This window comes from Phoxinus phoxinus (assembly GCF_949152265.1).
Source record: "Phoxinus phoxinus genome assembly, chromosome: 19".
Classification (NCBI taxonomy): Eukaryota; Metazoa; Chordata; class Actinopteri; order Cypriniformes; family Leuciscidae; genus Phoxinus; species Phoxinus phoxinus.
Window position 1 is genome coordinate 11,442,064 of NC_136894.1, and position 72,089 is coordinate 11,514,152.

The window sequence follows — 72,089 nt, forward strand, 5'->3', positions numbered from 1 at the left end:
ACTCTTTATCATCTCCTCAACGTTATAACTGATGTGTGGTGAGCGCAATTTGACTTCTGTTGCATCATCCAAGTGGATTCTGCAAACTGGTGGTGGGTGAGACCCCTGATATGATTGTAAAGCGCTTTGGATATACAATAGTACATAATAAAATGCTTCATTCATTCATGCTAATTATACTTTAAGAACTAACACTAATTCGTTGGTTAGGCCTACTGGTTTGCAAATAATTACTAATGTATATTCCAGTTTCATTGAAGTATACTGAATAGTGTTGCTTATAGATATCCCATAAATTGCTACAGATATGACAAAAGATGATAGCCATAGATGAAAGCAGCTTAGATAATTTATGTGGTTCAAAAAACATAATATTTTGGTTTTCTGTTGATTAAACCAATCGCTATTGTACCTCTTTTTTTTCTTCAATGAACTTAAAATTTGAAGACAACCAGGTTATTTTAAGTTAAACCAACAATGTTTTTTTTACAGTGTGGCAATTGAAAATAATACTAATTATATTATTAATAAGTATAATAAATGTTAAAACAGCTTGCCATATCAGTCACTTAATGAAAACCAATGCTTCACTGACTATGAATTTTAGAAATACCATTGAGTTCACAGTGTAGCCCCTTGAGTATTTATATTTATCATGACTGAGTGGTTCTAACTTAAGTCCCGGACTAAAGGTTATTGTGTGGAAGGGTTCAAATTATTAATGCATGTAAAATCATCTTGTGTTTCCACAGGGAAAAAAACGTCAGTCAAACAATAAATGCAACCGAATGAAACAAATTTAGTGACCAACGTGAGCTTCGGAACATTTCAGCACCATGGACAGCGAGTATATATTTCTTTTTTAATTCTTTTTCTTCACTAAATTACTCTTTATTACTGAGGGATGTCAGATGACCAACTGAGACTTCAGATTGGGGGGAATTGTGTACTGTGCTATTATACAGCAGTGATCACTTTCTTTTACAGAGACAGAATCAGATTTTTTATTTTTTTTTTTAAGTGAAAAGGTGCCAATCATCCTAAATCTACATTGCTGTGTTGGCAAGTTCTAAAGTATAAAGTTCAGACTTTTAAGAGATTTCATATAACAGCTCACAGAATGAAACGAATGAATAAGACATTCGCACAATTAGAATCTAAGCCTAGTGATGGTGCAAAAGAATGCATGAAAAAAAAAAAAAACGTGTCACAGTTGCTGAGAGGAAGTAATAGGTTCTGAGTGTTCATGGTAGGTATTCTGTGAGGAAATGGCTTCAGTCCATAACTCTGTGGAGTTGCTGAAAGTTTGGTTGAAGTTGGAGTGCCTGAATAAAGGATCATGAAACACACCATCAACCCAGTTTCTCAGTGTGGCCACTGGAGACTCTTGTTTCCTCTTTATTATGTCGGAGTCTGAGTCACAGTTTGAAGAGGAGCACGACGTTCCTTTATGCATGCATGATGAGTAATCGGCTTGGTTTAATGACGTAGCAGTCTGTGCAAGAGACCAGATTTTTGGCTTGGTCTCAATAGTCTTTTGGCCTTGTTGAAGGTAGAACTTTGCCGTTTGGTTGTCTTCAGCAGTCGGTCTTAGGCGGTCTTCGCTAAATTCATGGACATCTCTGGGAAGCTCGGTAACGGATTCTTTAAAGTGGTTATCTGGACATTCGCTGGTCTCAGAATGAACCCGCATGACAAAGGATGGTTTCGATTCGCACTCGGAACCATCTGATTCCACTAGATCGAAATCGTCCAGATCGCTGTGAAGTTGATCTGCATCATCCTTTCCTTGGTTGTCTGGAGGTATAAAACAAATAATTTAAGCGGGTTATAAAAATCACGGAATATAACGTTAAATGTCGAACTGTAACTGCAGCATGCAAATTCTGGGTGGTAGGTGTAGGTCTATTCTTTTGACTTATTAGTAGCAAAAGTTGTTGGTGAAAATACACTCACTGAAGGTGGTAACCAATTCACTGATCTAGATCACTTCATATCACTGATAGAATTACAAATACGTTGTTTTTATTTAAACTACCAAACATTACCTGTATCGCTACACTGAATAGGCTATGAACAATATTTGCTTTTCAAACTAAGAATGACGTCAAAAAAGCGTTCAACAAACCATTGAAATCTCTTTCGGTTTTTATTGGCTCGCCCTGTGATTCGTCCAGATCTTCTTGGTCGTCACACTCCTTCTCATCTGAGGTTTTGGTGCGCGGCGACCACGTCATTTTATTTTCCTTCTTGAGTCTCCGGCGCGCGTTGGCGAACCAGGTGGAAACCTGCGTAAGGGTCATCTTGGTGATGATGGCCAGCATGATCTTCTCACCCTTGGTGGGGTACGGGTTCTTTTTATGTTCCTGAAGCCATGCTTTCAGTGTGCTGGTGGTCTCTCTGGTAGCATTTTTTCGTCTTGTGCTCACATCTACAGATCCATATCTAAATAACATGACAAGGAGTCATGTTTAAAGTTGGATGCACAATAGCTGCATTTGAAAATTCTGGAAAAAAAGGTAATTGATGCAACCAAATTTCTCTTGAATAACAAAAGGGAGGTGATGATTCTTACCCATATCTGTCATACTGGTACTGACCAATTGGGTAGTCGTAATGGTAATATCCAGAGCTTTGGGTAACTCTTGAATGTCCCGTTGCCACTCCATCTTTCTCACTGAGTTTACCCTAATATAAAGCAAACGTGCAAATAATCACATAAGAGGTCAGTGATGATTCCAAAACCTGTCTGGACAGTCCAGGTAACATGCACATCTATTGTTATTGAAATGAATAAATGAAATGCGTACCAGAGGATAGCACGAGGTTGAATCTGGACCGTAAGTGCTGTAGGTATCGTAACTGTGACTCTTTGAACAGGAGTTTCCAAAGACAGCCGTAGGGATCAGGTCATGCCGGCTGGAGGCCACAAGCCTACTTTCATATACCGGGCAGTAAAGTGAGTTTTGAGGAGAAGTCGCCACTCCAGTGTCCAGCAGAGAACCATTAGACTCATAGCAGGCGCTCAGAGCGTTAGAAGACATTAAAAGCTGTCAACGAAAGGACGAACAGGCTAAAGCATGTCCTTGAAAACTATGAAACACCATTATTAATGACTTTAAATGAGTTGAAAGAACTTTAGTATCCAGTGATATATTTATACATACATCTGTGTTAGAAAACAAGACTATTATTGTTAAATTGCAATCAAGAGATTCTTCACTTCTGACTACATGAAATCTTGGAAAAGGACATTTCTGCAATACATGTTTATTTATCTTCAAACATTTAAACATAAATGCTGGTATACATATATGATCATGGCCTTAGGGATTTTGAATAAATGTTAGATTGTGTAATTTTTTCCAATCATTTTAATATTGAGGGGAATGATGTTGGATAATAATGAATTTGTTCTCTTTTTGGACAAAAAGCTATCCGGCACTTGCTAATACAACATGTTAGCCAGCAGTAAATTACATAATAAATGTATATAAAAAAAAATGTATAAAGATTTTAAAAAATAAAGGTAATTTATTGGCATGGAAGAACCTTAAACATCCATGGAACTTTTCCATTGCACATAATGGAATTTTTTTTTGAAAACCTTATGTTGAATGTTAAAATAAATGTTCTTTATACTAAACAAATGGTTCTTTTAAAAGCAGTTTACTGTAAGGTACTTTGGAGAACCAAAAACGGTTATTTTATGGCATCACTTCGAAACACCCTTTTGGAACCTTTAGATTTAAGAGTGATTAGCAATGATATCTACTAAAACTACTAATGAATTACACATGATCTTCAAATCTATCATTGTGCTGTTTTTGGCAACAATATGCCTCCCTGCCACTTCTCATATTCATGTGATCATTTGAAAAACCATGAAATATAAATTCAACAAAAACATTAAATTAAATATATAATTCAAAGGGAAAGGTTCTCTGAATTTCCCTGATTTTAGCAGTTTTTATAAATGCATTATTAAGGTAAAATATCTGCGTGCATGAGCCGACAAGCCCAAAATAGAGACATTATGGTGTAGCCTACAGTAACCTTTCAACACTCTTAAAAATAAGTAGAAAGTATTTTTAAAAAGGAATTAATGTAGGCTACACAATGAAAGTTTAAAAGGTTTTATAATCTACATAGTATTCCTAACAAGTAGGCTATTTTCATCAATTTCCCCAAACTGAAGTACAAATAGCTACATTTAATTGGGAGCATTCACAATTAATCAATGTTAACATCCAGCAAGTGTGACAAATAGCACACTAAAGTGAGGTGCGGAAGTGTTCAAAAAAAGTTACCTGTGGTGCTGCCGGATATGAATAGCCAAACTGTGTAAATGACATGGTGAGTGTCCAGCACAGAGAAAGCTGCAGTCCCGCTGCGGGTCATCAGTTCATCACGAAAATCGTCCATTAACTGCAGGTAAACGTCCCTTTCTGGTTTCTGTTTGTCTTTCACACAAACAACAATAAAACTGGCAGAAAGTGCAGTATGACACGGATTCAATGTGGTGCAGCGGTGAAACTAAATTGAAAAAAATTCATAACAAACGTTGCCTCAGTTGCACGTTGTTTTAAACACCGGTGACGCTGACGTCACAGGATCAGATTTAAAGGTCCACATAACAAACGCGAATCACGGGAAAAGTTGTTGTTCACACACAGCGGAACACTTTATAGCCGCTGTATAACTTCAGAGTCAAACGATGCGCTTGTGTCCTCGTGAGCAGCCCGCGGGGTCTCGCTCACATTAATGAGGACGTGTTCAGTTTCCCTGCCCGCCAGCAGCCAATCACACATCTGACTCAGTGCACAGACAGCTCGATCGCACATGATTGATGACCGCCCAGGAACGATTACCATAATTGCCTTTCTATGTAGTTATCAAACACTTTTGGTACCATTAAATAACATTGGATTGGTTGGGGGGAAAAAAACTCAGAATTATAATACCTAGGCTACATAAAAAAAAATAACAGTCTAAGATCGATATCTATCAAAATACTAGGGCCTTTGGAGCTACAGTGCTGTGAAACATATGTCTTACATCAACAATAACACACCCGGTAATTATTTTAAATTATATTAACTTCATGGAGATAAAACTTGATTTTAAAAACTTCACTTTCACTGTGGCAAAGAGAGTTAGATTTGTGTCATCTTAAAATAAAGTTATCTTCAAAGTACCTGAAAGAAAAAACACACTAGAAATGTATTTGGTAAGTAATCATCTACAAAAGATTATTTTCATAAGTAATCTACAAAAGTGGCATTAAATTTGAAATGTCTTTGTCGTTGCCTTTATCTACATTGTTACCTAAAACAATAGTTTATTTCTTCTTCAGAAGTGACTTCTATTGAACTTTGAGGATGAAAACGATGCAAAACATGTTTTGTCTTGTAACCTTAAAAACTATTATTTCGTACGACCAAATCAACCTAACAACATTATAAAAAAACACCAATAAAAGTAATTTTAAGGGTCAGATCACATATATAAATGGTTCCTGGCGAAAGTCTGTCCTCAGGGATGCATTTATTCTCATTCTGTAGAGATCTTTTTCATTTAATAACTCTTTTAAAACCTAAATCAAAAAGTGCCACTGTACAGTTGCAGCACAGCCACATTGCGGTCCATATATTTGGACATCAATCAATCCTTTATCACATACAGTACCTTAAATGTGTCTCTCAGCCACCTCTGTACTCTTTCTTCATTGTGGCTAAGAGGTTTGGCTTGCCAGAGTTCATTTAATATGTATAATGCATGAGGGCACTTCAGTGCATTTACTTAACACTTTGTTCCTGAGGTCCAGAAGTCTTTTCATTAGAGATTGAAACAGTGATAGACATAGACATTTTTTTTTTTTTGCGTTTAGGTCACAGCAAATGTAACACAATTGATCACAATGTTGAGGTGCCACACCTGTGTAAAGATGCCTGAAGATCTTATTTGTTTATACATGCAGTGAAACGGTTTATTTATGTTATGCATGATTATGGCACAACATTTATTTTTTATCTTTTGTCTTTTCTAATTAGAAATTGATCAAATGTTGTAGCCATTAATGTATAGCCAATTCTTTATGCTAATTTTGTTGTTTCTTAAAACCAGTTGGTTCCACGATGCTTTTTAAATTGCATCATTAACAAGGCTCAACACAACCTCTTTTGCTACTGAGACCAAAAGTGTCTAAAAAAATTCAATTGCAGAAAAGGAGAAAAACCCTTTTGTTTGTGCGGTGCAATGAATAGTTGATGTGCAGAAGACCTGGTGAAGGAAAAACCTGGGAGATAATCACAATATAATGAACAAAGAGAGAATAAATCTATCAGTATGCACAGGGCTTGATTTAAATGAATAAATATATAAAGCATTTCACCAGCCCGAGAAAAATAAAATAAAACAACAAATAAAGCATTAGCCAATAGCAGCATTTGGTGAATTTATTTAAATTTGCACTGATAACATCAATTACTTTCATCATTATAGTAAATATCGGTAACAACGCTTTTATGTATAATGCATTAGGAAAGTTTTTTAATGCATTAATTATGGCTTGTAATGCACATTATAATGCATTGTACGGTCATGAATAATTGCAACCACAGTTATAATACAACTCATTTCAGAATCTGCAAATATTATAATGCATTTGAACTTTGGTTATAATAATTTCTGAAAAGATATAATGCATTATAACGTACATTATGAATGCCTTTACAATGGATTATACATAAGGGCTATAAGGAAAGTGTTACCTATATCTATGAGCCCAGCATTCATAGCCAAGTATATCTTTTAGTTGTAAAATTGGTAATGAATTATTATAAACCATATACAGAATCAATTACAGAAATATTACTAAGAAATAATTGTATTCATAACACTCTTAAGAATAACGGTTCTAAAAGGGGGGTTAGAATAAACATTTCAGTGAGCAGCTTTTTTAAATAACCATTTTCTGGTTGTTCATGGATTCAAATGCCAATAATAAAAATAAAAAAGTGTACTAAATACAAAAATGATCTTGAATTGTAGCTGAGATATTTACTTCAGTTCTTATTTACTTTCAACTTCAAGAAAATCACCATGTTCCACAACCAAAAGTGTTAATTCACGAGAAGCTGAGTGAATTGACAAAACGAAACAATGAATTATAAAAGTGCTGCAAAGCTTTTATTCAATCATGGCTTAGGCATATTGAATTGACAAAACATGTTTGTATCTCTCCGATGCCCCCATCTGACGTAGATCAGAATGAAACTGGCAGACTGTGGGACGTCCAAGCTCTTCAGCCGTTTAAATGGAGCTCCTGGATGGACAGCTGCTTGATAGAGTTACATCATAATCTACTGAAATGTTTGTCTCGATGATTGAGGCAGTGGAAGATGAATGTGTGGAAACGGGTGTGTTTACATAGATGAAGAGACCATCATTCACTGTTACAGGCAAATACAAATTGCCAGTCCTTTGACTGACAGGTTTTTTGTTAGACTGGAGAAGCGGCACATGAGCAAAAGCTTTATTTCCATTCCAAACTCCAAACACAGACAACAGTGCTTGTTCAATATATGAGCATTCTTTTCATGAAACAAATTAAATGTCATTCATGTGAGTGAACACTCTTTCTTCAGTCTCCAGGGACGGTGACAGTGGGGCTCTGCTGTCTGAAACTGACTTACCTTCAAAACAAGAACGGTATGAATCTCCACACGATTGACCTTCAACCTCCGGCCACTTCCTTCCACTCTCCATCTTTCAATTTTTATAACACTTAGCAGTTTCCAAAACCTTTCCCTCTCAATCTGTATCCTGTATCTCTTGTGTTTTTTTATTTTTGGTCCGGATGGTCCAGGTGGGACCTGCTGCATGCTCTCAGGCAGACTATTGGTTCATCCAGGCAGAAAATGGAGGGTAGGGGGGGGACAGGAAATGGAATGGGAGTTGACTCTCTTCTCACACACTTTAGCCCTGAAGAGCTGCACCTTGGGGACCACTGTCAAGTGATCTCTGACACTTCATTCCCTCTCTACACAAGAACCCTCTCTGACAGACACAAGCAGGGAAGAACTCAACTGCAGCTTATTGCTGGAGTCTAAGCACAGTTCAGCACAGAAACAGCGCTTGAAGAGAAGACCTGATAGAGCTGCAAGTGCTGTAACATGGTCTTTGGTGAGATCAACATGCATTCCTAAAATTCTTAGTTAAGTTCAATATATTACATTTTAGGATCTGACTCTTAAGCTATGGACATCAGTGTCGTAGAGTAAAGTTTGCAGCTTATCCAGTAACAAACCAATCATTCTGCCATAAACAACTCTTTCACATATGCAACACAGGAAAGTCAGAGTCATTCTAGTGAATCAGTTCGTCATAAATGACTCTCTCTCTCGTATGTAATGCTGGAAGGTTTAATTCTTTTTGTTGAATCGGTAAAGTTTGATTAGTGAACCTGTTATCTCTGTCTCTCTATTATATGTTGATTTTTGTTGATATGTTTCATCATATGTATTCATCAATTGTTTCATCATAAAAGTCTCTGCTGGAAAATCTGATTCATCTTAATGAATGGGCTCGTCCTGAACTACTCTCTCTCTCTCTAGTATGTTAAGTTGGAAAGTTTGATTCATTCTACTGAACTGGTTCGTCCTAAACGTCTCTCTCACTCTCTTATATTGCTGGAAAGTTTGATTCATCCTAATGAATCAGCTCATCCAGAACTACTCTCTCTCTCTCATGTTACATTGGAAAGTTTGATTCATTCTGAATCGGTTCATGATTCTAAATGGCTCATTCTCTAATATCGTCACTGTCAGGCAGAAACCTTGTATCTCCAAAAACACCGCTTTTCAGGAAATGGGAAAAAAAAATGTTTTTTTTTTTTTTAATAATTTAACACTGCGTCGTCAAAGTTGATATTGTGGCTTTATAAATGGTCAGTTCTTTATTTATCCGTGCATTCCAAATATGGAAACACGGAATTAATATTAATTAATGTTAATTAATATAAAAATATGGAACTTTCCTTTACACTTTCTAAGTGATCTTACGAATCAATGACAACTCCTAAATAACTGGTTTGTAAATAATGCTATACTTAATTTAGAAATGATAAATTGATCATTAATAATGTATGAAAATAGAATTAACACATTATAGATATGCTTATAAATCAAGAATAAAGCATTTATAGCTGTATTTATAAACTGCTTATTAATGTCTATTAATGCTTTATAAATTATGAATTAACTGTTTACTAATGCTTAACTAAAGATTAATAGCGTGCAGTTATTATAGTGTTACCAAAATATGGAATTTGTCAGTTATTTGTGTAATGTGTTGTTTACACTTGTTGTTCTAACGATCTCCTGCGTTTATAATAAAACACTGTAGTATTCCTAGTTTGTGCATGTTGCTTACTCATTACAGAATAACCAACCTAAAAAGAGAAATAGAAATGGAATTACCAGTCTTAACCATCTGCGAGGCAGAGAGGGAGTGCCTAGCCTGCGCCTACCTCAGGCCTAGCGATAGATCCTCCCACCTGAGTCATCCCAGAGTTGAGGTGCCAGTCGTCCAGTCCATCCCAGAGCCAGGAGCAGACCACTGCCTTATAGACCTGTGATCCGAGTATCTAGTTCCCTCCTGAGTCCCCACTCCCCCACCCTTGAATCAACGCCTTCTCCACCGGTCCTGTCCGTCTATCTGGATGCTCCATTCCCATGCGGAGATCTTCCTCCTCCTTTGTTCCTACCCAACTTTCTGGTCCCATCTCCTCCGCTAGTGAAGTCCAGTCCCCTGGATCCTTCGGCTCCACTGGTGTCGTGCAACTCTGCTTTGCCCTCGCCGCTAACTCTTTGAGGCTCTTAGGCTCCATCTCGGGCTTCCCGACCATCAGATTGGCATGAGGTTGAGTCACCGGCTTCACCTCGGGCCTCCAGGCCCATGTCTCCACCTTGACCTGTTAGCTCCGCCTTAGATCTGTGTTCCCTTGTCTCCGCCGTGGACCATCAGCCCTGGGACTCCTCTGGGCTTCCTGATCCCTCTGGCTCAACCTCTGTCAGTCATCGCTCTGCCTCCACCACGGATTTCAGGGTCTCCTCGACCCTCCAGCCCTTTGGATCCACCTGGCCTCTTCTTTGTCGTCCTAACTCCCTCCATTGTTGGCCTGGTCTGCCGAACCCCCATCTTCCCCTCGGCTCCACAAGCCAGCAGCTCCACCTTGGGCTTCCAGGCTGTGGATGTTGGCCGTGTCACTGGGCCTTGGATGTTGGCCGTGTCACCGGGCCGTGGATGTTGGCCCTGTCACTGGACCGTGGATGTTGCTTGCCGGTTTCTCCATGCACCCTGGTTCCGCCTCAGTCAGTCTGTCCCCAGGTCCTGCCCGGGCATTCAGCCAAAACTCCACCCTGGCTCCTCGTGCCGTCGGCTCCACCGTGGTGTCTCTCTCCACCGACTCCTCCTGATCCCTGTACATCACCTTCTCCGCGCCCTCCTCCAATGCCACATTACAGCATGAGGACGTGACTTCCGGGAGGGGGAACTACTGTCACGGTGTAGGACTCTTATTTTGATATTCTGTTGTGTTCCTGTTTCCCTACTCTGTTCAGTTTTGGTTTCCTTTTACATTTCTGATTATGTCCCTTACTGTTTCTATGGTTAATTATCAGCTGTTTCTTATTTACTTGTTATTCTCTGTATATATATACTCCCTGTTCAGTTTAGTCCTTTGTTGATTATGGCGGTCAATGTGTAATGTGTTGTTTACTCTTGTGTTGTAACAATCTACTGCAATTATAATAAAAGACTGTATTCCCCGTCCATGCGTGTTGCTTACTGATTACAACATGATTATATGTATACATCAGAATAAGTCATTCTTAAAAGATCAAAAGAATATTACAATTTAAATGGTTAAACTACTTTTAAACTGTTCTTTGACATTTTAACATTTTAAAAGTATACTTATGCGTGTTAAGGACCAGTTATGCAGTATACTCTCTAGCAACTCTTAAGTGGCCTTTATTTAGTTAATAATATATTATCTGCATGTACAGGTTTTAAAAAAATACTTTTAATTTAAGATTTGAAGTACACCATAATTGCTCATTAAATCCAATTAAGCATACTCCTTTATTGCAAGAAGTGCTTATACTATTAATAGCAAATTATAAATGATCATGGAATCATGTCGTTTCCACTACAGGAAGTTTAATGTGGAGCATGCGAAAGCTCAAAATGGCAAAAGTATGGAAAAAGCTTTTAGTCTTCTCTAGAGGGGGGTCTGGAGACGGTTGTCCTCGCACACATGTAGTCTAGGGACTGTAGAGCATTTTATAGTGGATTTTATTTAGAAGTGGAGTGGTGAGGATGTGGTATAAGTGCTTTACTGAAGCCTATGGAATATATTCTGTGTATTTAACACTATTTATGCCCGGTTTATAGTTTATAGTTCAGATGTCTCCAAAAGGAGTACACACTTCCAAATAAGGAACTTTTTTTTCTTCTTGTGAAGAACATTTTAAAAAAAATCCATAATAAATAACTTTTTGTGGAATGGAAGGTTCAAGTTCAAGTTCAAATTTCTTTATTGTCCCCCATGAGGGCAATTGTTGTGCAGCAATAGTACAATACAAAACACACACAATACAAACATTAAACAACAATAAACAATCCATAAGTTGATATGTTATCTACGGTTCTTTACAGAATTAAAAACCAGAATTGCTGCAGGTAAAAAAGAATGTTTGTATCTATTTGTTCTTGATTTTGGGAGTTGTAAACGTGATCTAGATGGCAACATCTGAAATTCAGGCTGCAAGGAATGCGAACTAGCAAGATAGATTCAACCGTTTTTAGCATCTGATTCTGATAGAGTTCTTCCAGCCCTTTCTGCTTAGAACCTATGATGCAGCTACTTACCTTAATTAACCTTGAAAGGGAGTTTTTTTTACACTGATGGACCCATACCAACAGATTAAAGAGAAGCTAACAACTGACTCAACAAACGACCTATAGAACAGTGTGGAATGGAAGGTTCCAAGGACATTAAAGTTTCTTAATGGAATGTCAATATATATATGCCAATAAACAACCTTTATTTTTAGAGCGTAAATACTATGAATATGTTAATCATTCAGTACTAGTAATACTCATAGTTTACACATATTGCATTGGTATTACCATAAAGTTAAAGGTCTCTAAAAAGTCAGCCAATCTTCATTACTCATTTACTGTTTAAAAAAAGCATTAAATTCACCGATAGTGTGATCTGAAGCGGAATTGACCAGGTGAATTGGCAATGCACTCAAGTGCACTCAACAGAGATCTGCTACATGCCTAGCTCTATATATTTGTCAATGCCTGAATATACATCACTGTTGCTTAGTTTCATTATGAGTTCCGTGTCAAGGCGATGCTCACTAAATGCTGAAGACCAGCACAGCAGTGTCAAGCCCGATGGTGAAACCATACGAGCAGTGAACGTCTGAGCGAAGTTACAAACACAATCTCGACAGCTGTGTGGAGTTCCAGAGGAATGGCTGTGGGAAGTGTATGTGCGTCTGCTTGGCTTGTTTTCCAGGCCAGTGCCACAGAGAGAGCGAGAGCTCTTTAAAGTATGCATTTCCCCATCCCACTGAGAGCGGCGTATTCCTCCCCATCACTTCCACTTCATTACTCCCTCACCAGCCATGTATTATTCACCCACAGTCAATCCATCCTCCACTGGGACCAATGTTAGCTGAAAAACGTTTTAGCCTCTTTTACTATCTAAAGTCTGCCCTCTCTCTCTCTCTCTCTCTCTCTCTCTCTCTCTCCTCTCTCTCTCTCTCTCTCTCTCTCTCTCTCTCTCTCTCTCTCTCTCTCTCTCTCTCTCTCTCTCTCACCTGTATTTCTTTATCTTTTGGCCAGTCATAAAACCCTATAATAACATTTTCTTGTTAGATTAAAAATAGAAGTGATAAAAACTAAAGTAAACCACAAAAAAAATTGTGGTTTATGGTTTGGGATATAGGTGTTGGTTGGTAAAGGGTTAACTTCTGATTCTTGGTCTCATTGATTCATTATTTTAATATGTTGATATGGTTACACTTTATTTCAAGGTGTGATTATAAATTTAAGGATGAGTAATATGAATTAACTTACTATAATGTTTGGTTTAGGGTTAGTTGCATGTAATTCTGCATAATTTACTGTTAGTTAGTACATGTAGCATGCGTAACAAAAGTGTTACCATATATATTAACAGTTTTTCCTGTCAGAACAAACATTAAACCTCTTATTTACATACAACTATACACAAATTTACTTTGAAACAATTTTCACTCAAAAATTGGCCGTACATGTTTCTAATAATTAGAAAGAAACGACAGTTATTTAAACATTAAATTAGAAAAACTTACTCCAGTAGTCTTCATAATTTTTTTTACAGTGTACAGTATAATATTTAAGTAGTTTAAAAGTGTTAAATCTATTGTAACATTTTTTAAAGATGATTCATTTGTGTGAGTGGAGTTGGTTTGGTTTAAAATAGAATTTTCTGTTTGTGCCAGAACCATGTTGGTAGTGCCAACCATCCATGTGTTGGAGTTGGCTGGCACAACAGTAAAACAAACCTCATGAATAAACATCATTTGTAAAATAATTTGGGATGTTAAATATATCTGTTTTTTGTTTGTTTTTACCCATGATCTTTAGGCCCCAATCTGAATTTCAGTCCACTAGAGATATTAAACAACCAAATGAAAACTGTGCCAATCAGCCTCAGTCTAAACGTCTAAAAGATGATTGTACATAAAAAAAAAATATCGAAATGCACTCAAAACACCCATACATGGAGTTTCGTTAAGTAGTAGAGGATGTGCAGAGGTGGAAAGGCTAAAATATGACATGCTGAATTCAAGCGCCACCGTCTGGACAGTTTGAGTATTTTTGGAGATGATAGTCATCGCTGCATGTGATTATGTGTATGTAAAATAGGTTATTCAATTAAACATATTCTTATCAAATGTGCATCCTTATATAAGTAGAAAAAATGTGATACAGAACAGAACAATCTTAATGCGAAGAACACAAAATAATATATATATATATATATATATATATATATATGTGGACTTTTAATTACAGTAGGCTATACCGCATTGTTTTCTGTAGTTATAGTGTGTGATAGTCTAGTGCACATGCAATCTGATTAGACAAAATCAAAAATAAGTGCTTTGTGTGTGTTACCATGCGTAATCGAGAACATGCAATGTAATGACATCTTCAGTCAATGAGAGTAACACACAACCTCTGTCAAAGAGCAGAAGCCACACTGAAGAATCATGGCGTATGATCAATAGACATTTAATAGACTACATCTCTTCTACTGTAATCAGCATTTTAACCGCATATTCTTTCTCCCTCTCTCAAACACACACACACACACACACACACACACACACACACACACACACATCTTCTTTTTTATTTTATTTTTTATTAGGCCTATATACTGTAATCACACAATATGTTATCCATTCATGTTACCAGTTCAACAGAATCGGTAATTCATTCATCATCAAATCAAAATGTTCTTTAAATTATGGCAGTTACCTAATCAACATCTGATACAAAAGTAGTTGAAAAGATATCATAAGACAATAAACAATTTGCCAGATTAATGTTTTTTTTTTTTCAACAAAACCCACTTAATATAGCTTTACATTTAAACAGCAAATATGGATATTTGTAGTCGCTGTAAAAAAATAAATAAAAAATGCTGCCTAAATTAAGTACAACCAACATGGAAGTTTAAGTCATTTCAACTTAAATTACATTAAACTGACACTTTTTTTTTTAATGAGTTGAATCTTGTACAACTTTTTTGTTAAGTTGAAAATTGTTTTTTGTTACTTATTTCTTACTTACAAAAAAACGTATTTTAATTTGTTAAAGCAATGTAAAAAAAAAAAAATAGCAATGTAATTCTTTACAGTGTATAACATCGATGGGTCTAGAACAGACTGTTATGAAATATATTAAATGTTACATAGAAATGCATTACGGGGTTTTGACCTGAACCCTGCTTAATTTCTGACCGTGTTTTTAATTTGAACATAATCACACATAATCTTCAGCATAAATATTGAATCAACTTCCGGAGCACATTCGAGCACTGTGATTCTACAGATGCTGTGAACAATGACACATATAAGACCCCCCAGACACAGACCACCAAAGTCTAGACATCCGTCCCACACTCGACGTTTCAACCTCCATTTGGTCATCTTTCTCCTCACTGATGGGGTATCCCATGACACTAATGATTCTCAAATTATTTGCTCAACTAGCAGACAGCTTGTCAGCACACCATTTGATCCCAGCATCGCTTTTAGACCGCCCGGTTATACATCTGTTAGCTTGTGATAAGAAAATGGCCCGTAACCTTGCAGCAGCAGCGCAGGTTGTTGAGAACTGAAGCGCTCTGCTGTGCCTTTTCTCTTTTAACGCAGTACTGAGTCATTGATGGGTGGATAAATTACCTGGTGTTTGCCTATTGACCTCCCTCAGAGACAGACAGCAGTCAATACCGCTCCACTTCTCTCTTTTCCCAGGAGGGTCACTATGATTCCAGGCGAGCGTTCCTCTGAGAGTGAGCTGATATCTAGTATTCTTTATCAATTGCAGCCCTAGAGCAGAGAGTCAGGCGAAAGAGAAACAGGACACCAGCCAACTGTTTATATGACCAGTGGCTTGGCCAGTCACAAGCTGGCCGGGGTTAATATGGCCCATTTGACTCAATTACATAAAGCACTGACTAGGGAAAGGGATGAAAGGATGATCAAATGACACTCTTTCACTCCAAAACCTAGAGAGCTTCCTACAGCATTTTAAGGCATCATATGTACGCTCTCGACGCAAAGCCTGTTCCAGAATAAGATTCCTGCTTTTGGTCAAATTCTAATGCAGCGTCACTTTATCCATAGGAAAGGTGATACTACAATGCAAGCTCAGTAAAAAAAAAAAAAAAACATTCAAAGCGGAGGACAAAGAGTAACAGTGAAATCAATAATTTACTTGAAATGTAAAAGTATGAAAAAATATCAAATCAACCATTTATCCAATATTTATGTATGATGTGTCATTTTTAGCTTAGCATTTCAGTATTTAGCTCAGCAACATGCTGAAACCAAACTATTTTGAAATCCATTGTCAAGTCTCTCATATAGATATGCTGTCTATGTAAATATGTTGCTTAAAACCAGGAAAAAATGGTAACATTTAATAGTTACCTGATCTAAACCCTAAAATTACTGTCGTTGGTATAAACTAATGTAGTAAAAAAGAACACATATAAAGCACAAAATTGACATAACATTCGTCACATAACATAACCTGACATTTTAAAGTGTACGAAGTCCCTTGTAAAAACTTGTACACTTTAGCATCTGTGATCTGTGACAAGCATACTTTTACAGCATGGAAATAACTTAATATAGGCTAATTCATACAAATTTATAGTATATGCAATTTGCTGAACTTTGGAGTGTTTTTGACCAAATTAACATATATTTTTATAATTTCATAATTAAGTGTACTACCATATTTACAAGCATTACAAGCATACTTTGTCATTTCTATTCAAACGTGTGTCATTTATAAAAAAAATAATATATATTTGTAATTACACATTTCGAATGATGTTGCAATTTAAAATATATTAACTTTAAATGTAATATCAAATAACAATAAATTATAATCTGCACCATTTAAAAGTGTTCTTAAGTGTGTTAAGAAACATTTCATTCTGTTTAACTACACTTAAGCAGTCTTTATTTCATTAATACTATTATTTGCAAGTATGGTTTTTTAAAACATATATCATTTTAAGATTTGAAGTATATACAAGTACACATTTCAATACAATTGAAATTAATTGAACTTTCAATTAAGCGTGATGCACAACCTGGTCTCATGAGAAGTCATTTATTCAAGAGAAAATAAAGTATCTTTTGTACAGGCGAAGTCTTTGGAAATCATATAATGTCAGTCGCATACAAATTACTAGGAGTTGTCATAAAACTCTGCTGGTGAAAATGCTTTTTTGTTTAGGCAGTAGAAAACATGGAAGCTCAACAGGTTTTTGGAACAGACTTTTATCACATCACAATAAAAATGCCTATGATCCCAAAGGAGATCATTTGATTTATAAGGATAACGAATACAACTCATGCTGACACCCATATAAGAATAATCATAGCCTTTGTGGTCAGAGATGTTTGTGACGGCTTTACGCAGATGGTCATATTGACAGCCGTCAGATAATTCCCCACCCTCTCTTTGTAATGAGCAGAATAATGTCTGGTTTAAACACCGAACCCAAACAGATGAGTGCCGTTTACATTAAAGCACAATCCCATTAGCCTCCCTTAATAAATGACCTATTCCTGTACGGTGAGGGCGGCTCGGGTGCGCCCATCTTCTGCTGATAGGGGCAGAGCTTAATGAAATGGTCTTTTGTGCGCTTGGTTGAACTCATTTGATTTTTTTTCTCCCAGCAGACTTCCTGTATCCTGTGATAAGTCCTCAAACCACTGAAGCCTATAATGACTCCATTACCGAGACCCCCGCCAGACTGTGTGTGTGTGTGTATGTGTGTGAGAGAGAGAGAGAGAGAGAGAGAGAGAGAGAGAGAGAGAGAGAGAGAGAGAGAGAGAGAGAGAGAGAGAGAGAGAGAGAGAGAGAGAGAGAGAGAGAGAGAGAGAGAGAGAGAAAAAATATAATGTGTGTGTGTATGTGTGTGTGTGTGTGTGTGTGTGTGTGTATCCCATTATCAAGTGTAATCATTTTGCAGTCAAGCTGGTAATGAGGTGTAATATTGCCCGACATGATAACATATACACACAAACACCTCCCACACTTTAAATTCACACCAAAACATATATTTAAATATACACAGTCTTGCATTGCACCACACAAACGCACACACACACACAAGAACGCAGACACACGCACACGCACACACACACACACACACACACACACACACACACACACACAGGTAAAAGCCAAGTAATTATGCAAAGGGGAAGTCTCCATTTCTACAGTGGAAGACACAGAAGGTCAATTGGTGGTTAATTTTCTTTTTGCCTCCTGAAGCATGAAACATGCATATGCAAACACTTACTCCAAACACACACACACACACACACACACACACACACACTAATGGATTCATCCAAGTCAAGTCCTCTCTAGCATTGACTTGTCACTACCAACCTTGTTTCGTGCAATTGCAATTACCACACGGTGAGGAGTTTCTGCAGCCTCAGGGAAAAATCCATACTGCATTTCAGATGCATCAAACTGGAGGTACATTAATCTTTAACACTTTATGTCCAACAGACATTTATTTTTTCCACTTAATTCCCACATTAATGACTAAAACATCTAATGATAAACATGACAATGAATATGTACCTGTAAGTTTCTTCAGTGGGGCCCCCGGGGGCCGCTAGAGAGATTTCATGGGGCTCCGTGGAAAATACTAAAAGACTTTACAAAATGTAGGTTTTTTCTAGGACTATCAAAGTTAAAACTGCTTTGGAATGATTTTTATTAAAAGAGCTGAGCAAATAAATTCAAATTCAATTAAAAATGTTAGTACATCTATATCATCATGCATTAATAATGAGTAAAACATTTTTATTTTAAAAGTTACAAACTTAAAGTCAATATTTACCAGATAATATTACCAGTGACAATGTAAAAGCCTGGTGTAAATTTGTATTTTCCCACTTCTTGAAAATATACAGTTTTAAACTTTAGAAAGAGGATTTTTTTTAATGTATATATGACTAAAAAATATTACATGATGCATGCATGATGGTATTTGTTAATAAAAATGTAGTAAACAATATTTTGAATAAATTTTTTTGTTAATTAATTACATTAATATACTTAAATTCTATAGCTCTAACCGTATGCTGTTTATGACTGCTAAGCAATATCAATTTGACATTTATATGCATTACTAAATGTGTGTGTTTATTTGTATTTTTGAAACAGTTTGAAACATGGCTAATCTAGTTAGAATTTAGAGACTGAATGATCCATTTAATAATTTGCAATGGATCATTACAAGATTACTGAATAGTTAGGGCCGCTAATGCTTCTAAAACTGTAAACTTTTTCAGAGCAATATTTTTCCTGTCCTCTGTCAGGAACACCCCAGTGGTGTCTCGATGTGTGAGCTCAGTCTCAGTCTCACAGCGCTGGGGAAAGATCTTCAGGTTCGGCACCAGTAAAAGGACTCGACATTCCCAGAGAAACCCTAGATGCAGAACCTCAAGCACACGCTGCAAACACAGGGGACGAGGATTAGGATCTCACCGGCCTTGTTAGCATTGAATGTAAATCTTTTGTTTGTTGTTTTTTTTTTTTTTACTTTCTTTGCCACCTAGTTGCAACTTGTTTGGTCCGTGTGTCGCAGCCAAGATGGATGGATCACGCAAGCAAACCAACAACTGAAGCCATATGAAAAGTGCTTGGTTGGCCTCAGCAGGACTGTCTACACTGATTTATAAGGGGAGGAGTAATAAACGCTCGGCTAAATAGCCCAGCCAAACAACAGACTCCACAGAGCCTTCATCTCAAGCATGACACTTAGCTGAAAGTAACAAGGCTCATATTGGGGTAATTGTATCATCCTTCTGTGAGGCCGGGGCCATGTTTTAGGGTCATAAATCAACTACCGGCCTCTTTTTGACACCACTATCAAGGGGATCCTCTGTACTCTAAATAAGTCGACGCAGTCATTATCTTCAATGGGGACAATGTGTTGTCTTGGTTTACAATGGTGAAATGTAAAAGAATGGCTAAAGTTGGCCTTATCAATCCAGTGTGGACTGTAGAGCATCACTCAGTCTTATTCAGTCTAAGCCTTTCAGTCTGATTTCCGGCTAATTGATTCTAGATATTCTGATAAGTGATTATTAATTCTTTATCATTCATTTCAACAAAAAAAATTTTTATAAGCCTCCAAATAAACAAAAAGATAAAGTGAATATTTATCATTTCAGCCTATAATGCCTAAATAAACGAAACAAATAATTAAATATTCATTCATTCCAGCAATAAAATGTTATAGACCTATAAATAAATAAATGTTAATGCTTAACCGTTTATTTCAGAAATAAAATATTACAGGCCTACAAGTAAATTAATACATTTTAGCAATAAAATCACATAAGATTATAAACAAACGAGTACTAATGCTTAATCGTTCATTTCAGCAATAAAATGTTATAGGCCTACTAAAATTAAAAATGCTTAATCATTCATTTCAACAATAAAATGTTATAGGCCTATAAATAAATGAACATTAATGCATAATCAGTCATTTCAGCCAGTGTTATAGACCTACAAATAAATAGTAAGTAAATAATTAAAAATTGACATTAATAATCAGTAATAAAATGTTATAGGCATATTAATAAATAAATAAAGCAAGTAATAAATATAAATAAATTAGTAAATAAATAATAAATATATATTAATTCTTATTCATTTCAGCAATACAATTTTATAGGCCTAATTTAAGGTTATACTTTATTTCGTAACACTTTATTTTACAGTGTCCTTGTTACATATGTTACATGTATTTACCATAATAGTAATAATAACAGCAATAACAGTAAATTATGCATAATTACATGCAACTAACCCTCAACCAAATCCTAATCCTATACCCTAACCCTATAGTAAGTACAGTATGTTGGTAATTATTACTCAGTACTTAAATATATTATTACACTGTAACAATGACACCTTAAAATTATTTGAAGGTGTCCTTGTTACAGTGTTATTATACATTTAATTAGTGAGTAATATTAATGAACAACATATGCTTACTATAGGGATTGGTTAAGGGTTAGTTGCATGTGATTATTGATGATTTACTGTTGTTACTACAGTAAGTACATGTAACATATGTAACAAAGACACTGTAAAATAAAGTGTTACCTCAATTATAAAAATAAATAAGTACATAAAATGATATAAATCAATACCTATTACTATTTAGTTATTTCAAGTTGTTTCTCTGACAAAAGGAAATACAACATAAAAACATATCTGATGGCGTGGACAACATCAATGAGTTCGGATTTTACCAGCTCTGCAAAGAGTAACTGACTGATTTTCTCATTTTAAAAGTTTTTTTTTTTTTTTTTTTTTGCCTTTTAGACTAACATCCTTTTCACCTTTCTCAAATAAGCAATGCAGTCGTTGAGTTGAATCACAGCTAAAGACAACAAGCTCTCTCGTCCGGAGTCAATTCAGCCGGTCACTTCAGCTCCTCGGCAGAGCTCAGGAGAGCAGAAATAAAGAGCCTCCGCAGGGTCACGAATTCAAAGGGGGTTTCTCCTTAAGACTCATGGGTAAAAAATCTCCTAAGCCTATTTAGTTTTCAAACACCGCTGTCTCCCCCTCAGTCTCACAGCGGGGCTGTGGTATCCAAACATGTCTTCATTTACTCACTGTGTGTTAGTGTGTTCGCAGAATTCCCCGTTGAAAAGAACCTCCCAAATACGCTATTATTATCGCTTCGTCAACTCTCATTCAGTGTTTTCCTGACCTCTCACCTCGGGCTATGGCAACAGTGAGAAAAATGTCCGCCTTGATTGACAGGACTGAGAAAAGCCGGCCCCTCCCCTCTCCTCCAATAGGCATTTCAAACACTTTGGGGAACAATGAAGGCTTGGGTGTAATGGATCAATGAGGGGATGATGACTGTCAAAAGAGCACATACTCCTCACACAAACCTGATTATCTCAGCGTGACGGAGGCCGGGGGGAAGTGGGCCCCCCGCCGGGCACCTCCAATTGGGCTATCGTGGAACACGAGGACCAGGCTGTCAGGCCTTGCCCTCTCCCATCCAGCAGGGGCCTTTACCAAACCTATTCATACGAGCAGGGGCGACTCTCCGTCCGCCGCGGCTCAGTTAAGTTGGGGGATGGAGGACGTCGCCATTGTTCGGCGCAAGCGCTGAAAAGCTCTGGATGCCTCGACGACCGAAACTTCCTTAAATGCATCGAAAGACACCCCCGCAGCCGAAAGCCCCGAAATCTCCCCTTTATGTGCCTACTGGAGAATGTGAAGGAAGGGATCTGGGACAGAAAAGAGCAACAGGAGAGCCCCATCTCAGATAAAGCCCCCGCTAATCTGCTTTCATTTGGGCTTTGGGAGCAGCAGTAGATGTTTGTCCTCATTGCACCTCTGTTTCCAGGGCAGACATACAGTATTAGAGGCCTGCAGATTAGTCATGGGGATGAATGCATGTAGATTGGATGTTTAGGCTGCTTTTCACATACTTTCAAAGGGTGAGATCTGTTATCACAAAATCCTAATCTCAAGACACGGGCTGGAACACAATAAGCAGAAGATAATGTGTGTGTGTGTGTGTGTGTGTGTGTGTGTGTGTGTGTGTGTGTGTGTGTGTGTGTGTGTGTGTGTGTGTGTGTGTGATCTTCTTGGTGGTGAACGGGAAAGACCATCTCCGTGCTGATTAAAATGAAGAGGTTTACACAATAGCGTTCGATTGACTTCCCCCTCTAAATCGCTATTGATATCAATATTGTACACACTGGATAGTTCACCCAAAATTAATTTTCTGTAATAATTTACTCACACTCGTGTTGTTGTTGTTTTTCTCTGTTCCACAGAGGAGCGTCATAAAGCAAGATGTCTAAGCTGCTCATTTCAAAACAATTGAAGTGAATGGTGACCAGCAACTCGTATGAGTCATATCTGAAGTCTTCAAATTAGCTAACTTTTAAGGTAATTTTTGGAGTTTGACATCTCCTGGTCACCATCCATTTTCATTCTTAAACATTCTTAAAAATATCTTGTTTTGTAAATAAGAAATAAAGGATGCCTAGTTTAGAACGTCATAAGGGGGTGTTAACGAAGACAGTGGCTTGACTTAAATGTAACATGCTTTTTTTTAATGTTAAAGGGACAGTTCACCCAAAAAAAAAAAAAATCTGTCATCATTTACTCACCCTCATGCCATTCCATCCAAACCTGTATGGTTTTCTGTCTTATGTGAAACACAAAAAGAGATATTTAAAAAAAAAAATTCAATGTTTTTGTCCACACAATAAAAGTCAATGGCAACTAAAACTGTTTAATTACCAACATTCTTCCAAATATTTTCTTTTGTGTTTCGCAGAAGTCAGTCATACAAGTTTGGAATGACATGAGTGTGAGAAAATGATGACAGCATTTTTGAGCGAACTATCCTCTAAAACACTTTTCTCCCACTTTTATATGCAGAATTAGTAAGCCATTCATGTTTGATTGTTAAAGCTACACTGTGTATTTTTTTAAGTTGATTCTTAGCAAAAAAACCTTTGTTCTTTCAAAATGATATGTGCTCATTGATGTATAATTACTTACAGCAACTAATCAAGTATTCTCATAAGCGTAGAATCTGACATTTATAATACATATGAGCGAGTCGCTCGAATGGCGGAAGCCATATTGCGCCTCCATCTTGAAAATACATTAGCCAAAGAGGGACATACCTGGAAATTCAAGCTTCACCTTTTGCGTTTTTACACTCAGTGGCACCGTGACGAATGCGAGGGGGAGATTACTCGCGACTGCCGACAGATTTGAAATAATATGGCCACCGTAGGAGTTAAAACGCCCTCGGAATGGGAGGGGCTAGAAAGTAATATTCAGTTGGTAGTCACATACAATTTCACCGCTAGATGGGAGAAAATCCTACACAATGTAGCTTTAATATCCAATAACATTACAAACAATTCAATGTTATTACACTAGATGTAAAACATGGGACTCGCAAACATAACTTATTCAACGACTTTGAAGCAACTGGTGCCAAGGTGAAGTCAGTTCTCCTCAAGTTTTCAAAGTTGTCCTACAAAGCAACCACAGATGTAGTTCATCACATTAACCATGAACATGTTCCACTGACCAAAAAGAAAGCGAATATATCTGTATTAAATAGCCAATTATATCTATCGCTTTAATGACACTTTAAAACCGGACCATCGCTACCTTTGTCACGGATGAATCCAAACCTGTTCACTTTGGCCGGACTACACAGCGTTTTCAAAGCAGTACCAGTATCTTCTCTGCTCTGTGTTCTCTATGTGCTTGTGTAGGGCTCACCTCTGGGGCTGGCAGCCCGAGGCTATGCTGCATGCACCGATTATTTCACCATAATTAAGAGTCCGGGATCTTCAGGGACGCCTCCGTCTTGCTGCGCTTGCAACCTCAGCCTTCATTCTGTAACATTACATGAGTATCATCACTATTGTGATTTGATTCGACCCTCTTCAAACGGATTCAACAGCCTGGAGGTGCAGTAAAAGACACTACCTTATAGATTCAGTCATCTTAGAGAGAAAAGGAAAAACAACAGGGATTGGCTGGTTCCATCTGCTTAGATCTTTGGGCTGTACTGACCTGCGGTCTGATTGACAGCTGCTGATTCCATATGGACGAACTGTGAGACAAGGATTGACTGATTTTGTCCTAGCATGGGAAAAGATAGTGTGTGACTATAGCTTTGACTGGCAGCTGGCTGTTCTGAGTGGATACAGTACAAGTTTCCTTCGCAGGGGGTTGAGCAGACACAAGATTGGCCGGATCATCAATTATAGGAATGATTGACAGGTGACGGCCTCCGAAGTGTGTGCACTCAGCTCCAGATGTAGTTGCTCCCAGCAAGAGAAATTAGATGTGGAGTAATCAATCAGTGGCACTGGCAGCTACATGTAAAACACAATTCAGGCATTAAATTGTTTTATTACATTATTAATGTACAATAATGTACTGCATATTTGAACTAATTACATTCTCTTTAGCCAACCATGAAGATATAAAGAACACTCTGTGTTTTATGTTCAATACTTCATTATTGATTCTCGTTTTAGATTACATTAATTCACTATGGACATCTTTCATTGGGTTTCAGTGAATCCAATCATTTTCAGCCACACTTCATTTTCTAAATTCTGTCTTTATTATAATAATTAAGCACCAGACCTCCACCGTGTGGTTACATCCTGAAAGCTTTTCTGTTGACATCTCACTCAGATCACACCCTGACCCTCTACACTCATAACAATTTCTAAAACCTTAAATTACATTAGAGCTTTGGAAGTTCAGTCCATATCCATAATGACAATGTTTGTATGTAAATACACACTTAGAAAACCCACGCCTTCAAACGGGCACAGTCCAATGTCTTTCAAATAACTGTCAAATCAGTTAGTCACAGTGACAAAAATAATGGTAACATCTAATGTAGCTGGTTTTAGCCAAGTCAAAAATGTAATATCACTGAATCAACCTAAATACATTAATTTATACCAAAAAAACTAATTTTATTGGAATAAATCAGGTGGTATAAATAAGGTAACAATTGCATGTTTACCACTTTTTACAGTGTTGTGGTAAATCTATATGGTTTAATTTAATTCACCTCACTCTTCATTTTTTCTAACATTCAAAATATAGCTAAACTGAGTAAAAATTCGATTTTTTTATTATATGGGTAAGAGTCTAAGCCACATTTACAGTCAAACACTATGCATTCCCTCAGTTGAAAGATAGAGGGCAGCCTTGTGACAAGAACAGTCCTATCAAACTGCCTATAGTCAAACGTAAAATATGCAATAGATAGCCTATGATTCAATACAATAGGCTACATTCAATTTATAAATGCATACCCGTATACGTTTAAAATAATAAGAATATCTTCACTGAGAAATCTCAGTCAATTTCTTACATCAACAATTAGTAACCACAGCAAAACATGACAATATGTATTTTTTTGAAACATTGGCGACTAATGTATCTTTACTTATCTCTGTAGCGAGTAACATTTCAACAAAATGAAAAATAAAATCTCAAATATAAAAATATATATCTAATTCAAACACACACATGTCATGGACACCCTGCAGTGGCTGCCATTTAAGAGGTGTAAATAATTGAGGAATAGCATTTGCCGTCATCCCCCACATGAGATGTGTCTATAAAAGAGCATCAGATCTTTCCTTTGAGAGGAGGAGTCTGATGTCGTAACACACTGAGCTCTCCTCACTAGCTAATCGATGGAGAAGTCAATGACTGCACCTTTTCAAGCTGTTTACAATATGGACTCCTTTTAAATACATCCTGAGTGTAAAATGAGTATGCAGTACCATGAAAAACTGCGAATGACATTATTCAATTATTGACAGATTAGGCTATTTAGATAGATGTAGCTGATGAAATGAAAGTTATCATTTTAACAATAAAATGCGTCAATTAAACGTATAGGCCTACTTATCTTTTCTTTAAACTTTGTATTGAGTTTATGATGTAAAAAGTTAAATAAACAGTTTGAAAAGAGTTAAAACTTCCCGACTCTTTTTTTTTTTTTTTTTTGCCGAGAGTTAATTAAAACTTCATGTCAGTAGAGTCCATTTCAACATATCACACCTTGCAGCTTTTCCTGGCACTACGTCATGTTAGCTTAACCTTTCCAAGACACCCTGCAGCTAAGCTTGCAGTTGAAACAAAACAGAATTAGGTTACATATGTCTAACAGAGACGTGTGGGCAAACCGATACAGCAGACGCCGCCGGATTAGGGCCTGTTTTCATTTAATCAGGTTTGCAATAAAGCTCTGAATTTTCTGATTTTGTCACGAACAAACGAGCCTTGTACAGATGTTTGTCCAGGAAAGCTGCTCACCTATGCCTGCGTGAAATAACTTCCCTTCCCATGATCCTCTTTGTCGAGTCTCACTCCATAATCAATAAGTGCTGCTCGCTGCTCTTCATTACCACAAGTTGATGATGATGATGATAAAAATGACCACGTAAGGCACGTTTCTTTTTTGGGAGGTGGCGGGAATGTGGGTTTGGTCAATATGTTAAGGCATTTTTATGACATGTCTACCCCTTATGAAGAGGAAACAATTGTGTGAATAGGTACGTCAGAGCTGTGGGACTTTGGGAGGCTCAGAGTAAACAGGTTTTGTAATTGAATGTGTGAAGACTTCAGAGAGCTTTTCCCCGCCTGTAATAGGATGACAGAGAAGAGCGAAAGCCTATTTTAGTTTGTGTGAAAGCCAATAATATTAATATAAATATAAATAATAATAATAATACTAAATATATATTTATATATATGTATAAACACACACACACAAAATGTACACATATATAGTGTACATGGAAAGAAACTACATTCTGTAATCTACCCATCACACAAAAAACTACATTTTAAACACATCACTTAGTCTGATTTATAAGCTGTTTTCCTCTTGGCGACCAAAAATTGTCCTCACAACACACACACACACACACACACACACACACACACACACACACACACACACACACACACACACACACAGCAAGTTTAGATGATTCCCATGTGTCATGCTGGGAAAAGAAGGATCTCTTATAAGACAATTTTGGATGAGTAAAACACTGTTAAAGTTAAGTGATTGTCTCTGTAAAACAAAAGCGCATTTTGTGAACAGGTGACAGTTTCTCCCATCTGTGAGAACCATCATGGGGTTTAATTATGCTACAAAACGGTATTTAATTATTTTTTTTCATTCAGTTAATTACATTTCTTGTTCTAAAGTGTCATTTCAAAAGTACAGAATTTAAAGTCACCATGAGATGAGCGGAGCTGGATATTAAACTGGAAAAAAAGCAGGTCTAGACCTTTTGTCTTAAATATTTAGTCAAACATTTAACTCAGTCTACTTTAAAAATGAAAATGCTATCATCATTTACTCACGGTGTCAACCTGACTTTCTGAACATAAATCGAGATATTTTGAAGAATTTGGGTAATTAAACAGTTTTGGTTACCATTGACTTCCCTTGTATGGACAAAACTAAATTAATAAATAAAGTCATGCAGGGTTGGAACAACATGAGAGCAAATAAATGATTGCTGAATATCCCTTTAAAGACAGTTATTTGTACTATAGTCCTAATTTGTTTTGCATAAGGTCAATATTGATTTCACATCGACTTTTTTTAATGAAACAATTGAATCTACTGAAAAATGAAAAGCTTTATTATCCTATATTGTATAAGCTATTATATTCATCATTTAAGTTGGTTCCTGCGGACAAGAGAGCAGAAGATGTGTGCTAAATGTCATCACCTATGGCTGTTGCTCCCTCTGGACCACCTTGTCAAGCAGTCAAGACTCCTTCCTGATGTCTTTACAGAGCCGACGGGATCGGCACACACTTTATCAACCAGTCATCAATCTTTCATCTGCCTCTTATCTATAATTAATGCCTTTACACAGCGGTCGGTTGTGGGGTCCATACAGGTGTGTGTGTGTGTGTGTGTGTGTGTGCTGCTGAAGTATAACAAACAACCAGGTTATGTGGCCAAATGCGTCAATATCGATGTTCACAGAGTGACTCCGGCAGACCCGCACACGTTCCTGACTTCTGCAGAAGGAATAAATCCAGACAATTTCCCAGAATACATTACACAGGAAATAAGAGGAGACCTCTGCTCTCTCTCGGACTTCAGATGTCTTTGTGCCTCTAATGGAGGAGCTTTCCTCTGATATGATTGAAGACAGAAGAGCTCTCCTGGCGCTCCTCTCCCCCACCCCCCAGGCCAGAATCTCAAAGGGAAGGAATAGATTATCCCCCTCGCTGAACCCCACCAAGTCAGACAGACAGTGCAGGACATTATCATGTCAAAATATGGCATCACTTAATTTCCATGGCAACCTCATGTCAGTAGATCTCTGAGCTGCATGGCAGAATTTCAACATCCTTTGGCATTAAACATAGAGCCAATTTCATTACACCCTAAAAACTTCGAAGCAATGTTTTTGGGGTAAAACATTTTTACATTATCGAGTACATTTTAAAGCTATGAAAATCAATGAAATATACGTTAGGAATTGATGCAAGTAAAAAATGTAAGGAGATCTGAATAACAACATTTGGTACCATGACGAATAAAATGGAGTAGACCCAACAAGTTTCCTAGGCATTTATTTTGGTACGTACACATAAAAATTGTGTCATCGTTCACTCACCCTCAAGTTGTTCCAAACCTGTATGAGTTTCTTTCTTCTGCTGAACACAAAAGAAGATATTTTGGAGAATATGGGTAACCAAACAGTTGGACCCCATTGACTTGCATAGTATGGGGGACATTACTATGGAAGTCAATGGGGCTCATCAACTAACATTCTCCAAAATATCTTCTTTTGTGTTCAGCAGAAAAAAAGAAGTTCATAGGTTTCAAACAATTTGAGGGTGAGTATGATGACAGAATTTTTGTGTGAACTATCCCTTTAAGTCATATCCAGAGATTTTATAAATAAAGCATAAAGCCACTGAATGTACCCCAACTGACTGTACACAACACGCCAGCATTCATTGAGTCATCTTGGAAGTTTCCTGATTCCCTGTTTACAGTGGTGGATTTCCGAGGTCACGTTTGTTATAGTTGGTAATCACTGTAGAGTGGTGCTGAGGCTGCTTTGGCCCCAGTGGGGTCAGGCCAGAGTGATTGACACCGGGATGTGTATTATTTTCACATGAGTGGATTTGCAGTGGAGGGAAGGGTTGAGGAATAATGCATTAGAGCACTCTAATCTGGTTAGGCTAATCTCAGTCCCCACTGCTGAGCTCTGAGAGAGAGAGAGAGAGAGAGAGAGAGAGAGAGAGAGAGAGAGAGAGAGAGAGAGAGGGGGGAGAGAGAGGAGAGAGAGGAGAGAGAGGAGAGAGAGAGAGAGAGAGAGAGAGAGAGAGAGAGAGAGAGAGAGAGAGAGAGAGAGAGAGAGAGAGAGAGAGAGAGAGAGAGAGAGAGATGCTGGGGGAGATGCTTAAGAGCGCTCGGGAAAGGGAATGTCAGATGGAGAACCTCAGGTTGAATATAAATCTGAACCAATGTAGGATGATCCGCTCTTAAGGACTGACTGTAAATCTGCGCAACAGTGTGTTTACGGCTGAACAAAAGAACAACGAAAATTAAAGACATGACTTATGAAGTAAACGTCTTTTATTTACTGACTGAACATTGTTCATTTTGGAACTCAGGAAACATATTAAGTGACAGTCGAAATAAAGAGGAAGGAGATGGTAACACTTTAAAATAACGTCTCATTTGTAAATATACATTAAAGGGGAAATATTATGCCCTGTACTGGAATATGCTTTCATGCTTGATTGTTCAAAAAACGCATCATTTTTCACATATTTTACATTATTACAGCACCTCTCTCCCCAGTCTGGCTTGAAAACGCACATTTCTTTGATGCCCCTCCTTCCGAAATACGAAATGTGCTGTGACTGTTAACTGTTAACTGTTAACTGGTGTTGTGATTGGCACCGCTTGGCACGTGTTCAGGAAATGTCCCGCCCCTGCATAACATGCGAGCTCTTCTCTTGAGTAAATTTTGAGGATGGAGTCAATTTCAAAACCAATTCGAGCCCGATTCAGACTCTGACAACTTAACAAACAAGAGGATCGTCCAGAACGGACTTCAAGCACGGACGTTGCAAGAACAGATTTCACAGGACGTTTCATAGTGTTTTTTGTAAGTTCCTTATACATTATAGATATGATGTTATCCGCCATTTAATCTTGATATTTGTCGGAAAACTATAATAGGTAATACAAACAGTAATCGATCACAAAACCATGGATCATTTTCTTAAGGAGCGGTGAACCATCTTACAAAAGTGAGAGCTCACAAAAGCAAGAGAAAACAAGCTGTTCTCCAGACAATGTAGCTAATAGATAAATGTTGGGGTTATAATGTTTAGGAACAGTGTTTAAAATAAATGTAAACCACTCTAAAGGTGATGATACACGGGGCAATACTGCCGTCAACGGGCAACCAGGTGAGACACAGGGCCCACGACCGCTCTAAAGTATCCAGATAGAACATTTTTGGCCATTCTTAATGAAAGTGCCCAAGAAACATCGCTCTGCAACATTGCCCAGCAACATTGCTCAAAAAGTTGCCCCATGTATCATCGCCTTAAGATCGTCCACCTCAGGAAGGTCAAACAAATGAGTATTGAAAACGTTGTGGAAAACAGTCTCATTGGCATAGCGACAACACTGTCTTCTCTAATGCAGCTCAGCCAGACCTTGTCCCTTTTTTTATTACGTGGGTGGAGATTATTTAAATGAGGAACATTATGACTTCATAAAGCCCGGAAAAAGCGTGTTGTAGTCCAAACGAGTCGTTCGTTGTAGTTCTTGAAAGGGGGATTCTGTTAAATGAAATATCTCCCTTTGGAGAGGACTTTAATCTTTGTAACTGCTCAAACTGCATCATTTCACACTGACTAAAGTTGAAAAAGTGGGAATGCATAATAGAACCCCTTTAACTAACAATGAGCAATACAGCATTTTTACAGCATGTTAATACAATGGTCGGTCATGTTAGTTCACACTGCATTAACTAAAGTTAACAGATACAATGTTCTTAATGTATTACATTAAATCCCAATGTATTAGTACATTTTAAGAATAACATTACCATTAATGAGTGCTGTAGAAGTATTTATCCTTGTTGAAAACTAATGTTAACTACTGAACCCTTATTGTAAAGTGTTGGGATTACATGCAATTAAAAATTGTTTAAAAATGACAAAATAATGTAAAAAAAAATGAAAAATGAAATATTACCCGCTCATATGTTTATTAAAATTTAACACATGGTATGGTCTGTGCTTTATACCCTAGATTTAAACTAAATTAAAACTGTCGCTATGGGAATTTGCACTGAAACGGAGTCTTTCCCTGCCTGGATGAATAAGACCGATCATTGCCTTTCCACAGACAAATACTGCAAAATGGAGTTCATATCTGCATCCATATTTACTATACAGATATGGAAATGAATATCAGGGTAGACAGATTGAAAGGAGTTTGACTTGGAAATGAGAGTGAGATTTTTCATTACCGTCACAGAGAACCTCATGTGGGTTCGACTCCATCATTTGAATGTGATTGGTTATGCACTGAGGGGAAAAAGCACATTAGGTATGGGGCTTTTCTCTTATTTTTATTTCTTTTTTAACTCCTGAGGCCTGAACCTTGAGTTTTTGACAAAGAGGGAAGCTAATACACACATACACATAAAAATAATCATATGTGGCAATGTTGTGTCTGTGAAGTCAGTGCCTACTCTAAATACAACATTTGCAAATACCTATTTTAAGTCAAGCTATTCCTTCCTGTGTTTTAACACTTCAAAAGGCAAATACATTACCCTGGATACATCGAAATTGCTCTCACGAATGGTTTGAGCTTCCGTTTTATAGTATACACGAACATTTCATGTGTTGATTCGTCTGGCCACGGTTAGTTTGTCACAGCCTTTTAATTTGATACAAGAGCCAATTAAAATTGGCCTAGAGACATGAAGGTCAAAATGGTAACCAGCAGGGTCGTTGCCATGGAAATTATGAACAGCTGCTCTTCCATAATGCAAAATGAAACCCGACGTAATTGCTGGGGATGGAAAATCTTATCCGATTATCAAAGTCAAATTGATTTGAGCCTGACACAACTGGATGTTACACACCTTTATATCAGTCCACAACTTGATAAAAAGGGTCAGAGACGCAAAATTAAACCGAACACTGTTAAATGCTATTACATAAAAATCAATTTACCTGCTAATAAATCTTGAGTGCAACGTCTGAGTGTTACATTCTGAAAGCTGAAAGCAGGTATAGGCGAATGCAAGGTTGGCAGGACTAGTAACGGGACATAGGCATCAGGCACGGTGTTGATATGCCACACCACACTCTTTAGCATCTGTGTCCGCTAATGAGCTGATTTCTGTACTGTTTTATCTAATCTCCCAGGATAGGCCATTAGCATCTCTAAAGAGAGAGAGAGAGAGAGAGAGAGAGAGAGAGAGAGAGAGAGAGAGAGAGAGGCTCTCTAGCTATATTAAACGCAATAGCGCGCTATTGATGGCCACAGCCAATAGCAGGGTAGCGCGAGCACTCTCCCGGCTAAAAGCCTGCGCTAATAGGTCCCTTACGGCAGCGGGACGGCAACAAGGCGGAAAAGGAGGCAAGAGGTTAATTTGGTCCTGCCCAGGTGAACCAACCAGTCAACCCTCGCAGATTTCTCTTTCCCCTCCTCTCTACTCCAAACACTTAATGATTATTAACATGCTTCAAATGCTTAAGGAGCGCTGGGAGTCTCTCTCATACTCTCGCGCTCTCCCCCCCTCTCTGGCGCGCTGGAGCGCGAGGGGAAATCATTATGCTAATGAGCCTGCCGCCGCTGTTTTTATTTCCTATAATCACCCTCATCTCCGTGGCGATCTTCAGGGACGAGCGGTGGTACACACACACAATCGTTCCGGGCTTTATAAATATTTCCCCTTTTTCTCGCCACATTTTTTTTCAAAGGAAGAACAAAGGCGCTTGTGCGTTTATAAGGGGCCCTGTGTCTGCGCGGGAGAGAGTTGAGTGAGCAAATGAAGCGAATGCCACCGAATAACTCGCTGTTAGCTTTGTCTGTGTCGTTTGGGTGTGTTTTTTTGAAGTCACACATTTAACAATAACACACAAGCGTTCAAATAGACTCAGATGGTGCATCTTTAACCATTTTTTTATTTGGACTAATTACAGTAGGTAAATATTTCCGAAATGACAAATTCAGGTGAACCTGGAATCGTGTCAGTGGTGATTAGCACAGAGTCTGCATGATGTGCGCTTTTAATAGCGTTAAAAGTCAACATGAAACGGCACTATCGGATAGTCCCCCCCCCCCCCCCCCTAATGTGAGGAGTGAAATGGCAAATGGCTAAGAAAAATTAAGGCGGTGCTTGATTTTGTCCATTGGTGATTGGATAGGCTTTGTGATTTACTATTGCTATGATATCATGTGAGTGACAGGTTGTTCCACCCTCACACCAGTAAACACGTCATCCGAGAATAGAAGAAATATCATTGCAAGATAGAGGCGAAGTTATTTTGGTGAAAGATTATGAGGGCACATGAATTTTTAAAAAATAATGATGTGCGCCGATAAATCATTTATAATACATACTGCAATATCCCATGAAAAAAAAAAGAATTGTCAATTTTGCTTTCATGGTGACTTTAAGATGCGCCATACCATTGATGAGCAAATTTTCCGAGGCGAAGTCCATTCATTTAAATAGGAATCCACGCGATACGCATCAGAAAGCTGCTTGTTTTGAAAAAGACTTCTGTGTGAGCCGTACTTCACACATCGCAGAAACCTCACTAATGTAACCGTACCTTCAGCATGCTACAGTACGTTTGCTTTATTAAAAAAGATTGGGTTGTTTTAGTCCAGCTGCTAAATGCGCTGAGCTCTTAACCGGCTCTTGGGGTAATTCAGACCCCTCTAGAGCTACACTAATGAGGGGATAATAGCCCCTGTGAAATGTAAATAAAACTCAAATCCCCTCACAGAGAGAGAGGAGGGGCCAGATGGAGCGACTCTGAAGGCTGAGAAGCATTGCCTCTCCCTCTCTTTCTCTCCCTCCCTCTCTCTCTCTCTCCCCCTCTCTCTCTCCATCCCTCTCTCCATTCCTCTCTCTCTCCCTCTCTCTCTCTCTCTCTATCCCTCTCTCCATTCCTCTCTCTCTCCATCCCTCTCTCTCTCTCTTTCCCCCATTCAGTTCATCCTTCAATCATATGCATCACATCTTCTCACTCCATTATCAGCCTGCTCAAATTTTTAGCGGCCGAGGGAAATTGTATGCATTTTGTTTACTCGCAACTTATTTCACACACTTTTCCCTCAGGACGGCAGGGGGAATCTGGTACCTCTAAAGACGCTGTTGATAAACAGACGCTACAGGGAAGACCCAATCCCTTCAATTGATTTTTTAAACACATTATTCATACATCCGGACTGGCTCAAGGGTGAGATAGGCTGACAGAGGCATTTGAAGTGAGCTGAATTGATAGGAGCGGGGGACCCGCAGTAATGTATTATGCATTATAGACAATGATCAGCCATTACAAATCACCTAAGGGCAGGCAATAGATTGAGTTCTCTGGAATATCTGATAAAGCGCTGCTTTGAGGAGAACAAACACACACTGAATGGATTTACCATCATTCAGAGCTTTAGCCCAAGCTCAGAATGCATCGCTACCCGCAGGGCAAAAAAATGCTGTTGCCTTCCTCCTTTAAAAATAAACAGTATAAGCAACTTGTATGGGTCTCTCAGTCAAGGTCTTACTTTGCAACGGAGCTGCCGCTGACAGGGGGCCTTTTAGTTTCAGCACAAAGCACAAAAAACAATAGATTGCGTGCAGCTTTGACCGGTGGACGTTTTAGTAAACTGATTGCCACTGAAGTGCAGCACTCCTAGGGGGAATAGAAAACAGGAAATCACAATTCTTAAAGTGAACGGCAGAAATGCCAATTCATCAAATGATACATTAGTAATTTAGCGAGCTTACAGGCTCTCGCTAAGCCACAGGCTCAGTATAAATCCTTCAGAGCATTCGTTCCGACAGAGATGGAGGCGTTTCCACATCATTAGCGGCGGGGCAGAAAGCCGAGAGCCCCGTCGAGCGCTCCTCTCACACACACTTTTCCATTGGGCACAGATGGGGAAACATTCCCCTCATCCGAGCCACGAGCAACCTGTTTGTTTCCAGGTGGAATTCTTCCTCGGAGACTATCCGCATAGCACAGCCGTTTACCTTTCTGTTCAAGCATAACGCCACAGACGATGCCAAGACCGCTTATCTAGACTACTGTGATGTGCAGTAACACTTATTTTTAATGCATGCCTATGCATGTGTTGTTAATCTTACGCACAGGCTATAAAAATATAGCGCGTTTTGTTTAGGGGATGCGTTTCTTTTGCTTGCAGAGTAAAAAGATATTAAAAAGAGCTTTAAGAAACAGGAAATGCTGCAAGCATGCTGGCAGTGTGTAGCATGCACAAATAAAAACAAATAAATGTAAAAGTAAAGTAGCCTCAAAATAAATGAACAGATATGCCCAGAATGAGTAATGCCCACCAGTTAAACAATACAATTGTTTTCAGCTGTATGATCATTATTACTTGCTCTCTGCAGAGCCAATTTACTATTAGGAGCAGAGGTAGCCGTGGGGCTCTGAACAAGATACTCAAGTAAAATCAAATAAGAAACCTTATACCATGAACTATGAATCATATTGTACGTGTGTGCAAGAAACAGAGGGTATACAGTGATTCCAAAATGTTTGCTCAAATACAGAAAATATTCAGAGCACAGAAATATTTTACATTTTACGTTTAGCCGGGTATTATTTTACAGATTATTTCGTCCTGTATTGATTTGTTCAAAATATATTAAACATGCAATTCATACATACAGTTCAGTGACTTGAAAACACCTCTTATTGTTCCTTATATATTAAGTAAAATATATCAGGTTGATACAACTGTCCTGATAATAGATATCAGATTATAAGAATACCTGATTATAAGAAAATATTTGTAAAAAATCAATCAAAATTAAATACTTGAAAAGGAAACTTTTTAAGTAGTTTGTCATACTCTTTAATGATTATTTTTAGAAAATTTGATAAACTGGTGCATCCAACATGCAGAAACAGGAATTATATTATATATAATTTGACCTTTTATGACAAGGTGATGTTAGTAAAATATCATCTGATTTTACTCTCCAAAAATGTAATGATGAGCATAAATTAATGAAATCTGATTATATAAACCTTTGAAAATAATGATTAAGATGTGTACAGTGTATTCAATGTGTAACACTCTAAAAAATTGTGTGTTGTTTCAACCCAATTTTGGGTCAAATATGGACAAACCCAAACTTCGGGTTAAAAATGTAATTTAAAAATTTAACCCAAAGGCTGGGTTTGTCCATATTTGACCCAAAATTGAGCATTTTTTAGAGTGGAAAATAAGTTTATATGGTATAAAAGCTTTTCAAAACCATGTGACAGAGAAACTAAAACAAAAATACAAAACAGCACGTGTTATAAGATTGTTTTTTTCTGTATCATGCACCACAACCATATCTAATAATGACCACAACCAAAAAAAAATTTCTATATATATATATATATATATACACATACTGATGCGGAACCCCACAGGTTGTGTGTTTCTTAAACCGATACCCCGAACTGAATGTGTGCAGATTACCATGGCTTCCTTTATAATAACCACCCTGATTCTGCAAACCTATGAGTCAAGCATAGACTAAACGGCTGAAACGTTTGCTTATAGCCGTGTAATCATTACTTCTGTGATTCTACATCCCCATCCATTGTGAACGGGGTGGAGTAAAGGACGCTAGTTACAATTCTCAAAATTAAAGGCGAAACATTCTCCTTCTAATCTACGGAAAACATAGAATTAACCGAGAACATTTTGATCATAAGTTTGCGAGGAGGGAAGAAGCCGTTCGTGATGTATGACCTCAAAGCCGGTGGATAATAATGACTAAAACTTTGCAGACAGCCAAAATATTGTAAGTACATCAAACAGTAATTTTGCAGGGGTTCATCTCAGACAAAGACTAGGGAAATGCCAAACTAGGTGATCGTTCTGTGTCAAACGCAAACAAAAAAGAACAAGCCAGCCACTGAGGCCGAGACGTGCCATTCAGCCGTATTAAGGGATCACCTCTTTTCTTTCTTTTATCTAATAGTAGGGATTTCAAGGAGCCTAAGACATTGTCTTGGGTAGAGGTTAGCAGACTGGCAGGCACCCACAGTACAGTAGCTGTGTCTTTAAGGAGACATATGAAGAATGCAGAGAGAGTGCTTTGAAACACACCCTGTCATCGTGCTATGAATGCAGAGTGTTTAGATAGGAACACACCGCCCTGTTTGAATGCGCCGTGGATGATCGGAAATACGAGGTTAAAAATGCTCCCATTTGATATTCGGAGCAGGTAAGATTACCCGGGATATGTGTTGTCAAAAAGACAAAATGCTAAGTTCTATATTAGCTTTGGTTGTTGTATGTTGCGGTGTATGGAGCCTAATGAAATTCGTGCCTCAAAGCAGATGATAAGAGTCATACAAGAAAAGCTCAGAGTGAAATTTCTACTTATCCTTCATAATGCAGCCGGCTGAGACGCTCTGCACTCATTAGCTAAAAAGTATAAGAACTTTAAAAAGTTATCAAAGAATGTTAAATACGACTTTATTCTAAATGAGGCTTCATTTACGGCGCTCTTTGTGTTTACTTCATAATTGTTTCCCAATGGATTTCGGCTTAATGAGTTGTTTGTGCACATGTTATGCTATAAATACATGCTTAAAACATAATAATCCACACTAAATAACCATAAAATGCCCTGCGCTTGTTGCTAATTTAGACCAAAAACGAGGCCTGCACTAAAAGACAATGCTTCATTAAAAGAACAAATAAAACTGAATAAATGTAAAAGTAAGATATACAAATAAGAGAGGAAGGAATAAGATTGAGGGCAAAATTTTATATTTATAAACACAGGATATTCCAGGCACAGTGGTCACTGATAAACCACATTCTCATCTCTATGCTTTATTTTCCCATCTTATGAATATTTTAATGTTAAAATACTACCAGGTGAACTAGAGGAATTTTTGCACAGGTTTACTGAAAGTGACATAGCAGAATGAGAATTGGGGGGAAAAAAATACAGGAGAAACACAATTTAGTTTAGTTTTAGTTTAGATCTGCATGCCACTAAAGATGGAAGGATTTTTAGTTTTCTAAGGTAATATTTTTCTACCAATCAATGCACACAATGGATGTTCACTATGCACTGTGAACCAGGAATTGTTTTCACAAAAATGAAACAAATTGATTGAGAAACTAAACCAATAAATGCGCATCTATGCAATTTAACTGACCCTCTTAAAATAAGGTGGTCAATGAGAAAACCACCGCCAAAATGACCTTTGACCTCAAGCCTTTTAATTAATATAAATGTCAATTTTAGCATTTTGGTTTGTCATCCTATAATGTCCACATAAAATTGAATTGTAAATTAAATGTATCTTTTTACATCCAGAAAAATCTGTAAAATAATAATAATAAAACTGGACAAAACGGAAAGATTAGAGCAAGAATTAAAGGAGTGATCCAGATTATGGGCTGCCAGTGCTGCACGCACGCACGCGCACACACACACACACACACACACACACACACACACACACACACACACACACACACACACACCTTTTATCCCCTTACACTAACCCTACCCCTAACCACAGAACACTTTCTGCATTTATACATACATTTAAAAAAAAAATGTATATAACGAATTTACAAATGAGGATGTAGGTTTTTGGAGATTCTGTCCGGTTTTGGTCACTTCTGGGTACAAATTTGTCCCCAAAATATAGTTAAGTAGGCACACACACATATACACATATACACACACACTCTCTCTCTCTCTCTCTCTCTCTTAACAGGTGGCAATGTCTGTTTTAAAACCAATTTCTTCTTCTTACTGTACACTTTGATTTTTCTCTTTTTCCCCAGTTGTCTCTTCTTCGTCAGATCAATACCCTACAAACACCCATCTCTCTTAACACAGTACCTCAAAATATTCACACAATCTGTCTAGACAGTCAAACGCTTGAGATGACATCATTCCATTCCCGCTCACCGAGTGTGTGTTGATATGATGGTCGGTGAGTGTATTTATTCTGGTCTACTCACTCAATCCCCTCATGGCTCATTAGTGTGTGTGTTGTAGGAAAGGACACTGACGTGACGATGGGGGTCAGAAACACATGGACAGGGTAACGAGTGCCTCTCCAGGAACCTGCTCCACAAAGCTAACTGCTCTTTAATTAGACACACACACACACACACACACACACACACACACACACACACACACACACACACACACACACATGTGTGTGTATCTGAGAAAGTCTAAATAATGTGATTATACCCACCTGAAGCATTTTCTTGATAAACTAACATTTCCCACTGTTTTTCTATAGTTGAAACACAACTACATTTCAAAGGCACTTCTTAAAGTGAGAGAACGATGCTAGTTGATGATTACAGACTGCGCTAGTCTGAATTCATTTCGAACAGAACCGTTCTCATCTGGAAATTCGTACAGAGCTTAGTGTCATGTGCCATTTACTGGCAGATGTAAACTACATCTGTTCGTTCCTGTCCTGTGTCCATCCTGCTAGAACATTCAGAGCCGAGAGAGAGAGATTGAGGAATGTTTTGGTTTGCATGGCCGATCTGACCAGAATAATTCATCATCCGGGTGTATATTACACTCGGCAGTGAACAGAGCCGGTGCACAGTACAGGATGAAATAACTTTAGCTAATAGAGATGGTACAAGTAGAAAAGTGATTGAAACTCTCAATTAAAACTCACACATAATTTTATACCAAAAAACGATTCATAGATAAAAATAGATATTAACCCTTTGATGCACTGGGAAATCTTAATTGACTTTTTACTTCAAAACAAGAATATAATCATGCGTTTCTTTCCACTGCAACGGAATATATAAAATGGTTAGAGGATCTTTCATCAATCATATTTAACTTATCTTTAAATAAATGAACACTATGCCTAAGTCTGTAATCGGATACTCCCTTGAGTAGGTACTTTTCATTTGCTAAAAAAGGACGTTAGGCCTATATAAATGTGTGTATTATGACTTTAATATGGATGTACTACATTCGCCATGTTGCACGTATCACGTGACCTGATCAGCGTCACATCACCGCCATTCATAAATCCTCTCCCGAGGCCTCGTGGGACAGTAAAGTGTCCATCGTATGCACACTTCAGAATCTTGCTGGAAGAAGGTCATGCAGGTACTTTTTGCCTACTCTTTTATGAGTTCTGTGAATTCGGTTATACTTTCGTCACATACTGTTTTTCGCCTGCGATTTCGGATGCAGCCTACATGACCTATAAAGAGGACATTTATATAGCATTTTTGGGTAAGGGTCAAATCAGCATATTAGAATGATTTCTGAAGGATCATGTGACACTGAAGACTGGAGTAATGGTTTCTGAAAATTCAACTTTGCTAACTGCATTTGAACTCTTTCCCAGCCAGCATTTTTTTTTTTTTAAAGTTGCCAGCCACAGCCATCATTTTCACAAAATTTTCATGGTCCCCAGAATATTTTGTTGTATGAACATGCAATATATAAAAAGCAATAAAGGCCCTCTGTTTAAAAAAAAAAATATATATATATATATATATATATATATATATATATATTCTAGCTTATTGCGTTTGTCCAGATCGCATTCAGAATGAGTAGATCGAGTAGATTGAGTCCATCAACACCCTCAAAGCTTCACAGTCCTATGGCTTATCCTGGGTCAGGGGTAGACAAGTTCGGTCCTAGAGAGCTGCTGTCCTGCAGAGTTTAGCTCCAGCCCAAACACACCTGAACAAGCTAATCAATGTCTTCAGGATTACTAAGGACAGCGGCTCGCTAGGACCGAACTTACCTACCCCTGTCCTGGGTCGACATTTCATTCAGTAACATAAGGCAGTTTTGATTTATATGCCTAGTATTTATTTATCGTATCTGTTTACATGCTATCGTTTTTTTCAGCTTGTCATGTCTTTTGATATGAAGATTCAGTACTCTTCCAGAGGATGTGTAATAGCACCCCCTAGACTTTAAAACAGTGAAAAACACGGAAAGCTGGAAATGTCCATAAATGGCGGGGAAAGAGTTAAAATTCATTAACATTTAAAACAGTTGTTTTATGTTGCAATATATTTTACAATATTACTGTTTTTCATGCATCAGAGGCAGGACCGTCCCAGTGCGAGTTATAGGACGTGGGCCCCCCTCGGTTGGTTCGCCTTCCAGGGGGTTTGTCCCCTCGGTCCGTTCGCGATTGTACCGGTTGCGTCGACCTAAGGACGGCCCTTATCAGGCGGTAAATACATGTAGAATAAATAATTAAATGCTAATAGATATTTCATTTGTTTATTACTGATTAAATTGAGAGTAAAATTAATTCAAAACAATAAGACTGTAACAATGACATTCAAACTGGTTAAGTCAAGACCTAATGCCGAAAAATGTGTTCCTCTGGGCTTGAGCGCATTGATGGTGTCTATCGTCATCCCAGTCAATAAACCTAATCTGTCTAAATACTATCAAACAGCTCAGCTTTTCAGACTCTACAACTTCACTGCAACAAGTACCATTTCCAATGATCCTGCTGGAGTCAAAAAGCATTAGCATCATTATTTTAGAATTAGCGGGATCTGATCGTTCAGGATCCTTAAAGAGGGTTTATGCTAACTCTGAACTGCATCGACTTTAAAACACATTCTCTCTTAAGCAGCTTTCATAAATATTTGACCTCGACGTGATTAGGTCTTATAATACCCCAGCCTCTCTCTGCCAGGCCAACCTGAGGCCTGAATGAGCCTCTTGTACGATGTGTTTGTGTGGATCTCTGCGGGCCACAGGGTTAATAAGCTAGTGATGATGGCAGCCAAGCACTGTTGACCTCCGCCAATATCATTATTATGCTGGGTTGAACCTGAGAAGAGGAAGGTCTCAATCAATCGAAATATTATTACGCCTCCTACCTGTCCACCGGCATTTTAAAAAAGCATCCGGTACTGAGTGAGCACACTGGCATGTGTCAAGAGTAACTGGATCGGATTTTGCCGTCTTTTACAGCAAAACAGATAAAGCCGAATGTTTGAGCTGGATTAGCGCTAAAGGCCGTGACTAGATGAAGGCTGTTGATTGGTTGCCAGCACTATGCAAACAGTGAAGTCTTTAATAAGACGTTCCTGTGCTGTGGGATAGTGCTGCTAATATGAAGAACTTCTAAATGTTATAGCCTCGTATATGGCAACTGAAATAATATTGTGACCACATTTTCCACAGATGAATAAATGAAGATTATTCCACCTATAATATCCTACTATAAAGATGCATTATTTTAGGTAGGGGAGTAAACTTATTTATCCTAAAAATATTTAAAAATGCAAGAAGCATTGATTTGTGCCACACACACACACACACATTTCTGACTCTTGACTGCAGACTTTGAGCACAGTTTGAGAGATCTCTGAGAAACCCGAGGAGACATATGAGATTACTATTTGCGTTAAATTTAGCATTCTATGATGTCTAGGAGAAACAAATGAGATATAAAATGTATGATTTCTCTTTCTTACGGGGCTATGTCAGCCATTTGTGATCGCAGTAAATAGATAAGTCATACAATAGTAGAGCAAGGTGAACTTGCGTTTACCTATACATGACCCTAAAATGGTTAAACCCATTCCGCCCATCCACCAATCAAACTACGGCTGAAACATTTACAGATTGGTCACTTCCCACTCACATTAAGCCTAAAGTTTAACCACTCCAGAAGAATAGGTGCATTGCTTTTGTTCTCACTGTAACCAGGGTCCTATTCAGTTAATAATATGTAAAAGGCCTGACCCTTTCATGCCTTCCTCCTCTGCCCTGAATCCCGGCCCTGAAACGACGCCAAAGCCATTGTCCTCCCAATTACTGATGATAATTGCCATGTAATGAAGTTAAGCATTTGTGGGATTTACAAGCTAACATTGACTATATGTTTCTGTTCCTCTAGCCCTGTCTCTTTCTCACCCTATATCATTCTGAATGAGCTCCACCCATTCTCTCCAACACAAAAGAAACACAGACAATATGCAGCCGGTTGTTAATGTCTTCACTGTGTTTTCTCTCTTTTTACTTCCCAGCCCTCTTTTATTTTTGCTGTATTTTCTTTCATTTCTTTCCCCTCCTCTAACAGCATTGCAGTCTCCATCTTTCTCAGGTTTGGGAGTTAAAACTGAATGGACAATCTTTTTTTCAGCCACCCAATAAGTTGTTAAACGCTCCCGCCGTTTAATGGTGTCTAATGATTACCTCTTACACAACCGGGACAATACGGACAAGCACAGAATTGCCCAGGGGGGGTTGAATTCGCCTGTGCTTGCCAGCGAATCTCATAGCAACAAGTTGAATGAGAGGTGAGTTTGAAGCAAATTGAGAGGATGCGGGCTCAAAGAAAGCTTTTGCTTTCTCACACATTGCTCTGTGATGGAGTGCCAAGTCACACACGATCCTACTGTACCCCAGCAACCTCTGACCCCAAGCCAAGCTCCCGGTGACCCCAACACATATAGCTGAACGAAACCTTTGACCTCTCTGCGGAGCGCTCAGCGTCTCGACAAACAGCACCATGCAGACTGGACAAAGAGAATAAACTGAATAGACTGCAAATGGACAGATCTACACAAATGACAGGTCAACAATGTGTCCGCGAGCTTTGATCTATTCACTCTAGCCGTGTGAGAAGAGAGACAGAATAAAGAATCAGCGACAGATGAATAACTATCTCTTAAGGGCATTAAGGCCAGTATGGTGCCTTTACTTTTTAAAAACGCAGTGAATTACATTTCCATTTGATTTTCTGATATTTTAATTCGTTCTTAAAGAAAGGATATGGATGTCTAATTTTTTATTCAATGTAATCTGTGCATATTAAACTCGTTTTTTACACTTTTTGAAGAATATGTGAGTGATGCTTGATTGTGCCAAAGATGCCTCCATGATGCTAGTATGTTCTGAGCAGTTGCCAGGGTGTTGCTATGCAGATGTGTGCAGAGTGTTTGAGTGAGTGTAGATGTGCTAAGTGGTTTCTAAGGGGTTATGGTGTTCTTGGTGGTTGCTAGGGTGTTCTGTGTGTTTACTATTTAATTGATATGGTCTACTGAGTGATTTCTAGTTGCTTATAGCCCACGCCTGCTATTGATTCCTAGGATTTTACACATGATTTCTACAGTGTTTTGGGGTGGTTCCGAGGGAGATTTTAGAGTGTTCTGAGTGGTTGCTTGGAGTTTTTATCGTGTGGGTGGTTGCTAGGTTGTTGTAGGGTTGTACTTGGTGGTTGCTAAGGTTTTTAAGGGTGTCCTGGGTGGTTTAAAGGGGTTTGACAAGGTGTTTGGAGTGATTTCTATAAGGTTGCTTAGAGCTCACCCCTGACATTGGTTGCTGGGGGGTTTTGGATGGTCCCAAGGGAATTGTTAGGGTGTTCTGAGTGGTCGTCAGGGGTTTTTAGGTTGTTCTTGGTTGCTAAGAGCTTTTAGAGTGTTCTGGTGATACAGGGAGTTATTAGGGAGTTCCGGGTGTTGCTAATGGGTTTTAGGTTGTTCTCAGTGGTTGCAAGGGAGTTGTTAGGGTGTTCTGTGTTGTTGCTAAGGGTTTTTGGCTGTTCTGGTAGTTGCTAGGGAGTTGTTAGGGTGTTTTAGTGGTTGCTAGATGGTTGCTTTGAGCCCACCTATTCTTGTCTAGATATGTACGGTCCCTTTTTCAATGTAAGACTTTTTTTTTTTTCAAATCATAAATCAGATTGCTTAGAAACGCAGTAGCACAGCTAAGCTGTATTATTTGACATATCATCCATGTTTGTATCACAAAACAGCTGTGGCACCGTATAAAGGGGTCCTATTATGCCCTTTTACGAAGTCTTGATTTTGTTTTGGGGTGTACTAGAATATGCTTTCATGCTTGATTGTTAAAAAAATAAAGCCGTACTTTCCGAAATACTAAATGTGCTGTGATTGGTCGGCTGGACCAGAGTGTTTGATTGGCACCTCTTAGTGCGTGTTCGGGAAATGTCACGCCGCTTACCATATAACACTAACCTTACACTAACTAAAGTTGAAAAGTGAAAGTGAAAAAGCATAATAGGACCCCTTTTAGTTTGTTTGTTCCAATAGTAATAGAAAATTATTAAATAGTAGTTCCTAAAAAAGGCACTAAAAATGTCTACCTTCAAACATTAGATAACATGACTGTGAAAAATAGCCCATATCCTCACATACTGCGGCACTAGATCATGAGTGGATGAAGTGGATTAGGAGGTGCTGTTGTAGCGGTGGGAGAGAAGAGGAGGTGATAATGCGCTGAACTTCAGACAGACCTGCTGAGCTCTTCCCTCTAGAAGCCCTGAGGGCAGAAAATGCGGTAGACCCTCCGCTCACTGACACAAATGTGTGTGTTTGCACAGTTTAAACACAGCCTCATTCTATTCCTCAGAGACAGACTCTCTACACACTGCCAAAAAGCCAACGGCAGCAATTAGATAGAGCTGTTTTACGAGGTGCCAGAGAGAGAGAGAGAGAGAGAGAGAGAGAGAGAGAGAGAGAGAGAGAGAGAGAGAGAGAGAGAGAGAGAGAGAGAGAGAGAGAGAGAGAGAGAGAGAGAGAGAGAGAGAGAGAGTGAGTGTGTGTGTGTGTGTGTGTGTGTGTGTGTGTGTGTGTGTGTGTGTGTGTGTGTGTGTGTGTGTGTGTGTGTGTGTGTGTGTGTGTGTGTGTGTGTGTGTGTGTGTGTGTGTGTGTGTGTGTGTGTGTGTGTGTGTGTGTGTGTGTGTGTGTGTGTGTGTGTGTGTGTGTGTGTGTGTGTGTGTGTGTGTGTGTGTATTAGAGACCTGTGTGGTTAGACATTGGGAAAAGAATAAAAATAAGCTGAAAAAAGCAGGGGGGAAAAACAAGCAGGAATGGAAATGGACTGTTGAAATCAAACAAATGGCTGGTCAAATTTGAGACAGCAGTGTGAGGGTGGGATATTTGTGCATGTCAACAAAAATTGTATATATTAAATAAACAAAGCAAAACAAATTACATGTGTTGTGTAAAGAGCAGACCGAGATGTAAATATATAAGTAATATATATATACATGCACAAAAACGTATGTCAGATGTGACTAATCGATTTGACAGCTATGTGTGTGTGTGTGTGTGTGTGTGTGTGTGTGTGTGTGTGTGTGTGTGTGTGTGTGTGTGTGTGTGTGTGTGTGTGTGTGTGTGTGTGTGTGTGTGTGTGTGTGTGTGTGTGTGTGTGTGTGTGTGTGTGTGTGTACACATATGCATATTTATATTTGTGTATATGTCTGTATACACACACACACACACACACATATTGTTTTGTAGTATTGAATATATACATATTCATATAGTATTGTTTTGTTGTTATAATAAAACAACATGTTATAATACATTTCAGTATTTTCCTAACACAAAGCAATTGCTTGGTGTTAAACGACTTGGAGTAAAATGCGCATGGACTACTTTGAACATCGCATTTTGAAGCGTCCTTATTATCAGAAAAAGGTCTCACTCACTTGACTTGGTCTACAGTTTCTTAAATTAGATCGAGGGAGGAAAGAGGACGACAGAGAAAGAGTGAGATGAGACTCCCTCCTTCGTTAGCAGTTCCACACCAGCTGGGCACCACACAGGGCACTTTACTGGGACAGATGGCAGCGTCACCCACACTGCTGCCACATTCCAACCTGTGCTGGCAGAAACGCTGCCAGCCAACCGGGCGGAAATCATTAACACTGGAGGGAGACTGTCCTAGGCACTCAGAGCAGGGCTGGGCAGAGTAAGGAGAGAGGGAGAGCGGGTGCCCCTTAAAGTGACCTACGCTGAGACAATCTGTCATGACTTAAGTAATTATCCAGATTTATATATATGTGTGTAAGGAGAGATAGAGGGGGAGAGAGAGAGGAATACAAATAGAGCTGTCATTATTCAAGGGAATAGTATCACTATGAGACAAAGCTGAAACTTCCCCACACATCTTTGGTTTTGTAGATTTGGAGAGTAAAAGAGCAGCTCTTCCCTTTAACATTTTGCACTCCTGCTTCATTTCTCTACTGCGTTTCATCCTGTCTTTTTCTGTATTAAATGTATGACTGGTAACTTGGGCAGAGGACTCTATTTGTTGTTGTTTCATTAGGAAGATAAGCACTGGTCTAAGACTTTTTCGTACAAGCTTATTTTTTTAGGCGACCCATGTCAGTCGAGTGAGAGAAAAAAAGCTCTGGTTATCTTTTTGCAGCGCAGAGGTGTTGCCATTAACCAAATATTTGCTAAAACAATAGCTAACATAGGCCTCCTTAATTAAGCTTCATTACAATGCCTTTCTACGAGTTAATCTCACTGTGTGTGTGTGTGTGTGTGTGTGTGTGTGTGTGTGTGTGTGTGTGTGTGTGTGTGTGTGTGTGTGTGTGTGTGTGTGTGTGTGTGTGTGTGTGTGTGTGTGTGTGTGTGTGTGTGTGTGTGTGTGTGTGTGTGTGTGTGTGTGTGTTTACTTAGCTATAGAAAGGAGCAAATGTATCTCTAAAAATGTTAAATCTGAACAAAAGTTTGCTTAGGGGAAATCTGTTGAAAATCTGGCCTCAGTTGGAAAATTTAAAAATTGAAAAATACATAAAGCATGCTTTATATAAAAACAATATAAGGGTCAATGACTCTTTTTTTTTTTTTTTTGGTCCAGATCTATTCATTTATTTTATATGAATACATTAAAAATGCAATTAATACACTCTTCTATGATTTTTAATCTGTTTTAAGTCTGTTTTTTAATTTCTGAAAACGTCAAAAATGCCAACTCTGATAACATAATGAAGAAAAATCTTAACATTTTAACAATCGTACCATGTAGTGCGACTTCCCAAAATCTTGATATTAATATCTATGATATTAATTAACATTTCATTATATTTGTAAATAATCATAAAATACTTTTTACTTAAAAAAAAAAGGTTTTAGAACTTTTTTTTTTTAAAGGGGGGGGGGGTAAGGGTTAAGTGTGTAGACTCGATTTTTAAAAGATTTTTCTTTATGGACACTTTGCCATATACATGAAAGCCTGTGGTATGTCCTGATTTAGATAGCGAAAGCAAGGTAAACATGTGTATATGTCAGGAACGGAAGTTCCCGTCTCAGTCTGGCACTGTTGTGTTGTGTGTTTACTGACACTGGTCTGTCCCTGATTAGTTAAGAGCCACATGGCACAGAAAACAGCCCTGCAAACACCCGGCAACTTACACCAGGCTGAGAAAAGAGTACTAGAGCAGCAACTGGGACTATTTAGGGAAGCAAGTGATAAAGCAAACAACACGAGGGCTATCAAAAGTTAATAGCATCATTAACTAGGAAAAGAAATCACAGACTTGCTAATTGGTTTCAGTATTTGTGGTTCACAAGAGAGTTTCATTCCAATCCCTGCTAGAATTTAATGAGGAGAGCAGGGTGCGTTGGTGGTTTTGATGATGCTAAAAACGGTAAGTCCAAAATATGCTATTTAAAAATACATCTCCTTTATCCAAACAGTCCAGGGTAACACTTTACAATGAGGTCCCATTGGTTAACATTAGTTAATGCGTTAACTAACAATGAGCAATACATTTGTAGTATTTATTCATCATTGTTAACGTTAGTTAATAAAAATAAAACTGTTCATTGTTAGTTTGTGTCAGCTCAGGCCCATTAAATAGTATTAACAGATGTGACTTTTGATTTCAACAATGTGACACTAAATGTTGAAATCATCATTCACTAAGATTATTAGATTCTTTAGACGTATTTTTTAGTGTTAGTCGTGTTAACTAATGTAGTTAATTAATATGAACAAATGGAACCTTATTGTAAAGTGTTACCCTGACCAGTTTAATCAACTGGCTTTTTTTAATATTTCTTCAGCGGGATATGTTGAAAGATATTATATACTCAGTTGGATTCTGTTTAAACATAAATAATTGATATCCCATGATTAATAAATGCAGCAATATGACATGAGGTTGTCACGGTCTGAAATTAATGATATATTCTCTTTTAACATAAGCCACGTTTAAATCTATAATTAGGCCACTGAGTACTTAATGACAGTCTGGCGTCTGTACAGTGATCATCACCTCCCTTCGGAGCAGCCCGAGTCGCCCGCCTCTTGAACCCTTGCAAAATCTCATGACAACATTGTCTCAGTTCTGACCGAATATACTGCACACACACACACACACACACACACACACACACACACACACACACACACACACACCACATATTGTTCTTGTAATTACGAAACCTTCGGTATGGGTGGGATACGGATTTTGACACCAGGTCTGAAATTTCCTCAGGTTGAGGCTGGAGATCATCTCAGGAAGTTTTGAATATTTTTAGACAGGAAGTAGAAACATATGGGCCACACTCCAGGTAATGCCGACATTCTTGAGAATATTATAGAGGCCTCCGCACACACACACACACATACAAAAACCATGCCACGTTCCTTAGATGAAAAGACTAAAGCTCCTCCTAAAATACTCGATCTGCTCCTGCCTGACATATGTTTGTCTTTCTACCAGCACCTCTAATTTGATACAGTCCTGGACGCCGTGTGTATCTTAGGGAAATCCTGGTATGCAGCATTGCATTAGGGGCCGGAGGAGCTCTCATAACCTCACGGTGACTTTCAGAGTTCATCAGATGAGATGCCAGATGTAGGTGTCTGATATGTCCAATCTGATTACCTGGACTACCAACAAAAAGTTTCCCCGTACAGCCTGTTTAATGCTAAAGGCTGTATAGGCTTTTATAGGATTTAGCTATTCTCTCTGTCCTATTGCTCCAGCAGTTTGCCGTCTTTAATCTAATAATACTCAAGGCTATGAGCTGTAAGGTAACTATGGAGATCACTTAAGCTTACCGTCTTTAGGCTTTCTCTTGCAGTTTGGGTAACTAATACCTGATTAAATCCTGGTGCAGACAATAGGCTTGGTGGTGTCGATTGATGTAGCCTGTGCTCCATGGGGGTTGGTGAGTGGATGAAGGCCTGCTCTGTAAAGGATACCCTCTTTATCCCACCCCATGAGGGGCGCTTAGTCCTGGGGGAGCCAGCCGGTCCCCGAGGTTCGACGGACCAAAACACGCTCGCACACGGACCGGATTTTAGCAATGAATGTAGCAGACTGTTCCTTTGGGTAGGTCCATGGCGAGATGATTTGGCAGATGGCAAGAAAAATCACAGAATCAATAGAATTAATGCAATTCATTGAGATAAACAGATTTTATTTAGCATAAACCAAATTCTGGGAATAGAATCAATTAAAGAGAAATTAAAAGTTCACCCCCCCCCCCCCCCCCCAAAAAAAAAAACAACAACGTGCATGTCGTTCCAAACCTGAATTATTTTTCATCACTAAAGAAGATATTTAGAGAAATTTCTCAAGGTGCGTCCCAATTTGTGTGCTTGCCATTTTGTAGTATAAATAGTGCGAGTAGTGTGTACACACTGAACATTTCAAGAAGAAAAAGTGCACTTCAAATTCATGGCTGATGCACTTCATTAACTGAAAAGTGGCATGTTGGACAGTCAACTTTTGCAGATTTCCTTACGTAGACGAGGGGGAATGGCTGTCATATCTGATGTTGGATCACAAAATAACCTCATAAAATTCATACAGTAGAAGGTTGAGTACATAGTGCATAGAATAAGTGCATATAGTTTGTCATTTTGGACAAAACGTTAGTCAATTGGGTTCATTGGGGACTACATCGGACCCCAATGACTTTCATTGCATGGCCAAAAAAGTTCTTCAAAATATCTCCTTTATAGATCCACGGATGAAAGAAAGTCATACAGGTTTGAAATGACATGCGGTGAGTAAATTGGGTAAACTATCTCTTTAAACATTCTATAATGACCGCTGCTTGAATGAAATGATGATAATGATAATTCCAAAACAATGACATCACAGCTATCAGTTGCATTTGCATGTAAGCTTATCCCAGGCATGTCGCTGAATGGACCAAATCAACAAGGCCCCACTTCAGGGTACCTTTTCCAACCATCCCACCACCTAGCCAACAACCTCTCCTGCCCCCTCATCTATTGTGTTAACCCCAAGAACCCCCTCTGAGCATCAATGACCACAACAAAGCAGCGGGCAGAGCTTTAAGCTTCTAAGATCAGCAACCTAGTGAGCCTGAAAGCAATGCTAATTGCTAATAGTGCATGCTAAGCATTAAACTGACTAGCACTGAAACAAAGGAATAAATAAACTGTGAAACGGATTCAAATGCAGGCCCTTCTGAGATGGGCCTGCTTGAAAGCTTTTTGTTGCCCTCGCGAAAGTGGGCGGAGGGGCTTGCCGATGTAGTCAGCAATCGTGTAAAACATCTGTTAAGTCCAGAAACTCTGTTGGAAATGATGGAGCTGAGTTTGACAGCAAACAGCGTGGATTAGAAGTGGTTAATTGGTGAACCGATGAAACTGAACCGGCCAAGCCACGCTTAGGTCTGGACAATGATCTACTGTATCAGGCCACAGGCGGTTGACCTTTCCTGGGATGAGTTCGCGTTATCAGAGGATCTCTGACGTTTAATGACACCTATTGACTCTCTTAAGAACCGATTACATACTAACTTTAACCCACCCGCTAATTGATAATGAGGAGGCATTAGCTGAAGCATTTTCCCTCGGGCTGTGGACCAGGGCTCAGAAGAATTTAATCAAACATAGCCATTATCAAAACCTAATGAAGACCTTACTGCCATAGTGTGCTTTAAACTGCAGATTGGGTCAATTACATGATGCTAATGATATTAAAAGTACATTTAAAAATACATTCATACTATACCTCTTCTATGAGCATGTTTTCACTAAAAATAATTTGATTACACTTTATTTTAAGGTGACGTGTTACGTTGTGCTTACTCAAATAAGTACTAAGTAATATTAATTAACTACATGTAGACATACGGTTAGGGTTTTGTTTAGTTACTTGTAATTATGCCTAATTTACTGTTATTACTATTGTAAGTACATGTCGTAACTTGTAATTAAGTCACCTTAACAAAGTGTTACCAAATGATTTCATTTATTTTAAATAATGTATTAAAAAATGTATATTATACCAAATCACATTCATGTGGTGCAACCAACAAAATCATGTGGTGCAACCAACAAAATCATGTGGTGCAAACAACATATACATTTTATTATTTTGTTATTTTTGTACGATTATCAGTCAATATTCAATCTGGGTCCTGAAGCAAAACCAAGTGAAAACCACTTGTTTAAACTAACAGCTCATTTTCCTTAAATGTTACGTCAATTAAATCTTTCAAGACCGCAATCAGAGCGTCACACTAAAAGGGTCATCAGTGTTAAAATCTCTCAATCTCTGCTCTTTTCTTTCGTCACTTTTTTTTTGTTCCTTCATCCTTAAGTAGGGAAATGAAGCTGTGATGGCATCAAACTGCTGTTCATCAATGGATCCTACACTCATTATCACGGAGTCTTTGTCACTTACAAAAGCTCCACTGCACAGTCATCTGGTCATCTCTTAATACACACTCCAGGGGTAATTGGCTCATTGGTGCAGGACAATGTGTGCAGAGGTATCAGGAAATCCTGAAAGGTTAAGACAATTTGATATTGTACTGATTTCCAGGGAGTTTTATCTTATTGTTAGTGGAGACTAATTAGGTTTATTTTTAGTGTGATTTCCATATTTTATATTAGAAAATTATTTCCTCACTGTAAAAATGATTGTTGGTTTAACTTAAAAATTAAGTAACCATGGTTGCCCTAAAATTTTAAGTTCATAGAAAAAGAAAAAGAAATGTTTTATATAATAAAGGAGATTAGTTAAATCAACAGAAACTCAAAATATAATGTTATCTGAACAAAATAAATTGAAAATATGTGATTAATCCAAAAAATTGTTTACAGTGCTGTAAAACAAGTAATCAACAAGTGTTAGTGGAGTTACTGTACCTTCTTCACTGGATAATTCAAATCTACAGATTTATTTTCTGAATTCGCTAATTGAGCAAATTCATCAATATGGTATTTATTAGTTTATATAGTTACATTTAGTCTGGTTGTAAACCAGAGAAAGATTAGGATTAAGGTAAATAAATGACACTAAAACCACTAATTCCATGTGACCTATGAAATAGATGGTGTGTGTGTGTGTGTGTGTGTGTGTGTGTGTGTGTGTGTGTGTGTGTGTGTGTGTGTGTGTGTGTGTGTGTGTGTGTGTGTGTGTGTGTGTGTGTGTGTGTGTGTGTGTGTGTGTGTGTGTGTGTGTGTGTGTGTGTGTGTGTGTGTGTGTGTGTGTGTGTGTGTGTGTGTAGAGTTAAACGACACATGGTCTGTGAGAGCAGGTCTGTTAGAGGACATCCGGGAGGAGAGGAAATGTTGGCACACACTTCCTCCTGTACTGACAACTAAAGGGGAGACACACACACACACTTCATTCTTATGCCAGATTCTGACACACACATTCACACAAATGGGGGTAATTAATCTCCTCTTCATTAGGATTACCTTTTTTTTTTTTTCTTGAGGGATTTAAAAATGTCTGGATATTATAACACAATAAAGCGCTTCAACAATCCAAGGACAACAGATATGATGGCATTCATCGTATATGCAGTGAAAACAAAACCCTTGATCTATTGCAGTAAAATCCCTTGCAGTCAGATTCACAGTGCAGTGACACACACACACACACACACAGTAAATGGTCATTAATGCATTCAGTTTAATGGCTCATTACAGAGGGAGGCAATGTTTAGCCAACAGTGTTAGAAAGGTCAGCAACTGAGGGGGGAGGTTAGAGAGGTGAGGAGATTCACCAGATGAGGGTAGCTGGGTGAGGAAGGGGGGATAACCAGGACCCATGGGAACTGGAGTCCTGCCCTCTGTTAATGGACTGCAAAATGAGCCCCGGTCCCCCGTGTCATCAAATCAGATACAGAGGCAGATGGAGATGGAGTGAAAGATGACAATCAGGGTCAGACCCTTCATATTAAAACCGTGCTGTTTCAACGTTCACAGTTGGAGGCGGAGGCAAAGGATGAGTTCGTTTCACTCACATGTATGGAATAGGATTTTTTTTTTTAAAGCTTAACGTGCTCACAGGAAAAAATTAAAAACACCAGCTTCAAAGATGCTTTGATTCTGTGTCAGCAGAAAACTGATCAAGGTAAAGCAGTCCTGGCGTTCAGTTTAGATCTTCTGATTCACCACCTAAAGTCATTTTCTCCTTCTCTGGCGTTTCATGAAATTCACACTTCAGAACATCTATGTACACGAGGAGTCGACTCATTTTGATCTTCTTTGTGGCCTGTAAACTGAGACTAACCTTCAATTATTATCCCAGTGCAAGTAAACGCAGGAGATGCAAATGAAAAAAAAAGTAGCAATAGCAAATAATAAAAAAAAGGCAAATATTTGGCAGTCTTTGCACTACAGCGTTAAAGTCGGCTTGAAATGGAAGTTGCGACGGACTTTATTTCCGTATTGTGAATTATTCTTGAGAGAAACCCTTATTGAATGAGCTAAAATATGTGGGGCAGAACTTAATGTCGTCTATTATTTGTTAATTGGATATAGATAAAAGTGGGCATTGTATACTGGAGTTGGACCCACTTTATATTAAGTGTCTTTTGGCCGGTTTCCCAGACGAGGCTTAAGACTAAAATGCATATTTGAGCTGTTTTAACTAAAAGAAACTTGCTAACATATCTTAAAATATATCAGTGCCATTGTTTTGTCTCAAGATGCAACCCAGTAATGTTTTTTTCTTCTTCTAAGGCACACTTATAAAATCTACCTAATTGAACTAAGGCCTAAGCCTGGCTTAATCTAAGCCGTGTCTGTGAAACCGGGCCTTTACTAATCACATTAAAATTAATCATTTGATACAATGTACTCATTGTGTACCTATGTTGTAATGTTGTACTTAAAATACCAGCATACATTACATCTGTAATTAATTTCTGTAGGCTTATTACACCTATAATCTGTTGACCCCTACCTTATAACCCATGCTTAAACCTATCCATACCAGCAAACTCCTAACCTAACTCAATGTAGCAGCAATACAACATGAACACGAAAAGCTACATTATAACAGCACTCTTTTTCTTGTGCAAGTTCATAGTAATTAAGAGCACCTAATAAAAAGTGGGACCAAAATGTATAACATACATAAATGTGTTACAACATTTTTCCAGCATGAACTGCAGAGGATACTGCTTAAAATAAAAAGTGTAACCAAATGTGGTTGGTGCAATCTCAGAAAAAAATGGTTCTAATATGTACCATTTAGGTAGCTATATTTGGTACCTTTGAGGTAATAATATGCACTCTTTATTGAAAGGGTGTCCCAGGGAAAGTTTTTTTTTGTGTGTTTTGAGTGTGTAAATAAATGTGAAGTCTGCCCTTAATGATAGACTGATAATCTTAGTATTAGTGGAAACGTGTTTGGATGCACCTGAGAACGTCACTGGCATGTGATTCCATTGCCATTTTAAAACGTAAAACTACTTACTGCCAAATGGAGGACTAACTGCTGTAATTAAATCATTAAATCTCACTCTCCGCTTCGCAGGACACGAAGAGAATCGCCTAACCAGCTCGCCAAACTCATTTGCTACTCGAGCATGAAATTATGACTTTTTTGGATAAATAATTACAAAGCTAACATCTGATAGCAAGGTGCACCCAGGGGGAGGATTAGCGCAGACAGGGGTGTTAGCCCTCATTACCAGCAGTGGATGAGAGGAGGAGAGAGAAAATATACTGGGATGGAGAGATAGGCTGTGATTTTAATTGCAGGCTTCTCTGGTTGGCTCCTTATCACAACCTCTCAGAGGGATCAAATGGCTCCTCTGAATGGAGCATTTCATTAACCTGTCACCTTATCACGGGACAACCTGTGTGATGCTAATGTGCAAATTACCATAAACGGGATCGTTTGTTTCCCTGTTGGACATTACTGAGACCCTCTCTGGCACGCCGTGTGAGCGCGCGCGCGTGTGTGTGTGTGTGTGTGTGTGTGTGTGTGCGTGTGTTCGCGCGCGCTGTGAGAGGGAGGGGAATGATGATGATGATTCTCTCCGCTCCATCAAATCACTATTACGCTCTTATTACTTTCTTGAAAATTCCACACCAGAAGCCACTTCTACATACAAACTCAAACTCCTGAGCAGAATGCGCGAGTGGAAAATGCTTAATAAAACATTAAATTTTGACTGGACATGCTATATGGCATTGCACGATCAAATGCATTTAATCATGGATGGATAGTGAAAACTTTAATGAACACATTAGTAGCTACACAAAACCTGGGAAACGTGTTTATTTAGTATCTGGCAACGTGGCATTTGCTTTACTAAATCTAGTCAGTTTCTAAAGTGGGCTGCTGGAGAAAATAATCGTATTAAGATATGGAACATTTTTTATATTTGCACTATAAATATGTCACATTGGAAGGTTCCATGATGACTTAAAGTTAATAGCCTCTCCATAGTTCTAGAAATATGTTTTTACCTAAAACATAACTTTTAATAAAACAATGCCAACAATGATAACAATTATTTATTTATCATAAGTAGCCTATACTCTATACTTTTATAAAAATCCATATTTAATTTTAACAATAAATATACATGTATTGTCTTTGAAAATATTATGTAAAACAACCGTTAACCAATCAACTAACAATATTTTTTTACTGTATAACTTTTGTATTGTTTATCCGTTCAAATCAACAATTCACAGAATAGTTAGTCTTTTTCTACAATCATTATTTTGAATATCAGTTTTAAATGAGTCCAGGAGGACGTCAAAAAAACTATACATGCTATGTTCAACAACACTGATTTTAATATTGTTTTAAAGATTTCGATATTTGTTGTCATATTCAACACCTTTACGCAAACAAGACGTATGTAGGCTAACTAAAGTACTTCGTTTACACTGCCACACAAACACACACACACTGCAGCCTACTTATCGCGTGGCCTCGGATAGGAGGGGCCTCGCGCTTAAGTAGCATGCCAATCAAGCCGTCAACTTCAAATTGTGAGAGGTCCAGAGGGTAGACGCATCACTAGACGTTCCTCCTGACGAGACCGCGCTTCTGCACCAAGCGAGAGTTATTGCTGTGATTGAAAGTGGATTGCCCTTCTCTCCTGTAAATCTCCGTCAGAGTTCCTCGGGAGTTGGACATGTCGTTCCCCCAGCTGGGTTACCCACAGTTCCTAAACGCTTCCCAAGAGGTGTACGGAGCTGAGCGCGCGGGTGTCATGCCGTCCTCTCCACGCGAGGGAAGCTCGGAGAACGGCGCAAATCCCGCGACTGCAGCGGCTGCTATCACGCCAATGCTCGGCATGTACGCGAATCCGTGGACCGTGCAAAACTATAGCGCCTTTTTACCTTACAACAGTGCCGAGCTGGCCCTTCTGTCTCAAATGGTAAGATACTTTTAGACTTTATAAAAAAAGTAGCCTATTTTACGGTTCATTCCCGCGGATAAATATTTGTACAATGTTTTGAATTGATGAATGAAACCTTATGACTCTGTCAGGGCTAAATCTTAATAATTGGCAACGCTTCGAAAAGATAAAAAATGACATCTTTACCAAATGTTCCATGTTCAGAGTTGCATGAAGTCCATATATATTTTAAATTATCCATAAATGCCTAGTTAAAAATAACTAGTTATAATTGTAATTTGTAAAAAAAAAAAAAATTACTCGCAGAAAATTATACAATTTTAGATATATATCACGAGTCAGTTCTTGCATCACTACTTTTTAAGAACGAAGTTTATTTCGCTTTTCTTATTTAACTAATTTACTCTAAAAACTTTTTTGAAAACAATTAATATTTTGAAATTATAGTTCTTCGTAATTTACATTAGTTTTTACTTGTTTGTTTTAAAGTGAACTGCTGCAAAGAAGTGTGTTGCCATGTTCTTCCCCCAGTTGAAATAGTCAGTTCACTAATTCTCTTTTTCTAAATTAAAAGAAAAGAAAACAAGGAATGAGGCTTTACACACCTTACTCGTCTTCCTTATGCATATTTCTGATGGTTTCAAAAACTTTTACTGATAGTCAATTTTGGCAATCCCCAGGGGTCGCAGTATGAGTTGAAGGATAACCACGGGGCTCACCCACCAGGATTTGCAGTCCACACAGCGCCCGGTTTCTATCCATACGGCCAGTACCAGTACGGTGACCCGGCCCGGGCCAAGAGCGCTACCAGAGAGACCACCAGCACACTGAAAGCATGGCTTCAGGAACATAAAAAGAACCCGTACCCCACCAAGGGTGAGAAAATCATGCTGGCCATCATCACTAAGATGACCCTTACGCAGGTTTCCACCTGGTTCGCCAACGCGCGCCGGAGACTCAAGAAAGAGAATAAAGTGACCTGGGGTCGCAGTGCCGAGGACAGAGACGGACGGATTTTCGACAGCGACAATGACGACGACGCGGACAAAAATGACGACGATGAAGAAATCGATCTGGAGACCATCGATATTGACAAGTCTGAGGACCCCAGGGAGGATCAGAATCAGGAAACCTCAGATGATCAGCCTGAGAGAGAAACCGTGGAAACACCGCGGATATTATCCTCACCAGCACTTAAAATGGACAGCCCTTTGTCGAGTAGTAATAAAGAACTGAGTGTGGTCAAAAGCGTTGGTGAGGTGTCTCCTGGTGGACCAGTGTGTCAGAGGCCTGGAAACAGCAAACCCAAAATCTGGTCTTTGGCGGAGACGGCGACAAGTCCCGATAACACGCACAAACTCAATGTACCCTCGACGCCCGCAGGCCTCAGGGCCTCACCCTCGACCCATCCAGCTTTCCTCTCCACTAACGGAATTTATACTTGCCAGATTGGGAAACTACACAACTGGGCGAGCGCAGCTTTCCTCAGCGCAAATTCTCTGATGGGCGTGCGCTCACTTTTAAGTCAAAACAGTAACTTCCCAAACCACAGCCCGGTTACGAACCCCGAGAAGAAACCCTCGTCCGCCTCTGGGTCTCCATGTCTAGATAGCGACAACTCATCCGACAGTTTCAGTCTCAAACATAACGGTTAGTATTCAATATGCAAAGTCATTTTCGAGATCAACAACATTTTGGTCGCTGCTGTTGCCGTTAAATGCATTTTTGTTTCAAAGAGCACAGTTTTTCATTTATTTATCCTTTGAATTGTATTTAGATCAAGAAAACGTTCAGAGAATTGAATCTCCAACACTTGCGTCCAGATCACCGTTTCCAGTCATCCATGACAGGTAAATTATACATGCACACATCGTTTTTTTTTTGTTTTTTTTTTTCAAGGTTTTGATAACGCCAAACCTTGATTAGCTTTAATAATTACGAAAAGTTTCACAGTTTCACTTCACACACAAGTCAATGTTCTTAATAACATTTTGTAAAGATCTCCATTAGTTCATCATTATTTAATGCATTCAAATAATTAGACACTTTTTCATTTACATTTAAATAGCATGTGAATCTTTGATTCACACATTTTATTAATAATCATGGCTTGTTGGAATAGCCAATTAAAGTTATTTAACGTCTAACTGAAGAAAACCAGTCATTTGCATCGATACACATATAACTCTACTGATGCTGGCATTTGTTGAAGTACATTTTGCTAATTTCTGTCCTTTCTCTACTCATACAGGTCTCATCATGAAACATCACAACGCGCTCTGAAGACTATTTCATGAACACAGAACTTATCAGAAACCTCTAAATTATTTAAGGAAAAACTAAAATGTGACAATACAATAACAACATATAGCGTCATCAGATAGACCAAAATAATTTTTGTATTTCTTAAAACGCTCCCATCCTGCAATATCATTTTTGTATTGTCATTTAATATCATTCCAGCATGTTTGAGTTTACCGTGTAGCTCGCCTGCATTTCTTTTACAGAGTTAATGAGAGTTATTTGTCAGAAAATTGTGAAAATGATATATTTTTGTGTAATAAAGAAAATGAGATGAATTGTGTTACTGAAATCCATAATCATACGTTAATTAATTGTGAGTTATTTGTTCAAAATCCATGACTGAATTAAGACACGTCATTTTGAGCGGTTTCGTTACAGTGATTTTTTTAATTGCAAGGGAATCAAATATATGTTATAAAAATGTAAAATTATATTAATGTAAAAGGTGAAATTATATTTTTAATAACTTTGATAATCCGACATAGCCTATATAGGCTACGTGTCCACATATTAGGTAGCCTAATTATATCCTAATAAGCTGTTGATTTTCAAAAATCGTGTATCAAAACCAGTAAAGTTGCTGTATTACATTTTTACATACAATTAACTTGGATGTTTAAGTCATTTCAACTTAAATTACAATAAACTGACTTTACAAAAAGGATTGAATCTTGTAAAACTTATTAAAAAGTTTTTTTTTAGAATTTTAAATCATAGGCCAGACTTATTTAGAATTTATTAATAATGACAAAAGTTGTCAATGTACATTTATTCTATTTATTAACATTTAGGCCTATTCTAAGTTACCGCTTTGAAATAGGCAACGGCGACATCTATTGGCAACTTTTTCAAATGTATGTTTGGAATGCGAAATTATTCAAATTCAAAAGAATGTAAATGCTGTGTTAATTAAGACTATTTAAAAAGACAATAGAATCGATCATTGCAACATCGTTCGTTTTTCCAGAGACCGAAACAACTGCAAGAAATCACAGAATATGACATAGAAAGTTCTTAAAGTATACTAGGTCTCAAAACTGTTTGTTAAAAAATAAGGTGATGGGATCCATACTTTTGAGCCGAGATTCAAACAAATGACTAGTTATGCACGATAAAATTGTTTATGAGAGTTTATAGCGCGGTTTCAACAGAAGGAGAAAGCTCTCCTTGCACAACCCCGACAGCTGACTGAAATATGGAGACAGAGGAATATGGATCGCAGCTGTTCAAATGCCAGCGCGTGCGTTATACTCGGAGGAGAGTGGGGTGTGCATGGAGATTATGTCAGTGATAAGTAGCCTACAATATAAAGCCTAAAAGGAGACTGATACCTGAACTATGGTGTCTCAACAGGGGTCATTCACTCAAAAGTGTGTTTTATAGGCATACATTTTAATAACAATAATTGTGAACCAACAAGTTGGAGAATTCTAACTGCTGATACGCGGCGAAATATGATTTCATAACATGAGGGAATTCACGCTTTACAACGTCGACTTTTATTAAGGGATGAACAAATATTAAATAACATAACATAACTAACATAATAGAGGCGACAATGTTCTGTTAAGCATTATAGCCGTCTGTTTGTTAATGTTATTTATGAAGCTGCTTATTATAAATTGTTACCTACACGCGTGAAAAACAGGGACCTCTCGCGGGACCTCTGAAGCGACGACCTCTCAAACCTTCAGAGAAAATAAACCGCCACCCAGGCCAACAAAGGTTTATGTGAAGACGTGAATTAATTTTCAGTGTTTGGAAGTGTGTTTATATTCTGTTTGCTCTGTCGCAGATGCTGCAGTAAAGAAAGTGTTTTAGAGAGAGGGGAACTGGGAAAGTTAGTGACAGAGGCACATCTGGATCGGGTCACATTCTTACTGTGTGACAAATAGACTGATTTATGGATGTGCTAATCAAACACATGATCCCAAATCAGTAAAGAGACATTCTGAAAGCTTTTCGTGATACAAGACGTCAGCATAACCACACATTCCTGAAAACGCGGAGCTCAGCGAGAAGTTCGTAAAACATATATTTTTTTTATTTTTTTTTGACCGAGGTTCAAACCCAAAGGTCAGACTGGGGCCAAGAACACGGAGCACTTGGAGAGTGAGTGATGTGGGAAATAAACCAGATCTATTAAATCACTGACTGTTATTTAGAATTATTTATCTATTTATTTGTTTTGCTTGATATGAAAATTATTCACTCCGAGTGTAAATATGTGGTGATACCTGACCAAGCAAGTATAGGCTACCTCAACTGTCAAAAAATTATGTTATTAATGACTTATTTTGTTTTTGGATCCAGACCTAAACTCATAAGGTTCTTCAATGGTTGTTTTCAGCATGATTCAGCAAAGAAGACTTTTCGTGTCATGTAGCCTAGCTTTTTTTTCACTGTATAAGGTTCTTGAAGAGGTTACAAGTTTTTTTGTATATTTTTGAATATTGATTTATTTAACTCACATACACTGTATATAAAAAATAAAAAAAAGTTGCTGCCTTACATTTAAGTACAATCAATTTGGAGGTTTAAGTCATTAAAACTTACATTATTAAACTGACTGTAAAAAAAAAATTGTTGAATCTAGTATAACTTATAAAAAAAAGAAAATTCCTCAACTTACTTTGATAAGTTACAATAATGTAAAAATATATGTTGTCATAACTTATTGATTATATAATTTGTTTTCAGTGATCTTCATATCTTCCTTGGAAACAGCAATATATGATTTTCTAATGAAAAATTGAATAAAATGTTATTGGTGGAACTTAAAAATAATTTTCAATGAATATAAGATAGCATAATGCAATTGATTACAAAATATTATACCTATTAAATAAACATTCTTCAATATCTATAATGTTTTATAAAAAGGCAAAAGGATTTTTTTATTTTTTTAAAATATACATTTGCCAAGGGCTATTGTTCAGTTTCCCGGTATGTGATAAATTTATTTATTTTTTTAATTTCCTGATATAAACACTTTACAATAAGGTTTAATTTGTTTACACTAGTTATTAGTTAACCATGAACAATAATTTGACGACATTTATTAATCTTAGTTAATGTAATTTCTCAGCATTTCATACATTTTTAAGATCAAAGGATGTACCTTAAAATAAGTTAATGCACTGTACAGTTTAAATAACAAACATTTCTATAACGAAGGTTAATTAATGCTATGTTTCATGTTGCTTACTGTTAACAAATGAGACCTCATTGTAAAGTGTTACCAATATATTTATTGTCATTGCACCTTGGGTTACTGAATTTTCTGGCAATAAAACGACTAAAACGATTAACCATTAAACCGAACAGATAAATTATTAATTTAATGAACAGAAATATTCCACAACTGAAAAACAGACTAAATATAAGACAGACAAAATAAGAGATTTATTTACAAATAATTCTGGCTACATAACAGATATATAGATTAAAGTAAAAGTAATAACGTAGGAATCTTCAGTGAAATGGGTCTTCAAACAGCAAGCCCTGCATATTGCGGTCTTTTTATGAGGCATTTTTGCATTTTCATGCAAGACGGCCACAAGGAATATTACTATCTTTAGGTCCACCTGGTCAGGTGATGTGTCAATCAAAGCAATGATGCTAGAGAAGATGTCAGTCATGTTAAGGCATTTCTGTGCTATGCTAATGCTAATGGTGCTAGTCCTGCCTGGGCCTTTGTGGCCCACCCGTGATAAGACATAAAATGGCTGCCTGTTTGAAAGACCAGGTTTAGGCTTCATGAAATGAATATATTAAACCAAGAAGGTGTGAAGGACGAAGAGATGGAGGAAGGTACAAAAAAAATGAATAACTGAATAAAATAAGCAGAAAGCGAGGTGGGGAGAGCGTTCAAATGTTTAAAAGAGGGATAGGTTTCTCTCATGAAAAAAACATGAGAGACATCTGACTTTGCATTTGGAATTAGTTTCAAAAATAGAAAACGGTTCAAGGTAACGATTGCACTATAACTACAGGTCTAACCTGAGGTTACCCTGACAGACCAAAGCTCTGCGGGACTATCTGATGCAATCAGTTTCCCAAAGCATATAGAGGATTAATATCCAAGTGTAAGAGAAGAGTGTCCAAGCCCCATCACCACATGTGCTGTTATCTGTAATCCTGTTAAATAAACGTCATACCAACCCAAACAGTCTGGGCAGATGCACTGCAAAGTGAGACTGAGATCTTACAGTCCTTCACCTAGAGCTCTGTGAAGGAGACATGCTCTTCTGAAAGACCGACACACTAATACCCAAACTCTCTCTTTCTCACACACACAAACCAATATGCACCGCTCATACACAAACACACACTATTAAGTAGTCATTTTAGCACTTTTGTTACAGTACACTTCTGTAAGACCAATCCCCTAGAGCAAACTGGAGTTAACTATATGGGAGTCTTGCAAAAAAAAAAGTAATAAATAAAAAACTATAGAAGCTGGTTTCCGCCATGGAATAAAAATGGTATAAAGTCTGATTTTTTTTCCAAAAATTGTGAGATATAAACTCGCAATTGCAAGAAAAAAAGACAGAATTGTGATAAAAATGTGCAATTGCCTTTTTTAATTGCTCGTTTATATGTCACAATTCTGAGAAATAAAACCAAATTGCTACAAATAAATGTGTTTATATTTTGCCATTCTGACTTTTCTCGCAATTGCAGAATTGCAGTCAGAATTGCAAGTTATAAGCTCAGAATTGCGAGATATTAAATCCAAATTGTGAGATACTGTATAAACTTGCAAGAAAAGAAGTCAAAATTAACTTTTTTATTCCATGGCGGAAACAAGCTTCCAGAAAAGCACCGCTTCAGATTTGAGTTTAGGAATAGTTCACACAAAAATTTATATTATGTTGTCATTTCCTCACCCTCACATAGTTACATATATGCATGACTTTCTTTCTTCTCCAAGTGGAACATAAAAGACGATACTTTCAAAAATGTATCTTCATTTTTTTTCTTATTTTTTTTCTATACAATAAAAGTAAATGTTGTTTTGGACCCCATTGGTTTTCATTGAATGTACAAACGCAGATGAAACATTCTTCAAAATGTCACGTGTGTGTGTGTGTGTGTGTGTGTGTGTGTGTGTGTGTGTGTGTGTGTGTGTGTGTGTGTGTGTGTGTGTGTGTGTGTGTGTGTGTGTGTGTGTGTGTGTGTGTGTGTGTGTGTGTGTGTGTGTGTGTGTGTGTGTGTGTGTGTCCATACGGGTTTGAAATGACGTGAGGGTGAGTAAATTATGACAGGATTCTTGTTTTTTGGGTGAACTGTCCCTTTAATATTGTATAAACTGCTTCATAGTGAAGTATAATATTCATAGCTGACACTTAGAAATCATTTTGGCAGACACCCATAAAATGAGTCCATATGACAACAATGTTAATCACATCCGAATGATTTCAATAAAGTCAGAAGGCTTTGGAGGTCACAAGCTGTACACAATGCATACTAATGTCATTTTAGTAAAGTCCGACACATTGTAACCACACATGGTCTGTACGGACCACAATTATTATGAAGCAAATCAAGAGGAGCCAACATAATGCATGACACACTGTCGGGCTTTTGAAATGATCTTGACTCGCTGCAAAAGATCACAACTTACAATAAAGCTGCTGTCATGTGCAATACACAAATTCAGTCAATTCAACTATTTCACAGAATTGCAGCAGCTGTTCATGCTTTTTACTTTCATTCTGGAAAAAAGAAAATCACACATGCTTAGACATTAATTCCTTTTTTGGTCTGTTTTGTTTGATTCCTTGATTGATTAGAAAAACGTACAACCCTTTTACAAGATGTATCAGAATTCTAATGTACTGCCAGATTTGATTCTATGGGTTGAACATATGGTGTCTTATTTAATTATTTAGACTGCTTATTTGAGTTGATCTGTTTTATTATCTTTTTGTTTGTAATATCTGTGTTTGTTGACTAGTTGGGTAGATGAGACGTAAAATGCACTCCCCGACCCCTTTAAATAAATACGCTCTGAACATTCGGTTATGTTCAGGCAAGTCTTAAAATAATAAACAATCCTGTTCTGTGAGTCAATTCCCTGCCTGATTCCTCATACTACAATCCTATCATATTGCCTCTGTTTTACACTCAGAGGTAAAGTGATCAGAGACAAAAGTGAAGACAGTCAAAATATGGATTTACTCCTTAGATGGAAAAACAAGGATGTTTTGACTGCATCTGAGACCTGTTTATTTGACACATGTTATTCATTAAATGAGAAAGTTCACACAATAAATAACATTCTTAGTTCATTCTGCACACTGTAAAAAATGTGTTGATCAATAAGTTATGACAACATATGTTTTTACATCGCTTTAACTCGTCGAAAATAAGTACAAGATATACAAGATTCAGCTCATTTGTTTAATTCAATTTAATGTCATTTAAGTTGAGATGACTTGAACAAGTTGATTGTACTTCATTCAAGGCAGAAACTTTTTATAGGGTGTTATTTAGAAAAAATAAAGGTGGGAAAACCCAAATTATGAGATACTGCAAGTCATAAAAAGTCAAAATGTTAACATACTTGTACATAGATAAAGAATGAGATAAAAATCAAAATAGGAATACTAATGGGATAAAAAAATCTATTCAAAAGATGAAAATGTGCGATTAAGTCAGAAATATAACAGACAAAATTGAGATACTGCTGCAAGTTATAATTGACGAATTTTTGAAGAAAGTCAAAATAAGACAAAAAGTAATAATTATGACATAAAAACACAATCAACTTTGTCATAGAGTCATAAGTTTGACTTTTTATCTCATACTTTTAACTTTTTGTAATAATTGACTTTGTATCTAATAATCAAAATGACTTTTTATGTCATAATTATGAATGAACAAAGCATGTTTTTTTTCCCTTAAGTGGTGGAAATGGGCTTATTCTTTTTTTTCTTTTTTTTTAAACATGCCATTTCTCTTTTCTGAACACTTTAAGGTCAGTATGATGTAAGAAATATCAAACCAATTTTTAAAAAGGGGAAATGCCACAGCTTAACAGAGTTGAACATAAAACAAATACTGCTTTTTCTGGAAATAAAGCATTTTAGCACTACAGGCAGTGAAGGTATTTATGAAAAATGGTTGTTTTAACTTTCAACCCATGTTTGGGTCAAATATGGAAAACCCAGCGTTTTTTAGAGTGTATAAATAACCCATTGAAATGTAATTGTGATGGACACACGCGTCTAAATTGGCTGATATTCTGACGAAAAACAAACATTGTAAAATATATGATAAATATTTTAAAATTTCTTTTGCATTACACAATAAACAGTCAAATAAAGTGACTAAGTTCAGCATGCTGTTGTTGATTCTATCAGTAGTGATTCATAGCACACAAATGGCATTTCGTGAGTGAACATCTATCACACGCTTCACACACTTGCAAACAATTGCAAAGGCATTTCATCTGAACACTTAAAGATCCATTCAAAGATCCATCAAGTGTACTGTGCATTGTATTTGTTGAAAGCATTGTTCAGTTTAACTTCAGATGTAGGCCAATTTCTTCTGTCAAACACAAAAACTGCCTCCCAACCAATAGCTGCTCAACAATCACTATATGTTATAACATCTGTTTGTGCTTATAGCGTTTACCTGTACAACAAATTATTATGGTGATTATATTTATTATTAGTTTGTTAAAATATCTACATTGTATATATAGAGCCATTTTAACCTTCATTCTAACATATGACTATCTTTTGCTGCCACCTTGTGATCTAAGCAGGAACTCCTGCCAGCAAAGGTTTTTCACATATAAGACCACTTATATGTGAAAATTAAAACTTTTTTTTTATTCAGTGAGAAACTGTTAAGTACATCTTGAGCTTTTTTAATGATATTTGTACATAGACCTTCACAGTGTTCAGGGGACAGTTCAGAGGAACTGTATAATCTTGAACTGGGTATAGCCAGACTTCCTGCTACTTTCAGAATGCATCAAACACTGATTCATGAAGCTTCGAAACCTTTACGAATCTTTTGTTTTCGATATCAGTGATTTGGAGCGTGTATCAAACTGCCAAAGTCACTTAATTTCAGTAAACGTGGCTTCATTAGGTCATAACCATTTTGAAGTTTAAATGGTTCACTGCTGGGCCAAGTGTGGGTATCTGCAGGTTGGAGTAATGGACGTGACGAAAGGTAGGCGTGGAGAAAGATCTTTATCAATGGTCTTGAAGTCTGTCAGGGTGTGGGATAGGGTTAGGGGTCGGTTTCTGTTAGGCGTTACCTTTCGGCACGCACAATACTTGACCTGCAGCTCTCCCCGTCCCTGCTGGGGGGCGATATCGTGAACACATGAACCATACTAGTTCACTGAGAACACCCCTCAGCAGCGAACAACCCCTCTCTATGGTTTTTATACATTTGTCGATGCTTTAATGAGACATCTGTATTATTAAAATGAATAATATAGTAAATAGTCTCTTGGAAACATCCATTGAACAAACAAAACTTGATGATGATGATGATAAAATATACACACATATTATACAGACACTTAGGCCTGGTTTCACAGGCAAGATTAAAGCGTTAGTTCACCCAAAAATGAAAATTCTGTCAGTAATTACTCACCCTCATGTTGTTCCAACCATGTAAGTCTTTCGTTCATCTTCGGATCACAAATTAAGATATTTTTGATGAAATCTGAAGGCAGTCTAACTCCTCCATAGGCTTTCAGAGGGACCCAAACTCGCCGGCCCAGAATAGTTATTAAAACATCGTTACAATAGTCCAAGTGACTACAGTGGCTCTGTAGTATTGCAAACTTAATTTATCATGCGACGTCAATACTTTATGTGTGGAAAAACAACAAAAATAACTAAAAGACTTACATGGTTGGAACAACATGAGGGTGAGTAATTACTGACAGAATTTTCATTTTTGGGTGAACTAACCCTTTAAGCCAGGATTAGGCCTTAGTTCAATTATTACATTTAAGTAGCTTTATTAAAACAATTTTAAGACATATTTTAAGATATGTTAGAGCAAGTTGCTTTCAGGTAAAACAGCTCAAACATGCAATTTAGTCTGGGACTAAGCTTAAAGCTTTTTTGTGAAATCGGGGGTTATAGCCTAATAGGCCCTGTCCCAAATGGCACCTTAAGCACTCGCGGTCTTCCTCTGAGTTCGCACTTTCGTGACGTAACGTCACTTTGACTGTCGGGAACAAGTAGGAGCTCGTATCAGTGCGGGCTCTGCAAAAGTGCGCAAATCGACTGCAAAGGGCCCTTCTGAGATATAAAATGACAAATGGGACACCCTACGGTCTCACAGACTTAACGGACACGCGCGCGGCAGCCATTGTAAGTCCACAAGACCGAAAGTGCATATGAAGTGTACCATTTGGGACAGGGTCATTCTTAATGGTATAAGATAATTAGGTCATTGCAGTTAATAGATTATACTTTCGATAAAACATTTGCAATGGTTTTGTAAAAGCTGTTCACTTTCATTGGGTAGACCGCCAGAGGGCATAACTCTGAATAAAGTGGAATACCTTCCAGTCCTTCTAGTTGAGAACTGGGACTGCGTTCCACTCCACTTTTAGACATGCACTTGCGAACTTCCCTAAGCAGGGAAATCCCTGCCGCCATTTTGAAGTGCGTTCCACTTTGTGAAGTGGACGAGGGAAGTTTATATGGACAGATCCTCGCTGAGTAGACACTTCAGGCAGCTTCATATACCACAATGCAACACAACGTCAACACGATGCCTTGTGACGTCAACGCATATTGCGTTTAATTTACCCCACCACAAACAACTATATATGATACATTTTTAAGAAAGTAAATTAAACAACTCAAACACACATATATACATATAGAATGCTGCATTAAACAATTTCGTAAGGGAATTATTTTTATTAATAAATCAATCCATAGTGGATTTAAGTGACCAAGGGTTTAGCACGTTCCAATTCAGCCTATTGCAAAGGTTCCGCCAGTAGTGGGCACTCGGGCAACGTAAGCAATGACGTAGGCCTACATCCGAGTGAACGAGACGGAGGGAAGTTAGCGAGCGAAGGGCATGACAATTTTGGACTGGAACGCAGCCCTAATATGAAACGGTCACCTCATGACCTTAATGACGTCTTTCTATAAATACCTTATTTCACGTCATCACTTCCTCTTTCGTCTTCTCGTCTAGAAGTTGAGAACCTGCAGCGGTGTGAAGTGCAGCAGCTGTATCACTGCAGAACCTAGTAGAGACATATTAGTTTATCAGGAGAGTGTGTTTTTTCCCCAAACCACCCAATGGGGTTCTGGTAAAAATTAACCCTTAAACGCATGAATGTTTCGCCAATCATTATTACATATTCGGGTCTCTAGCAACCCGGGTCTAGAACAGATGGATCTCTACCTGTCGCGACAATATAAAACTCCCATGATATAGTGTAACAATTACAGAATAATAAAATAAAGCATATTTTGTTACCTTTTGGAGTTTGGAAGGGTTCAGTCTGAGCAGATGTTTTACACCATCATCACTGTCCTCATCAGAGCTCATTTTCCAGTACATTCAGCATCTGGCTCATATTTGCAATTTCAAACATTCTCAAAACTATCTTTTTCAACATCTTCAAAATCAATATTTTGATTGCTGACAGCTTCTTCACCATACCTACCATCAAGTGACAGTGACACTAATATTTGATTGCGTTTAGCACTTGCTCTGCAGTAAATCACGGAGCCATTTCATGTTTTCTGATGATACTTTTTGTTTTCTGCCTGCAATAACTATGTCATGTATCAGACATTGCCACCTCGTGAAATAAAGTTGAACTGCACTTATTCAGTCATCAAAGATTAAATTATTGTTGTGCAGGAAAAACAAATACTCCCAGTTTCACACCTCGGTTAGTAAGCGACCCTATATACAATTTTGACAAAAAATTATCATTATAAATTATTTTATAATTTTTTTCTTGTTAATAATGAGTTGACTGAGGAATACTAAGAAGGTTGATGTCAAAATTTAAAAAAAATTAATGAGGAGGGTAGTGAATGATGTCCCGGGTCACTAAAGACCCAAGGTATGCGTTTAAGGGTTAAAAAAAATAGATAGTCAGTAGATTGGTTATATAAAATTGCTGCTCAGAGGAAAGCTTTGGCTATAATGAGATATATACCTTTATTGGTAAGTGTGAGGGAGATATGAGCAGATCATACCCTTGTGACAGATTTGATATTCGTCTTCCACTCAGTTGTGTCCTCTGGTGGTCTGCAGCCAAGGAAATATAATGTGGTTACCTATGTAATCATGGAATCATGGTTCTATGAATCAAAGAAGACCGCCAGAGCCTCAGGTCACTTGGGTCAACATGAAGACTTCGGAGGAAGTGATGACATGTATTTATAGACAGACACGACATTAAGGTCACGAGGTGACAGCTTTTATATTAGGTTCTCGACAAGGAGAGGGTCAGGAAGGTATTCTGCGACGGTCCGCGAGACATGACTTTGATCAACAGGAGGGTCAGCGCATGCGCAAGGTGAATGTTAGGACAGAAGAGTCCACTAGGTGGCAATATGCATTTATGATGTACTTTGCAGTAGTCAAAGAATAGTGCATAAGGAGAATTACA

General features: G+C 37.9%; 2 protein-coding genes and 1 long non-coding RNA gene across 6 annotated transcripts; 1 reads left to right on the top strand and 2 right to left on the bottom strand.

Moving 5' to 3' along the window:
* Positions 1-756: 756 nt before the first annotated feature.
* Positions 757-4,823, bottom strand: irx4b (iroquois homeobox 4b). Of its 4 annotated transcripts, none has more exons than XM_079589939.1 (6): positions 4,564-4,823; positions 4,311-4,428; positions 2,811-3,050; positions 2,576-2,688; positions 2,129-2,445; positions 757-1,797 (listed from the first exon to the last, which is right to left on the bottom strand). In XM_079589939.1, exons 2-6 carry the CDS (start codon positions 4,353-4,355, stop codon positions 1,208-1,210), a joined length of 1,305 nt encoding a protein of 434 aa, XP_079446065.1. In that variant the 5' UTR covers positions 4,356-4,428; positions 4,564-4,823; the 3' UTR covers positions 757-1,207. The 4 variants fall into 4 exon arrangements, with proteins under 4 accessions (XP_079446065.1, XP_079446064.1, XP_079446063.1 ...); XM_079589938.1 differs by having other exon boundaries at positions 4,569-4,739; XM_079589937.1 differs by having other exon boundaries at positions 4,311-4,455; positions 4,564-4,739.
* Positions 4,824-24,006: 19,183 nt separating this feature from the next.
* On the bottom strand, positions 24,007-26,873 carry LOC306986957. The gene is made up of 3 exons (XR_013795058.1): positions 26,779-26,873; positions 24,499-24,803; positions 24,007-24,386 (listed from the first exon to the last, which is right to left on the bottom strand). It is a non-coding gene; the product is annotated as an uncharacterized lncRNA (long non-coding RNA).
* A 30,892-nt stretch (positions 26,874-57,765) lies between these two features.
* On the top strand, positions 57,766-61,104 carry irx1b (iroquois homeobox 1b). Its single transcript, XM_079590791.1, has 4 exons — positions 57,766-58,162; positions 58,825-59,794; positions 59,922-59,994; positions 60,396-61,104. Exons 1-4 carry the CDS (start codon positions 57,917-57,919, stop codon positions 60,439-60,441), a joined length of 1,335 nt encoding a protein of 444 aa, XP_079446917.1. The 5' UTR covers positions 57,766-57,916; the 3' UTR covers positions 60,442-61,104.
* The last annotated feature ends 10,985 nt before the right edge of the window (positions 61,105-72,089 follow it).

Excerpts from the sequence above, each read along its gene's own strand:
- irx4b (XM_079589939.1), bottom strand. The coding sequence starts at position 4,355 with ATGTCATTTACACAGTTTGGCTATTCATATCCGGCAGCACCACAG. Across the intron at positions 3,051-4,310 it reads CATATCCGGCAGCACCACAG|CTTTTAATGTCTTCTAACGC; the intron begins GTAACTTTTTTT and ends TTTCGTTGACAG. Across the intron at positions 2,446-2,575 it reads TACCAGTATGACAGATATGG|ATATGGATCTGTAGATGTGA; the intron begins GTAAGAATCATC and ends CATGTTATTTAG.
- irx1b (XM_079590791.1), top strand. The coding sequence starts at position 57,917 with ATGTCGTTCCCCCAGCTGGGTTACCCACAGTTCCTAAACGCTTCCCAA. Across the intron at positions 58,163-58,824 it reads TGGCCCTTCTGTCTCAAATG|GGGTCGCAGTATGAGTTGAA; the intron begins GTAAGATACTTT and ends GGCAATCCCCAG. Across the intron at positions 59,995-60,395 it reads TTTCCAGTCATCCATGACAG|GTCTCATCATGAAACATCAC; the intron begins GTAAATTATACA and ends CTACTCATACAG.